Source organism: Podarcis raffonei, chromosome 5, assembly GCF_027172205.1.
Source record: "Podarcis raffonei isolate rPodRaf1 chromosome 5, rPodRaf1.pri, whole genome shotgun sequence".
NCBI lineage: Eukaryota > Metazoa > Chordata > Lepidosauria > Squamata > Lacertidae > Podarcis > Podarcis raffonei.
In genome coordinates this window covers 86,523,074-86,595,162 of record NC_070606.1, presented here as the reverse complement: position 1 = coordinate 86,595,162, position 72,089 = coordinate 86,523,074, and the positions used below count along the sequence as shown (strand labels likewise).

General features: G+C 41.2%; 2 protein-coding genes across 4 annotated transcripts in view; both read right to left on the bottom strand.

Moving 5' to 3' along the window:
- Positions 1-17,881, bottom strand: part of SKIL (SKI like proto-oncogene) — a 25,018-nt gene extending 7,137 nt beyond the window's left edge. The window contains exons 1-5 of one of the 2 annotated variants that reach the window (XM_053390534.1): positions 17,649-17,881; positions 11,608-13,395; positions 6,114-6,211; positions 2,057-2,304; positions 1,705-1,943 (exon numbers count right to left, since the gene is read on the bottom strand). In XM_053390534.1, the coding sequence (XP_053246509.1) occupies positions 1,705-1,943; positions 2,057-2,304; positions 6,114-6,211; positions 11,608-12,702 (1,680 nt within the window). In that variant the 5' untranslated portion in view covers positions 12,703-13,395; positions 17,649-17,881. The remainder of the gene's footprint in view (positions 1-1,704; positions 1,944-2,056; positions 2,305-6,113; positions 6,212-11,607; positions 13,396-17,648) is intronic. The other variant, XM_053390535.1, reaches the window with a different exon arrangement.
- A 9,503-nt stretch (positions 17,882-27,384) lies between these two features.
- On the bottom strand, positions 27,385-70,116 carry PRKCI (protein kinase C iota). 2 transcript variants are annotated; one of them, XM_053390532.1, is made up of 18 exons: positions 69,865-70,116; positions 48,882-49,003; positions 45,788-45,877; positions 44,914-44,964; positions 44,072-44,157; positions 42,363-42,503; positions 41,411-41,456; positions 40,729-40,787; positions 40,347-40,523; positions 39,552-39,649; positions 38,187-38,273; positions 37,094-37,229; positions 35,746-35,833; positions 34,809-34,934; positions 34,176-34,255; positions 33,842-33,931; positions 32,212-32,327; positions 27,385-30,211 (listed from the first exon to the last, which is right to left on the bottom strand). In XM_053390532.1, exons 1-18 carry the CDS (start codon positions 70,014-70,016, stop codon positions 30,124-30,126), a joined length of 1,833 nt encoding a protein of 610 aa, XP_053246507.1. In that variant the 5' UTR covers positions 70,017-70,116; the 3' UTR covers positions 27,385-30,123. The 2 variants fall into 2 exon arrangements, with proteins under 2 accessions (XP_053246507.1, XP_053246508.1); XM_053390533.1 differs by lacking the exon at positions 48,882-49,003 and having other exon boundaries at positions 69,865-69,944.
- Positions 70,117-72,089: the final 1,973 nt, after the last annotated feature.

The following is a 72,089-nucleotide window of genomic DNA, read 5'->3' as shown; positions in this document are numbered from 1 at the left end:
CTGATCATATTTACTCTTATCTGAGTGAAGTCTCACACTGTCAAAGGGCAGTGTACACCAATCTAGAAATACTTAACACTTTTAAACAATGCAAGCAAGAGTCATTAATAGACACTCAAACCACAGAAGGGCTCTTGTGTTAAGGTTTCATACCACAAGTAAATAGAAAAGCTGGCAGAGAGCTGGTACAAAGATAATCGCACTAATTAAGCCCTTAATCCTTTGCAGCAGAGTGAATTTCATGCTTATTTAACATGCTAATGTTACACATAAGCATAAGATTGTGTAAACACCTAAAGTCTACTTGATTCACTTTTTCTGCACAATACTGGAGCCAAGTGTTAAACAGTAGGCTTCAGCAAGGCACTCCTAATTCAGAAAACTTGATCGGGCCCCAGTCCAGGTCCCAAATGCAATGAGGTGGCTTGCACAGCCCCTAATTAAAAATTAGGATTTAAAACCCTAATTAAACATGTGGTTGGTAGTGGTGAAAAAGAGGCAATGCCTCCATAATCTCCTTCTCCCAACACACCCCCATTGATAGCTATGGTTTGCTCCAGGTAGACCTGACCTGAGGTGATCTGGAGCTGCCTCAGTCCACTTTAGATAAATCTTGAATCAGGTCAAATCAAACTTGGTTCAGTTCAGGATCCAGGATTTGTCTGGAACCAGATGCACAGCCTTATTCTATAGCAGCAGAGCACTATGTGGAATGCTGAAGGATTGTTCCATACGGCTTCAGATAGATTTTTGTATATACTAAATGATACCCTTTCTCCCACATTCAAGTCAAAATTGTACTGGCGGTGGTTAAATCAGTCTTGTAATTTAATCCACAAAATTAATCACCAATATCAATTTACAGGAGCCTATGCTAGTTCGAAAGCACATCAAAGTGCAAGTAGATAAATACGTCAAAATGCAAGTAGATAAATAGGTACCGCTCCGGCAGGAAGGTAAACCGCGTTTCTGTGCGCTGCTCTGGTTCACCAGAAGCGGCTTAGTCATGATGGCCACATGACCTGGAAGCTGTACGCCGGCTCCCTCGGCCAGTAAAGCAAGATGAGCATCGCAACCCCAGAGTCGGCCACGACTGGACCTAATGGTCAGGGGTCCCTTTACCTTTACTTTATGCTAGTTGCCAGTGATTTGTGGCCTAGAGGTAGAAAAGGGGAGGCGTGGCAATCAGTGTTGTAGAACTCCCTACTTAATTCCCTATAGGCAACTCTTAGTGGCTATCTACAACCTCAATTTTATGTCTAATGCTATCTCAAGTATCCCCTTTGCGGACTTCCAATCCTTTACATTTTGTGTAAGGAACCTCTGGACAGAATATTTCCAGAGCACTTCCTCCAGTGCAGACACACAGTCTACAATGTAAGAATTTATAATTATGTAGCCATGGCATTTTACCATACAATAATAAAAAAGCACGTCCAGGTGGTGACTTTAGACTCTAAAGATTATTCCAGTAACACCTGAGGTTTGGCAGCCAAGTCAGCAATTTCAGGATTATATTAGTTTATAGTATATTAAGTTAATGTAACTCGAAATGAGGAGACAAGCCTTTACCTTGTACGATCCTATCTGTGTATTATTGTAGTTAACACTTCACGGTAATCAAGATTTAAAACCACTACAAAAAGTTATGCAACAAGCAGGTTTCAGAAGACAGAACGAAGCTAAATCAAATACATGCCATACCATCTGAAGATGTTGCTTCTTTTGCAAAATTGTATGTAGCTTTTCTTGCTGTTTTATATAGGTTTTCATTACATCTTCCATCATTTTCCCTTTGTCATCATCACAGCCAGTATCACGTGGAAGAGTCTGAGATGAAGTTTGTGCACTGCTGATTACTTCTACCACGTCTTCTGTAGTCACTTTGGAAGAGATCAGTTCAGCTTTCCTTCTGCTTGCAGGTTTAATGGATACAGGCCGCTCTATAGGAGTCAAAAAGGTAGGAAAAGTAATGATTGTTGAAATGCTACACCAGAAAGCAGCTGCACGTTACAAGATGCAAGTGTACAGAAAGATGTTTATTTTTCCTACTCACCTGAATTAGCACACACTTCTGTACTAAGTTTCAAATCAACTTTCTCTTGTACTTCAAGAGAAAGATCCTGAAAGAAAATGGCTTTTTTACGTTTGCCACCGCTGTGTTGCTTCACTGACTGTCCCGGTAGAGATTTAATTACCTCTGAAATCTTCTCTGCGGTTTTAGTAGCTTCTTTACATTGTGGCACAGAAGAGGTAAGGGAGACATTGGGAGCAACCATTTTATCACACATATAGAAGTAGTAGCTGGAAAGAAAAAAATAAAAATGCAGAATTAACAAAAATTACTTAAATCAACTGATTTTGAACCAAGCATGAACTATTATTACATCTTAGGTTTTAAAACCTGGGAACATGAATTAATTTGGCTTTGGTTACACCAGAACAGATTTAAAATGGAAATCTGTTTTAAAGCAGTTGTGCATATTCATTGTTTAGTTTAACAGGATAAAAAACAAATCAACTAAGGAAAGCAAGATAGAAACCAAATCAACTAGTTGCTATAGATATGAATGGCTCATTGGCAAGGATGAATAAAGAGAAAGTTTTAGTTTTTGTGTATTACTACAGTACCTCACCTTATTCAACTCTGTACTCTTGAAAATTTGCATGATGCTTTTAGGCTATCACTTTATCACATAGATTTAACTGTATATTATACAAAACTATGAGTGCTCAAATTGTGCAGAAGATGCCACTCATATTGCATAAATAAACCACATTATAGTAATGGAGCAACTTCGCTTTTCCCATAGATGAATATCAGCAGGGTTACAGCTGTGAGTTAGTTTAAAGACAGAGCAAATTAATTCCTAGTAAAACCAGTTCCTTCCCTTATTAACTAACAAAGGCACCCTACCATTTTAAATTTTCGCTTATTTACCTGAGGACTGCATGGTTTCTTATGTGGGAATGGCTGCAGCAGTGTTTCTGCTCCCAAAAACTGCATCTGCAAGCAAATTGCTACAGAGCAGGTGATAAATGCCTGTGTTCTCAGATTGAAGTGGAGGCACATATTGGAAAATTATATAGTGTAAAGAAGCTGCACTGCAGCAGCTAAAGAGCTGTCACCAGCATCGTAGACAGTATTAATACATTTAAAGAAAGACCACCCTTTAGTATAAGATTCCCATGGTGGCAAACAATTCATGGAGATGAAACTAATAAAACAATTCTCAAGTGGAAAGTGGAAAAAAATCTATGTGTAGCAGGCTTAAAAGATGTCCAGCATAAAACCCCAACCTAAAGCCAGTTACAGAACATGCTGAAATGTCCTTTCAGTGCTTGGCATTTGTATTTGTCCAGACATCAGAGCTGGCACCAGGAGAAATCCTCTAAGGAGGGCATGCTAAATATGGCCTTCTCCCACGTCACTATCCATTGAACTTCAGGAAGTGGTGTAACCCTCAGATGAGGGCCACTGATGAATAATGAAGAGTTCAGGTAATCTCATACAGTAGCAGATGACCCTTCATATAACTTAGTCTAAGCCTCTATTCATCACATCCGTCCCACTCTCCAAAATTTGCACTATAGAAAGTGATAACACCACCACTGTGTTCTGCAGGTTCTTGTACACTACCTTGGCAATCCTGTGCACATGGAAGTGCTTTGAACACTAACAGCAGCATATAAATCCTAAAAGCATACTTTCAAAAGTGCAGCGTTGCAGCCTCAACTACTCTTATTTCCTATGCAGTTTAAATAATATTTTATTCCCAATATCAACTACACGGGAATTCATACTGCTATTTAGAAAAGGAAGGTGCAAAGAACACAATTAACTAAGCAAATTTGAGTCACAGAATCATAGAATTGCATAGTTGGAAGGGAATATGAGGGCCATCGAGCCCAAGACCCTGCAAGGCTTGAATCCATGACCCTGAGATTAACAGCTTCATGCTGTACTGACTAAGCTTGTTTTAATGTTTTCTCTTCCCTTTTCCTGTTTTTCCATTTGTGTTATGTTGTAGAAATCTGAAATAATAATGTGCAATTTAAAAAAATGTTTTAAAGAAATTCTCTTTGGGGGATGGAAGCCAGATACATTTTGAAAGCTATTACGAATACCTGGGACAGAGGGCATCTGTTTGGCTGGTAGATATGTGACCATAATGAAGCAATGTGCTCTGTTTGTGAAATTAGCTGAGGAACGGCGCATGTGATAATTCAACTGCTACATCAGCATTATACAGACATGTCATCAGCAGAGCAGAGCTTCCCATGGTTTCTGTGAGCTGTGAAGCGTGTCAACTCTTCACATGGTTGAAAGACAGCTGCGTTTAATTTGTGAGACTGACGGACAACAATACAGCGCAAGTGGAGTCTCCCATGCAGCAATTTAATGTTTACTTTTGAATATAGATTGAAGTTGCTATTGCACACACCCACACACATACACAGTGCAACAATATATGCCCAATTAACTCTGGACCAAATCTAGCCTGAGAAAAGCAGCTCCTTGACAGGCCGATACAAATCACCCCTCACCGCCATCCGCTTTAGGAATCTGCTTCCTAACTACATTGGTACTTGCTGCTGTAACACATCCAGCTTTACATTAGCCTAAATTGTATATGCCGGCAAGTCTAAGAGAGAGGCAACAGAGAAATCTGTGTCAACTACAAGCAGGGTAATCAACCTTGCAGGTAAGTGGGAAAAGCTCAGCTTGGAGAAAAATGTGAGTGGGGCAGAACTGGATTGCTTGCAGGGGTAAGTCCATAGCATAGTAAAGAGAAAGCTCTAAAGCAAAAGGTGCAGGTAACGGAAGGGCTGAAGAGCTGGGATAGAAGAGCCAGGAGACACAACAGGTTGCAAGAGCACAGTGAAAGTGCTGTTACACTTGCACTGGTCTGGTCCCAAAAGATGGAAGGAGCAAGGAACAAAAAATGCACTTCCTGAGCCTCCATATTCCGGGCAGCCAACTTCAGTCACTCAAGCAACTATGTAGTAATTTTCCCTACATATGCACCTTAAGTGTTCAAGCAGGTCTTCTCTTAGCAGCTGTTTTAAGTCCCTGGAGGAAAAGAATGAAGGTGGTCCCAGACAGGCGTTTATTGCAGAATCAGTGCTGCTTAGGCACAGATGTTTTCCACCATACTCACAGGACATCACCAAAATGCCAGCTGATTATTATTGTTTGCATTTATTCTGGATTTCACCTTAATGTGGAAAATGCAATACATAAAAATAACAGCTGGATGTGGAAGGTCATTAACAAATTTTGGGGGGTGGGCTGTTTGTCCAGTGAGGTGACATTTGGGTGTGTGGCCTTTATCGCCGCACCCTTCTTTCATTTTCTCCTTACCTGATCACACAAGCTAGCTGTTTTGTTTCTGGTGACTGGAAATTTCACAATTGAGTTTGATCATTTCCATCAATTGCCCATGCTGAAGTGACAAATAAATGTCAGCAACCTGGTGCAAAGGAACTGTTCTCTCAGGAATGCCACAGAGTACATGCAACAGATTACCTTGGAGTCTGCAGTACATACACTGGGCTCTATTGATATATGTTTGTTAATAAGGTGCTTTTGCACAAGACCTCTATGAAACTTGCACAAAACTTATACAAGTCAGGTAAATATCACTCTTGCACAAAAGCTCAGTTTTACAGAGAAATCAAGAGTTGTAATAACAGCAACTGAAGTGAGTGTACCAAAAGGAGAGAGAAAGAGTAGAAATTCCTGCGGAAGAAGTGGCCCATAATATCAAAGTTCAGCTCTAGATTGGTCTAGAGCAGAAATGGGGTTTATCTGGCCCTCCATATGCTTTTGGATTACAAATTCTGTAATTCCTGGCTGAGGCCACGATACTTAAGATTCTGAAGGGAGATAGAATCCAGCAATATATGGGGAATCACAGCCTCCACATCCCTGGCTCAGGAGGCCTATAATTATTTCTTAAGACACATGTTACATATGTGACCAAACTCTAGAATGTTCACTTATCCTTACGCAAAATATGAACTACACCTCTAAACTTTCAACTGGCAGCAACACAACTAAACTTCATGTTGTGCATTCACTGTTTATATTCTTGACAAAAGGATGTTACCTGGGATGCATGAATGAGTGCGGCTGATTAACGGAATCTGCTTCCTGCTTTACAACTGGATACCATTGTTGAAATTCTAGGTTATACTGAGAATCTGCCTGAGGAAGGAAAAAAATCAGCATTTATGTTTTATGATACAACATTCCAGTTGTGAGAGTTATGATGTGGAGGAACTGCTTTACAATTATTTCTCCAATGTCATCAAATTAGGAAGGAGAAATTACAAGGCAACGAAACAGAAGCAACAGTAGAAAAGCAAGATTACCTCAGTTTCCCCCATTCCAATTACAGATGAAAGAATTAGCAGCTTTCTTGAAAACTGGTCATCTTCCAGCTTTTTTACTAGAATAAATATACTATGCCACACATAGGACCCTGCTCTGGACGATGCTCCCATACTGGCATGGAGTGGGCTTCAAAGCCTCCCATGAGTGACCAAAAGTGATCCTGTGCTTTTTTTGATCAAAGTACATGCTTCAGAAATATTCATATATTGCGTCAATGGCAGCATGTGGGATTTTAATTCAAGGTTCTTAATACCATCGTCATAGCAATGTATATCAGTATGAAACCTTCATCATGGATAAAGATGGGAAAGGAGCTAGGGTTTCCATGGCCAGATAAAATACTTATTTCAAATATGACAGCTTAAAAGAACCTTGAGGATTTCAACTTTCATTTCTGAAGGTTCAGCAACTATAGGACATGACTGCGGAGAATGAACAAACAATGTTGTTCTTCCCCCGGTGAAGGAGCACCCGTAGAATAATAACTGAAAAATCTCAGATCAGGAAGCCTAGTTACTGGCTTCAGCCTCTTTCTTTTAATCAGGAAGCAAATTAGTCAGGTAGATTTTTATAGAAAAAGGTAACGAGGAGGAGCTGGCAGAAGTCTAGAAGCAAACCTTGTCTGCAAAAGCCACATGGCTTTGCCACTTCAAAATGTGTTTCACACGTATACATCAAACAATGTTTCTTCTGTAGGAAAAGTGTTGTATTGGGATAAATTGGGCCACTTCAAATGGGACGAAAAGCCTAAATGGAAAGCACTACTGCATGTGAAATAGCATCTCAACTTGGGTGATAACTGCAATTTGCTAAGAGTGAGAATTTCAGAGATATAGAATTAATTCAGTTTTACCATTAGCCTATGACCTTGCCTTCTCATTGTTCTATCCCAGCTAACAAAGCATAAGTCTGAGTTCTTAAAAAAACGCTTCTGAGAATACCTGAGAGCCAGCGTGTGCTTTGGCTACTCATTACTCACCACTCAGTTATACTGTGAAATTAAAAAGCAAATTTGTTCCAAGAACCAACTTTGCAGAGAGCATTCATAGTGAAACTGAGAAGCAGAGAACAGAAACAGAGTTTTAGTATGTTTGTGTTTAGATCACAGATGGTGAAACTTCAAAACAGGGATCCTCCCCAGGGCAAATCTGTTTCAGCGTATCAAAGTGCTTACATCTGTAGGCAGATCTTTTTCTTCCCCTTTGCACATTTCATGTATGTGCTAAACCATGATGAGTCATTTAATATGCTTTATGCGGAGGAGACGAAACACTATTTTCACAAGACACATGGAGATGTATATGTGCACCAGAGGAACTAAAAACAGCTGGAGTTCCTAATCATAAGAACTTGCCTTCAAAAACATTTGTTTCTCCCAAATTGTGTCACAAGGAGGACACGCTATCCGTCATGAGGTTACTAAAAAATGATGGAACATCTCAGCTCCATAGATAATGCCAACCCTTTTAACAACTCTGCACTTGAAGGCAACAACACCTTGCACTATGGCTTCGGATACAGTACAGTACTTAATTCGCTTTTCAACCTTCCCCAAATCGTAATTAATTAAAAACCTGTTCTGACACATGCAAACATATTATGAGAGTCAAATAAAAATTTACCACGCCATTATGTTTTTAAAAGGATTGGACCAAAAGTTTCAACAGTAACATTTTTTTAAAATAAAGGCAAGTCTTGAATTTCCCCCTACCCTCCTGAGAAATTCTTATGCAGCACTGCTTCTCTGATTCTTGCATTTTCAGCACTTACAATATATTTAGAGTCTTTTGGGGGGGTGTCAGCCAAAGCCAGTTAGGTGTAGTTCATATTAGCAGAAGGGCATTCCTCTACCCCTCCTCCACCCCCTTTTTTCTCATCAAAATGTGAAGATCCCCAGAATCACTGCATCTTAACTATTCTTTTGCTACTTTGCTTTTCACATCTCAGAAGTGTTAGAAGCACTGCTGAAGCAGCAGAGTGTTTCTAGAATTTCTGTTAATGCTGGATAAGGATGTTCCTATTCTCACACATATAAATTCTCCTTATAAAAGCTTTAAGTAGCATTTTACATTCTGTTAAGCTAAAGGAGAGGATATAGTTGTATCATTCTTACCCAGATGCACAATTACTCCTGGGATAATGTTAATTGTCTTGCATTTTACAGATAACTTGCCCAAACCCAACAGCAATAGTTCCTCTAGAAATAAAGAGGGGGAATCACCACAACTCAGATGTAACCAGCTTTCTTTATATATTTCTTTCCTCCCACTATTGAAAGAAAGGGGATTTGGAATGATGTTCAGAAATACGTTCAATACACTTTAAGATCCGTGCAGTCCCTTCTGTTTCTTCATGCAAATGCATAGTTGCTCAACTACAAACATGCTAACACCCTGCCTCCAGCAGGAAGGGAGGAAGGTAGATAGGTGAACATGCATGTTATTGGAATGGTGTTGAGTGTAGAATACTGATAGAGAGGTCCTTAGCTCTACGCTTCTTCCATATTTTAGGTAACCACCCATTACCAAACAAGCACTATTCTACACATGAGATGAGAATATAATTCCTTGAAACTGTAATTTAATATTCTATCCACGAGACAGCCCTGGCCTATTATGTATGAGGAGTCTCACATTGGCACATCAACAAAACCATAGTCTTCATAGCAGTCGTTGTGTCCTTATTTAAATTCTCCCTCTCGCACAAATCACTCATTAAAACTCATATTGTGAAGGCTCATGGAAAGGTCATCTGTATTTATACAGCAATATGTAAATGCAGCACAATATTTTGGTAATACATAGCCCTTCATTAGCCATATTGCAAGAATGCAACAAAACGATAATGAGGTTGTTTATAAGCCTTGAGACACAATGTATCAATCATTTTCTTTTAAGGTAAGCCAAAATATTGTCTAATGAGTTACCATACCTTAAGCTGTGTTGTCATTTAATGAATAGCAACACACTTGCTACATCTTTAATGATCATATAAACCTGATTAAGCTGGGAAATTTATAGTTTCTGTTGCCATAACAAGTTCAGTATCTTCTTGGCCTGTGTACCTAGAACAAGTAAGCTCCCAATCACCCATCTGTGGTCCAACATTCATTTAGAGCTGTATTATTGCCAGTCAATGGACAATTCATGGCTGAGACGACGCCTCTAGGCAAAACCTCACATGAACTGTACTTCTCGCTACTTTATTTTACTTATCCTCCACTTCTCCCAACAAGCAGACAGCATAAGAAAAATGAAGAAGCTTGCCTATGATTAAATGGACTGATTTATATACTCATCCATGAACAGAAGTTGATCCACCAAAATCCTACAACTTTTATCTATTTACGATGACTATTGGAAAAGCAATAAATGGAAAGGGTAGTGATTAGCTTTTCCCCCTCTTCTAAGTTTCGCTTCTAGAAGACCTGGTCTTTTTGATGGAGTAAGTTAGTGCTGTTTCATTTGTTGCCAGTTAAGCTTTTGCTAGTTATGAATTCTGAGTTCCCACCTCCTGCTTTCCCATCAAGCATAACAGGGGGGAAAGTTTGTGTGGGTTTTTGGTACATATCATGGACATTTGAAATTTACAGATATGGAAAGTTCGATGTAGGTATGTGCAACCACCAGTATAGCAATTGCTCTCCATGAAGGAATTGAGTTACAGCTTGCCACTACCCTTATAAAGATACACGCAACAATTCCACCCATCTTAAAGCCTCCTCTTGAGAATTCTTAGGCATGTAAGCATGAAGCTGAAATGGCTACAGATATGCCCAAACTGCATTTTGAAATGACTGCATCACACTTTGTGGATGAGGCTTGCTGCCTTCATCAGATGGGGCCATGTAAACATATGAAGATGCCTTATAACCAAATTAAACTACTGACTCTTTTAGCCCATTGCCATCTGCTCTGTCTGCCAACATCTATGCAGGGTTTTTCCCTAGCTTGCCATCCAAGACTATTAATTGGAGATTCCAGGGACTGATCCTGAGTCACTCTCAATAAAGGCCATTGCCCGGTGGTAGAGCATCTGCTATGCATGCAGAGGGTCCCAAGTTCAATCCCCCATATCTCCAGGTAGGTCTGTCAGAGACCCTTGCCTGAACCCTGGAGAGCCACTGCCAGCCCATATTTCCCATCCTCTCATCTACGCTGGCATAAAAAGAATCTCTTGGTGCTTCTTGCTTGCTCTCAGTTTCTGACAACCTCCACCCACCAAAATAAGCTTTGCTGAGTTTTTGGAGCGGGACCATAGTTCAGTGATAGAGCTCACAATTTGCATGCAGAAGGTCTCAAGTTCAATTCATACTATTTCCAAGCCAGCTTAGATGAAATCAAGCAACACATGCTAAGAAAAGGCTGAAACATTAGGGAACCTTTGTCAGACAAGGCAGGTGATACAAGGCAGCTTTGTATGTTTGTGCATTTGTAGTTTCTTTGATGTGTTATGAAAGACACAGTATATAGTACGGACAACAAAAAAACTCCTAAAGGCTACTTATATATAAAATTTATCCAGGTGTTCACATCTCTGAATTGAAACAAACAACATTTTTCTATTTAGAAGGCAGAAAATACAAGGTGCTTCTGGGATTTTAAAAGTAGACACAATAATAATTTATAATGGAAAAGATAATTATAGATATTTAAACACTATGCTCCAGCAGAAAAGATATCTGTGGGTCTCGTTATCTGTATTCTTTTGGTGCTCTTTTAAAATAAATCACAATGACTTCTAACTATTCTCTTTAGCCATATTTAACTGTGGAACAGTTTACAACATATAACACCTAATGAAAAAGACAATAACTGGTATTTTGTAGAATGGACAGTGCTCCATGGTTACATTTATCATTGCCTGGTGCCAAGCTATTTATAACAAGGATGCATGCGTGTGTGTGAAGTAAAATCAAACAGGCAAGTCTGTACATCAATGTTAATTGATGTTCCATGCACTTAAGTCAGTTAGGAAGCAAGAAGTAAAATTCTAAACTTGTTAGCTTATCTAATATCCCTGGGTTTTAAAACACTGAAGTGTTATTTTGTTATATTTGCCATGATAATACTTCCTGATAACAACTTAAGTTTTTCAAAAATTTAAAGGGTCCAATTTACATTTAGGAAACACATATTTAGAATACTATTAATGAAATTTAAAATGTTAATTAAATGCAAATATTTTACAACTATAAATAAACTTACTTTAGCCTGGATTATTTTCTGATTTTTCATACTGAATTTTTCTTTCATTTCTTCCAAGAGACGCTTCATATTTCTCTCTTCTGGCTTGCCTAAATATTTTTTGTTAATATGAAGATAGCAATGCCATTTAGCTGATTCAAAGCCCCAGTGGCAGGTCCTCTTGTCAGGAGCTCGATGAGAATGCATCACAAATGTTTGGGGAGAAAACATCGAATAGCACTCTAAACATTGGATACATGGCGAATCTGGCTGCAGATAAAACTGTGGAGCAAATAAACCCTGACACTTTCCCAAGCACTCATGCTCTACTTCAAAGGCACCGCCTGTCTCTTTTAGCTGTGCCAGTGAATTCTTCGCGTGAAGCAGGCTGCCATTTTGAGGGAAAGTGCGAGGGCGCAGCAATGCATTGCATAGTCTCTGAGCATCAGTCAGTGTGATCAGCCCACAAGACGGGGCATTAAACGGAAGGATTCCCAAAACCTTTAAAATGTGAAGCTGGTCTGAAGTGCACCTAGAGCAATAGATGTAAAGTTCATCGCACACTGTGTTAATTTGCTGTAAAGAAAAGTCACGGAGCACAGAATTCAAGACTTGAGGCAGGCAAAGTCTCTGTTCCCCTCCAACGTTAAAACAAGATATAGACTCCCCTTCCAATAAAGTCTGTGTCAGCTCCGTAGAGCTGTCGGAAGGAACAAGCAGTGGACCAGGAAGGATCTGGGGCGATGGGAGAGGTACAAAGACAGAAGACATGCTTTCTTGAGAATGGCGAGCAGAAAATGCTGCTGGTCCTCCCAGCGAACTCTGGCTACTTAAGTGGAATTGTGCCAGTGTATGTTTCAGCCCTGGATTTAAGTTCAAGGGCTCAGATGCTGCAGCAGTGTTTGGTTTGGCATCTTCCTCTCTGTCCTCCATAAAGTTTTCTTCACATTCATCCAAATGTTCCTTCTTTATTGTTGACAATTTATTTACCACCGTTTGTTTTACATGCATTTCTGTCATTGCTTTTTTTGCTGGAGGACTGTCCTCTTCTTCTGCTGCAGTCCCCTTTTGCTTTGACTGACAACCACGGGGAAAGTTTGTCTGTGCAGCTTCCATAGCTAAACTTTAGAGAGGTGACTCTGAAGTTTGATCACTGGCAGGTCTTTCAAATCTCAATTCCTGGTTGTCTCAGCTGCTCAACCAGTATGGCTGCTTTTAATTAAATAAGACACCAAAGTAGGTAAATGCAAAGTTCAACACTTTGCATTTAAAATCACAGCCTTTGAAGTTAAGGAATCGCCTAGAAATATGTCATTCAAAAATACTTTTTCTCTAATTAACTAAATATAAAACGAACAACCCAATGCACATATAAAAAGGTTTTCCTCAAATCTTCAAGTCACTGGTCTTGAAACTGATCCAGTAATTTTGATCCAATAGAAAACTGTGATTTAGTACAAAGTTAAGCTTTGAAGGAGATTTCAATGTCTACAGGCTCTTCCATCAGAACACAGAAGTTCTCACAGTCTGAGATGTGCTGTTTTCAAACCTACACTTCTATAAGAGGGGGAGCTTTATGTATCAAATCTTGTTATTTGCACTATCATAGGCAAGGTTTTGGATTTACTGTCCAACCAAGTTTTCCAGTTCCATCAGTCTCAGTGTTAATTCACCAATAAACACTCGAGTAGAAGCTGATCCTAGATTATTGGTTGTAACTATATGTATATAGGCGACCATTGCGAATAATGAAAAATAGCTCCCAGCCATCAGCAAAATTGATTTCTTGGGTTCATCCTTTCACAAAATCTGAATGAGGGGTAGAAAAACAGGTATTTTATAATCAGAAATGTACCAAAGCAATCAAACAGTTTCAAATTAAATTCATATATTTTAAATATGCACACTTAACACAGCAATAGTGTTTCCTGAACTAACCTATTTTGATCAGTGAGAGTGCAAGCTTGAGTTACAGAAGCTTTATCTTGTTAAAATATTCTGGGCACTACTTTCAGACACTTAATCAAGAATAGTCAAATAAAAGAGATTGCTATGCGTATTTTCACTTAGAACCAAAACTATTCACAAGAAATCCATGATCTCTCAAGATCTTGCCTTGGTAATGGACTGGATGACAGCCAACAAACTGAAGCTCAATCCAGATCTAGGGCAGTTCCCTAGACTGGATGGATGGGAGGTTGCCTGCTCTTGGAGGGGTTGCATTGCCTCAGAAGTAGCAGGTATGCAGTTTGAGGTACTTCTGGATCCTTTACTGTCACTTGAGGCTCAGGTGGCCTCCGTGGTGTAGAGCCCTTCTATCAGCTTTGGCAGGTGGCCCAGCTGCACTCCTATCTGCACCTCTATCTAACCATTGTTGTCTATGCTCTGGTAACCTTTAGCTTAGATTACTGTGATGTGTTATACATAGGGCTGCCTCTGAAGGCAGTTCGGAAACTTCCAACTAGTGCAGGAATTGGTGGCTAGGTTGCACACTGGGGCAAGATGGTTTGAGCATATTACATTCTGACCAACCAATCCTGACTGCCGATTAGCTCCCAGGCCCAATTCAAAGTGCTGGTTTTGACCTATAAAGCCTTGAACAGTTCAGGATTTCCAAAAGCTGCCTAGCCCTACTTGTGGGGGAAGGAGGCATGTTTTCTTCCGGCACACATCTTTGTATTTTATCTACCTGTTCCCCATTTATTCACCTGTGCATACTCAACAATACAGACATGTGCACTCCTGATATCTTATCCACCCACTCCATTTTAATGTATCAACTGTTTAGACATATTATGAAATGACAGCCTGTCTTGCATATAATACAGGTCCTGAAGTTATCTAGGCAGAATGTAAGCAAAGCAGACATTCCACTTGACTTCTCCTCTCCTCCCCTACATATTCTGTTCGCTTTACTCACATTCCACTCAGTATTTACCCCATAACCTATTTTGAAGGGGAATGGATCAAGGTAGGGACAGCAAGTGTTAGTTTCTCTCCCACCAGCTTTGTTCCCTTCTCCTCTTGCCCCAATTACTATTTCCTGATCTCAGAATTCTCCAACATTTCCCCATAAATCTCTCTCTCTCTCTTTGTAATGCATTTCTCACCCCCTCCCAATTCACATATTTGTTATCTCTGCTGTCTCCAACCCCCATCACCAGCTAACTCCTCTCAATTTCATCACACAATCTACACAATATAGGCTATTTAGAAATACAGGGGTGATGAGAAAACAATAATTGTTTGGAAACAAATTATTGCATGTTTAAGTAAAATAAAATACTCTTGGAATTTGTAGAATTGAAAAAAGGAGCACTTCTTTCATACTTGGTAAATTCAGAATCCACAGAAGTCCTAGAAAAATCAAAGTTCCCTTTAGCCTTTTGAAACTGGTATATAAAACACAAATAAGTGCACTGCAACCATACACATTTTACATTTGGAACTTAGGTTTCTCGTGCAATAATAAAGAATGACAACACTACTGTTGCTTCAGACAAAGCAACTCCAACATAATGTATTTTCCCTTTCAACGCATGAACTGCCTATACCCTTCCCTTCTAGTTTTTGGTTAATACTCAGCATTTTTGTGGAGGGTGGGACAGGACACATTTAGCACAGGAGTTCCTCACTCCCTAAGATCACTAATTTCAAAAATCTACCATGTAAATCAGCTCACTTCTCCCATGACTAAATGTATACGCTTTCAAAATAGTCTTTCTCCAGACTTCCTCAACACACATACCACAATTACATGATTTATTTTACCCCAAAGACAATCAGAGCTTCCCACTTCCCAGAGTAACTTTTTGTCAAATTACCACACTCCATCCAAACCTAGCCCTACAAAAAAAAACCACAGACTTTCCCCTAAAAATCATTCAAGATGCCACAAAGAACCATTAACCTTACTAATACCCACCTAAGATTCCCTTTATTCTACCCCCCCAAAGACATGAAAAATCTCACAGAATTTCTTCTCCCAACGTCTTTTTGCAATATAGTGGTAACTCAGGTTAAGAACTTAATTCATTCAGGAGGTCTGTTCTTAACCTGAAACTGTTCTTAACCTGAGGCACCACTTCAGCTAATGGCGCCTCCCACTGCCACCACGAGATTTCTGTTCTCATCCTGAAGCAAAGTTCTTAACCCAAGGTACTATTTCTGGGTTAGTGGAGTCTGTAACCTGAAGCGTCTGTAACCTGAAGCGTCTGTAACCCAAGGTACCACTGTAATTCTTATACACCCATCCACAGTAAACCGCCTCCTGAAGAAACACTCAAATATATAAATACCTGTATTATTATTATTATTTAAATTTGCATACCACCCTTCATCTGTAGATCTCAGGGCAGTTCACAGCATAAAAATACAAGATAAAAACACAACATACATAATAAAAACAAAACAAGAACACAAACACATTTAAAATGATATAGGATGTTAGTCAGCTCAAAGCCTGGTTGAAGAGGAACGGTTTCATCTGGCGCCTAAAGGTGTATAATGAAGGTGCCAGGCGAACCTCCCTGAGGAGAACATTCCACAAACAGGGAGCCACTGCAGAAAAGGCTACTAGCCTCCATTTTTAAACTGCTTCAGAGGATTCCTTAGAAAAGTATAAGGGCGTCCTCAATGGGAAGATGGTAAACAAGCTTCCTTGAAAGCTCACTCAGTACTTTCCACCACCCTGCCTTTGCAAACTGGACCTGTCTATTCTAAGATCCACTCTTTTAAGTTTACACTGAGCAACGGGGAGGCCCACCAGATTGCACAAACAGTGTGCACACCCTAGAACATTTCCCAGAATCCTCCGCAATATGCAGGCATTCCAGAGCAGGTGAGCAAGGGGTTCCTCAGCAGAAAAGTCAGTCTGGGTGGAAAAGATTCCCTGCAACTGGAAATCTTTGAAAGCCACTCACTCAATACCTTATAGTCTGGAAACTCCTTGTCCATAAGTGAGTTTCTCATGAAACATCCTAAAGCAATGACTTAACACTCCCACAGCCAATGCGAGTGTGCCTTTGCTTGCAAACCCCGACAAAAGCGGCCCTCCACCCCCCAGCCTCCCCCCCCCCCACATCCTGCGCTGAATCATTCCTGGTAGAAGCTGCTGCTGCTGCTGACCCGCCCCCACCCCCGGTTCCCCCCACCGCCTTCTACTAGGAATCTCCTTCCACACCTCCAGCCCCAGAACCCCAACCCCAACTCCTCCTCTTCTTCTTCTCGTGGAATTTCCCTGCCCTGCCCTGAACTAAACTCCTTTCCCTTCTGGCATCAGACTTAACCTGCTGCTGCAGACGCTCCTCCCCCGACAGGCGGCGAGGAAGGTTAAGTCTAGCTAGCAGAGAGGCGACCGGGGGGGGGGGGGAGAGAGAGGGGGAAGGTTAGGCCGTGTGGGGCGGAGTGTCTGCAAAGAGTCTCTCCAAAGACGCCCTCAGATTTTCACCTCCTCCCCGCCCCAGCCGTATCGCCCCTTCTCTCTCTGTCCTCCGACGCCACAGCTTCCCTTCCCAGGCCGACGTTGCTCTCCAGAACAACCTCCCTCCACCCACCCCACTCGTGCATATTTGTCTAGTTTATTGCATTAAATAAATAAAATGTTTAAGGAAATCCTTCCCCCCCCCCTTCGGAGGGAGGTTGTTAGTCCGATCCCCATCGCGCAGGCGATCCTTCCCCGACACAACACTCACTAAGTAATAATTACCCCCACCCCCAAAAAGGAAGCCTATTTCCCATCCCCCATCCGGACAGGAGGCGAGTCTTTCTTTCCCCCCCCCCCTCGGCACCCCATTTGCAATACACACACACACACACCACCCCTACACACACACACACACACACCCTGCAACTGCTCGCGGCTAACCCCACTCCATTCCCCTCCCCCATCACCCTTCCTCCCCGGGACCATCGCTTTCTCTCCCCCCCCCCCATTGCCTCAGTATAAACACGGAGCCCCCCCCCCATACATACACCCTCGTCGTCTCCCCCCCCCCCCCGCCGCCCAACTCCCCCTGCCCCGCTTCTCCTCCCCGAGGGTCCCGCCGGCCGGCCGGCCTCACCTTCTTCCGAGGGAAGCGAGCGTCCTTTCCCCCGCTTCACCGTCCATACCTCACAGCCGGGCTGCCCCCGACAGAGGAGCAGAAGCCGCTGACGCGCCGCCCACCCGTGACCTCACTGCGGAGACAGAGGAGGAGGAGGAGAAGGAGGAGGAAGGAAGGAAGGAGGAGGCGGCGGCGGCGGCGATGGTGGAAAAACCACCGTGACTGAGACGGAGGCGACGGCGGCGGCGGCGCGCGGGCACGAACCCTCCAGGAGCGCGCGCCCCGCCAAGCCCCGCCCACTGTCTGGGCCAGCTGCTGGCTGGCGCTGGCTCCGGCGCTGCGTGTGTGTGTGAGGGAAAGAGCGCGTGAGGCAATACTTTCCCTTCCCTCTCTGTTTGCCTGGGAGAAAGCCAGCCCGTCTGCGCCGCCGCCGCCGCCGCGTCCTCCTACTAAACGCGGAATTTATAGAGCTGTTCCCGCTCCGCCGGTGTCCGCCTCTTCCCACCAGGCCACCCACCCCCAGAATATAAACACAGGAATACGTCTTCCCCTCGCACCCACCATCCCTCCCTCCCTTCGCTCTTCCCAGGCCACACAACAACCGAATGGCTCCGCTGCCCGCGTCTTCCTGTCTGCCCTCCGCTTCCTTGTGCCGTATTTCTCCTCAGCGTCGGTTCACACGTTACGCGGGGATCGAAAAGCCCAGGTTGGGTTTTCCGCAGCAGGACGCGTGCAACTGGAGTGGACCGCAGCGCCCTCTGGAGTGCACGCGTCTTGTGTCACATTCGGGCTTTAGGACTTCTCGAAAGCAACGCTAGTGTGGGGAAGTCAGCTGAAAACTGCGGTTTGCACGTTGTTTCTTACTAGATATTTACTCGGTTTTGTCTGATCCGTCGGCTCGTCTCCACTGCGGTTGTCGGGGATAGCTACCCCGGAGATTTTGGCGTCTGAGACAGGAAAGCCAAAGGCATTCCCCGCATAACAATTAACTCGAGGGCACTAGACTTCCCAAGTGGATTGTGGCTGTGACTCACATCTTTGTCTGTCTGCCTCCCGGGGCGACCACCCTTATCTCACGGTGAAACTGCCTGTGCTTGTTTGTCCTCAGCTTGCCTAGTCAAAACACTTCGCCCAGTTTTGCCTGCTTCTTTGCTTCTACGTGCCAGTAGGTTAAACAGTAATTGGGTGAAAGTTTGTCACTAATTCAACTTTTTTAAAGCTGAAAAAGCATATTGCCCAGCAACCAAAGTGTAAACACACAGTTGAAGACTCATGGGCACCAGCTGTTAGTTTTTCCACTAAGCTTTTGCCACAAAGATTGGGGTGAAAAGGAAGGAGAAAATAAATGGCAGTGTAATAGCTTGCACATTGTGCAACACACATGTACGCACATGCACTGTTTTCTGTCAACAGATGCCATCAAATGTATGGGCCACAACCAAGATACAGGTTCACGCAGCCCAATAAATTGCTAAGAAGACACATTCCCATCTCTAATGTAAACCACCCAGAGCTGCTTTTAATTAATGCAGCGTATCAATATATATGGCAGGTCCTTGCTAAATAAGTTTACCCCATCCAATTTTTGGCAAAGGAAAGCAAAGGGAGAGGTAAAAGGATGAATTCAAGCAAATTTATTTACATTGGACAGTTTAACTTTAGCTGCTGCAAGAGCAGGGTGCAATGGGAAGCAAACTGCCCTGGATTTCCATATAGCTGCCCCCAAACCTATTGGTTCGTGTTGAGTGAAGTAGGTAAAACAAACAAGACTGTATATATTCTCCAATTCTTCTTAGTCTTATTCTGCCTTAAAATATTGTTGCTCTTCCTTAACCCCCGAGTAACCTAACCATTACTATACTAGCAAAGTTACATAGGTAAGTGGTAGTATAATGCATACTTACCAAATTTATTCATTTCCATTCACAGGTAGGAATTGGGATTGGGGGCAGCCTATCTAGTTAGTGTTATCTAGGAATCTCTGTATTCCAATATTATTGTGTTCACCTAACAGACAACAATAGGGACGCGGGTGGCGCTGTGGGTAAAAGCCTCAGCGCCTAGGGCTTGCTGATCGAAAGGTCGGCAGTTCGAATCCCCGTGGCGGGGTGCGCTCCCGCTGCTCGGTCCCAGCGCCTGCCAACCTAGCAGTTCGAAAGCACCCCCGGGTGCAAGTAGATAAATAGGGACCGCTTACTGGCGGGAAGGTAAACGGCGTTCCGTGTGCTGCGCTGGCTCGCCAGATGCAGCTTTGTCACGCTGGCCACGTGACCCGGAAGTGTCTGCGGACAGCGCTGGCCCCCGGCCTCTTGAGTGAGATGGGCGCACAACCCCAGAGTCTGTCAAGACTGGCCCGTACGGGCAGGGGTACCTTTACCTTTACCTTTAACAGACAACAAACAGAAACATTTAAAAAATATTCCTTTATTTTAACCCAAATACATGCTGATTTTTAGATTGTAAAACAACAAAAAACACCTGGCCTAGAAGTTCTTTGGCTAAAGCAAGCCAAGCTCCCAGCTCTTTGCTGCCTGACCTAACCAGGGGAACAAGACTGCTAGGGAGCAGAGCCACTCAGTATGTGAATGCCTCACACTGTAGATAAAGCCGGTTCTCTTCCTTGCCTGAGGATTTTCTCTTTTCTGGAAAATTATTTTAAATCCATGCTTTCTCTGTTGGAGGGAGCATAAATGTAAAAAAATTAGTTTGAGTATTTTCAGTTCTGATTGAGTATTTTTATTCTAGAGGTTGTATGTGGAATGTAATAAAACATAGACCGTGCAAGCCTAATTGCCTATTAGAAATAGATGTTGGTCCTACTGAATTCAATGAGGCTTTAAAAAAAAAAGGTAAAGGACCCCTGACCGTTAAATCCAGTCACAGACGACTCTGGGGTTGCGGCGCTCATCTCGCTTTACAGGCCAAGGGAGCTGGCGTTTGTCCGTAGACAGTTTTTCCGGGTTATGTGGCCAGCATGACTAAGTCGCTTCTGGCACAACGGAACACCAAAACCAGAGCAGCGCATGGAAATGCTGTTTACCTTCCCACCGGAACAGTACCTATTTATCTACTTGCATTTTGACGTGCTTTCGAACTGCTAGTTTGGCAGGAGCAGGGACCAAGCAACGAGAGCTCACCCCATCGCGGGGATTCGAACTGCCAACCTTCTGATCAGCAAGCCCTAGGCTCTGTGGTTTAGACCACAGCGCCACCCGCGTTCCATTCAATGAGTTTTACTCCCAAGTAAATGGGTTTAGGAATGCAGCTTCTCAGCAGTTCTGCCTTTGGAATAGGAAGGTTGGTTGGTGAAGCAAATAGAAGATGGAAGGTTTTTGGCTATTGATTTTGTGGTCTCTCCAATTATTTTCAATGTCAGCACCAAATAAGTTTGAAACAACTTTGATCCCATAATGACATAATAAGCTAATATTTTAATACATCACTATGGCCTGGAAAGCCAATGGAAGCCAGGGAAGCCAGTCATTCTATTAAACTGATAGTGCCCTAAGGTTTGAAACAGATACCTCTTTTACTGAAAAGATGGATGTTTAATTTCATTGTATGCTGCTTTGCAGGCTCATGAGCAGAAAAGCAGCATGTAAATTAAAATATACATATATTAAATGTTTTGTCTCTTAGCTTCCAGACTTTTACTCAGTAAGTTTTGCAATTTACACAGATTCATAGGTAGGGGTGGCCCAAGACATTTTGGCACATGAGGAGGAACCCAAAATGGTGTCACCCTCTCCCAGCCAGGGAAGGAGGGGTCAGGGAAGATCTACATAAGGAACAAAGAGGGAAGAAATATCTACATCAAGATCTGCTGCCTGTGAATCCTGCCATCTGAGGCAGTCACCTCACCTTGCCTAGTGGATGTGCTGGCCCTGCTCATGTGTTACCTTTAATTTGCACTAATCCTAATACATGGATTATAATTTATTTCCATGAATGCCAGATCAACACTGATCAAAAACGGAATTGTCAATAAGAGTATAAATATAATTTGGAGTGGGAAAGAAGAGCAGCTGCTAAAACTGAACACTAAAGTAAGTGTCGCTAGTCTAGAGAAAGGGAAACCTATCCAGAAGCACTTGGAGTATTAGAGCTACTTACTTAAGAAGATGTGGTGTTAAATGTGTATTCTTACTAAATTTATTTACTTTAAACTACTACTACTAATAATAATAATAATATGCTGCCCATCTGACTGGGTTGCCCCAGCCCCTGGGCTGTTTCCAGCAAATTAAAACATTAAGCACAGTAAAGCATCAAACATTAAAAACTTCTCTAAACAGGGCTGCCTTCAGATTTATTCTAAAAGTCAGATAGTTGTTCATTTTCTCTGCCTAGTTCCCTGCAGCCTCACGTCTCACAATGAAGGAACTGCCAGAAAGGTAGAGTTGGATCTCAGTGTCTGGGCTGAATGATAGGGGTGTATAACAATAAAGGTAAAGGGACCCCTGACCATTAGGTCCAGTCATGACCGACTCGGGGGTTGCGGCGCTCATCTCGCTTTATTGGCCGAGGGAGCCGGCGTACAGCTTCTGGGTCATGTGGCCAGCATGACTAAGCCGCTTCTGGCAAACCAAAGCAGCACATGGAAACGCCGTTTACCTTCCCGCCGGAGCACTACCTATTTATCTACTTGCACTTTGACGTGCTTTCGAACTGCTAGGTGTGCAGGAGCTGGGACCGAGCAACGGGAGCTCACCCCGTTGCGGGGATTCGAACCAATGACCTTCTGATTAACAAGTCCTAGGCTCTGTGATTTAATCCCACAGCGCCACCCGTGTCGCCATTTATAACAATACCGTACACATAAAACCATACAGTAAAAACAGACATCAGTTAACCATTGCAGAAAGATGTATTCTTAATTGCCTGCATAGGTCTGGTGGAACGGAAATGTTTTCATAGAATCATAGAGTTGGAAGAGACCACAAGGGCCATCGAGTCCAACCCCCTGCCAAGCAGGAAACACCACCAGATTTTCAGCAGGTGTTTAAAAGTTGAAATAAAAGGCACCTTGCAACCTTCAAATAATTCATGCCGTATTGTAAAGGACTTGTTCTTAAGACTCATGGCCACAGGATTAGTTTAAACCACAAGACTGGGAGTAGTCAGGGGTTAAAATTGCTGGGCACAGGGTGTTGAAAGCAGCACAAGGGATGGGGACGGCTTTTTAAATGCACATCCTTCATTATCCCTGGTGGCTCTCCAGCAAAGCTTCAAAGATTAGAGCTTTCAGTTCTCATACAAGATGAAATAAACACATCAAGTTCCTTTAAAGAGCTTTCTACATGGCACACAGAAAAAACTCCACAAGGCAATTTTAAAATCTCTTTATAGCTCACCTTTCACATCTTTTAATGTAGTTTCTGATAGGTGGTGTCTCTCTCACCCACACGTGAAAGGAGAAGTGAGACAACTGATCTGCATTTTTAATGCACAAGTGAAAATTGCTATTCCAAATTACTTCATGTTAAGAGAGAGGTGTTGACTAGTGTTGTACAAAAACTTAAAAATAACCTTCCTGTCAAACTGGTTAGCATACACACCAAACCTGTTTCTCAAACTGCTAAGATGTATACGGCACTTTGTCACACTGTTTTATGAATTAATTCAAATTCATCATTTCCATTTGTGAACATCTCTCATTATCTACCACTTACAAAGGATATGTGCTTCCTACATTATCTGAAAATCTAATTAACACACCAGGAGAGAAATGGAAAACATATTCACTACAATTCCTTGAGCTAAAGCTATGAATCAGAATAGATACCAACTGTCCAAATGTACAGGTGCATGTGGTTAGGAACCCTAGGTATAAAAAATAATAATCAAACGCTAGCTCCCCATCACTTACATTAGGCTTTTCTGTGTTAGTGTGGTGGCCTGAGACCAAACACAAAGAATTCCCCTTTTCATCTTCCCATTCCTTTAAGACATCAGCCCCAGCAAGGGACGCGGGTGGCGCTGTGGGTAAAAGCCTCAGCGCCTAGGGCTTGCCGATCGAAAGGTCGGCGGTTCGAATCCTCGCGGCGGGGTGTGCTCCCGTTGCTCGGTCCCAGCGCCTGCCAACCTAGCAGTTCGAAAGCACCCCCAGGTGCAAGTAGATAAATAGGGACCGCTTACTGGCGGGAAGGTAAACGGCGTTTCCGTGTGCTGCGCTGGCTCGCCACATGCAGCTTTGTCATGCTGGCCACGTGACCCGGAAGTGTCTCCGGACAGCGCTGGCCCCTGGCCTCTTAAGTGAGATGGGCACACAACCCCAGAGTCTGTCAAGACTGGCCCGTACGGGCAGGGGTACCTTTACCTTACCTATCTTCTTTCCCTCCATTTTACCTGAGAACAGTGCAGACTTTATGACTTTAGCATCAACCTACATTCCCCCCCTCCCACTTTGCTTAGCATTTAGTCTGATGAAGAATGCTGGAGAACTCAAAACATTGCTTCCTATTTTGTGACAGTTCCCATCTGATCCTAACATTGGTATTCTCCTATTGTGGATTTTGAAACACTTATCTTGTGTTATCTCAAATGGGTCATGTATTATATTACCCAACAATCCCTAAAATCATCACTGTTACCTTCTACAAAGTTCTGCTATAGACACTTAAGGACGTAGGAGTCTACCTTATACTTGGACAGGGCATGGAGCTCAGTAGTATCTCTTGACAGCAGCTCACTGGAGCTTTGAACAAGAGTCACTCTCAGCTCTACTTGGAGATTTCAGGGATTGAATCTAGGACATTTTGCATGCAGAGCATGTGCTTTACAGCTGTGAAGGGCTAGCTGTGGCTGGTTCAAGTGAATTATAGCAACATTTATTAAAATAGTTAAAGCGGAATAATGATAATAATGTAATTTATTATTTCTACCCAGCCCATCTGGCTGGGTTTCCGCAGCCACTCTGGGCAGCTTCCAACAGAACATTAAAAACGGAATAAAACTTCAAACATTAAAAACTTCCCTAAAAGTCGGATAGTTGTTTATTTCCTTGACATCTGATGGGAGGGTGTTTCACAGGGCGGGTGCCACTACCGAGAAGGTCCTCTGCCTGGTTCCCTGTAACTTGGCTTCTCGCAGTGAGGGAACTGCCAGAAGGCCCTCAGAGCTGGATCTCAGTGTCCTGGTTGAATGATGGGGGTGGAGACGCTCCTTCAGGTATACTGGGCCGAGGAAGTGATAATACTACCTAAATATATTGGCACAATAATGATCTCAAAATCTTACAGAGATTCTTGTGTCCATTGATAGTGCATTTAAGAGATTCTGGAAGCCCAGTTGTAAAACACAACTGCTGACAGGCTAAATATTATTCTGATTGTACTGCAAACTTAGATCCTTGAGTGTCCATTTGATAACGAAGTTTTTTCCCCTATATTTCCAGTGCAAGACGCCTTAAGTTTGATATAAAATGTTAGTTTACAGATACAGTAAAGGGAGATAAGTCTGCATTTGATCTATAATTAGCAGCATGGTTACCAAGAAACAGCATCACTTGTCTAGGGGCAGCAGGGAGGCATATGGTTATAATAACCACACAAAATATTAGTAATTCCCAAGAATAACAGTCTCTTGCAGCAATGGCAGTGACTGTTTCGAGTTGGTGCGTTGGGAATTTTTAAGTCCCCCTCCTGCTCATGACTTTTACAGCACTAAAAAGGAAATACCTCATTTAAATATGTGCAAACACCCATTGTCTTCCAACTAAGAAACTATTCTCTATACTGTATATTCATAGATAGGGAGAATGGATTTCATGTGAGATGGAATGAGCCTTACTCCTTGATAAATAGATCCAATCACCTCTCATTTAGAAATTAAATCATTCCTTAATTTAAAAAAGTCATAACACATTTTAAAAGAAGTCAAATGAAGTAAAAAACTAGAATACTTTCCAGGTTCTGCCTCCTACTTCACGAATCCATTGAAAATTACAAATATCATTTCCTAAAATTGAATTTCAGCCACACAGACAAATAAAGAGCAAAATCGGATCCAGAACCCACCAGAATTTAGCATTAGAAGACCCTACTTTCAATACCATGGCTCAGCCCTGGAAATGTGAAGGATCTCTATGCCATGTCCAGAGTACCTCCCCACTGCGCAACCACAACTAGGCTCCGTATGTCTAGGGCAAGATATATTCCAGATTTGGGTGAGGATACTGTGTTGATCGACATCTCCCACCCCACAACATGAGATTTGATAACTCCAACTTCCAAGATACCAATTAACGTAATGAACTGAAACATAGGAACTCTCGCACGAACTTCATCTCAGTACCTTTCACCTAGGTGGAAGCGGAGGTTTTGCTACTCAGGTAGACCACAGAGAAGTCAGGAAAGCAGAATCCAGAAAGAGTGATATTAAGATGCACCATAATAGGTAGTTCCAACCAAAGACAGGAGTCTTGATGAGTAACATGACAAGGTTGCCTACTAGCTCTTTGGATAAGCCAGGGAACAAGTCTGTCCCACAATGTCTGCTCCATTAGGCAACAGGCTCCTTAAATCTGTCCATCACACAAGGTCACTATTATGCTTGATTTTGCAGGTAAAGGGAGAGACAGCCAATAGATAAAATCTTAGCAGCAAATGGTAGGCTTGGTGAAAACAGGCACATATGGACTTGTTTGGCTGTAATTCTAAAGTTAAAAACAGGCATTTGGATGTTATTCTCTTTTTTTCAAACAGTGAAAACACAGCTCTTTTGAGAGCAAAGGAGGACATGTCTTTCTCTGGCACAAAGAAGTATACAGGTGCTGCACCTGGATTTGATACATGTCCAAATGTGATCTTCCTTCACTCCTGAGATTCAGTGTTTCACTGTCAAGTGGGAAGCGCTCCTTAAACACAACACAAAATTGCCCTGAGTAATGTGTGAAGGGGGCCGGGAGCCATGGCAGCTCTACACCATACTTTTAAAGCACACCCTACACACATTTAAGGGATCTGACCTCCCCTAAAGAATCTTGGGAACTATAGTTTCCCTGCCAGAGCGCTACTAGTACCAGCATATTTAAACTATGCTTTAAATGTATAGTATGGGACGTGGGTGGCGCTGTGGCCTAAACCACAGAGCCTTGGGCTTGCCGATCAGAAGGTCGGCGGTTCGAATCCCCATGACAAGGTGAGCTCCCATTGCTCAGTCCCTGCTCCTGCCAACCTAGCAGTTCGAAAGCACGTCAAAGTGCAAGTAGATAAATAGGTACCGCTCCGTCGGGAAGGTAAACGGTGTTTCTGAGCGCTGCTCTGGTTCGCCAGAAGCAGCTTAGTCATGCTGGCCACATGACCCAGAAGCTGTCGGCGAACAAACGCCGGCTCCCTTGGCCAGTAAAGCGAGATGAGCGCCGCAACCCTAGAGTTGTCCATGACTGGACTTAACGGTCAGGGGTCCCTTTACCTTTAAATGTATAGTGTGGACCTGCCGCTAGTCTGCAACTCAGCATTTTCAATAGGGCTGTAAACAAAAAGTACGATGGAAGTACGTCTTATGATGCACATTTCTCTTAACTGCTAATTGGCATTACTATAACCTAAATTGTACCCTTCCCTGCAGAAGAGATGCCAGTTCATAGACTCCCATCATGAATTAAGATTTGAGGAGTTAATCGTCTGTGAAAACTAATTATGTGTTTACTGTCTAATGTTCAAGAGCTCTCCAGTAGTAATAAAGAGAAGTAAATAAAATTGCTAAATTAGAAGAATACTCAAGGAAAGCGTACAATGAGTGCAACACAGGATTTAAAGAAAAAGCCCTGGTGGTTTTTTTTTAATTTTGAAACTTAAAATGGAAAGTAAAAAAGTGTGCAGAAATACAAGAGATTACACAGTACAGTACAATATCTGCAAAATGAAGGAAGTACATAGTACAAGATGGAAGCACCCATTTAGTTCAATGTTTACACTAAAGGGCTACCTTCAGAAAAGCATGCTGCATTAGCTGTCCATGTCTGAATTCCCTGTTCAATATTTTAAGACAGCCTCTATACATTTAATATTTTTGTTAAAAACAACAACAACTAACAACTTAATACCATGGCACTTGTTTGGAAACATGAAAAACAAAACAAAACTTGATATTTGCTTTTAACATCCCTCAGTTCGTTGTGAAAAATTGACACTATAAGATGAAATAAGTAAGACACACATATACAAGGGGGTAGGAAGCACATTGTAACATCTGCAATTTTACTCCTTTTGTGCTTTGAAGAAAAGTCTTAGATGTGAGAATTTCACTCACCTACAGTTTGTGAGTCAGAAAATGTACCTCTTATGTAAGTCATTCTGTACCATGCAGCTTATGAAGTGAAACCGCTGTTAGTGGCCTAATTTCAGATACATTAAGAAAGGACGAAATAAAATAAGAGGGCACAAGCCAAGTTGTAAGTTAGCTCTATTAAGTTATAGAGGTCTCCTTCCCCCTTCAAGAATGTAAAACTGAAAGACTACTCATCAGATCTAAAACATAGCACAATTAAATGTTTTTAGATGTACCCTGTAACTGACATGAGCTTAACAAGGGAAAGTACCAAAGTGGTTGAATTCCTCCTCTTCAACATGCCAGTGTTTGAAAAGCACAATGAAGATAATGCATACTAGTCAAAGAGGCAATTTTTGCCTTAATGCACAAATGTACCATAGATTAAGTTCACAATGGCAGAGAAAAATAACTCCAGAAGGCTAACTAGAATGTGCTTGGTTCTGGACAACTATTAAGTTAAGTCCACATTTCTATATTATCTAAAACACTTTGAAAATCCCTTCTCTTTACAAGCATTTAAAAATCAAGCAAAATACACAAGTGACATCTCCAGCCAGCAGTTCCTCGACTTTTAAGATAAAGCATGCAACTTTTTCTCGGTACTTCATTATATTAATTATATACAGACCTTTAGAACGCCCATCTTCACTGACCTAGCTGGTTTGAATTTTTATTTAGACTTTTGCATACATCTTAGAGCAGTAAGTATAGGACCATGAAAGGAGCCACACTTCCCTAATCACATTAATAGAGGGATCCTTTTGTAGTGGTATAGTGTAATGGTTTTTCAAACTGTACAGCTGCTGTATGAGCCTATTAGCCTTTTAAATCCATAGTGAAAATAAATTCTGGTCTACCTTAACAGAAGCTACAAAATTATAAAGCTGGCTGCATGAGGTTGTATTTGTTAACATTAGCTGCCTATTTCTGCTAAATACTTATTTTTTCTTTTTAAAAAACCCTCTACTGGTTCATTTTAATTCAGACTGATACCATACATTTTATTAGCCCTTTTGAAAAGGACAGACTTAAGAAGGCACTCATTTACATAGCAAGGATGTATACCAAAGAACTTTGATTAAATGAATGACAAGTAATTTTGGAGTTAAATCTACTGCATGGTGCTTGAAAGAAAAGTCCTATTTAGAGACAGCCATGGTTTCCGCTGTCAAGAAAGCAACTATTCTCCATGACTCTGTCAAGCCTATAGTAAATGCTGTGCCACTTCCAAGTCTAAAAAAAATAGCAAGGCATTAAAGTGGTACCTTGGTTTACTAATGATTCGGTTTACAAACTCCGCAAATAGTGTCCTGGTTTGAGAACTTTACCTCGGCATAAGAACAAAATCCGAACGGTGGAAGGACACCGGCGGCAGGAGGCCTCATTAGGGAAAGCATGCCTTGGTTTAAGAACAGTTTCAGTTTAAGAACCGACTTCCAGAATGGATTGAGTTCGTAAACCGAGGTACCACTGTATCCTGGAGACTGCAAATATTACACCACAATCCTATGCATGTTTGCTCAGAAGTAAATCCCACCAAATCCAATGGCGCCTACTCAAAGTGCACCCAGGATTGCAATGCTAAAATTGTAACATAAAAGATGAAACTTTACGTCCAGTTCACACTGAATGTGGAATATACATGGAATGGAAGCGGGTTGTGGCAGTACATGTAAATTCTCCTGCTGCTCTTCATTTGTTTTCAGTCTAACACATTACCATCACCAATGCGAGTAAGCTTCTTAGCCAGGTCTGAGAACTCAGGTTTATCAAGGGTTCTTCAAATGAATTAGGGAGCATACTCGTTTTACTCTGGGTTGGCAACATACACATGTAAAACTGAAGACAGCTGGACTTGATGTGTTAATTTCACTTAATGCAAGCAGGTGCTCTTTAATTAGACCACTTTGAACCCAGAGCTGCATTACATTTCAAGTGGAATAGGTGGCAACATCCTCTATTTCACATTAGGCAGCCTGTAGGAAAATGGTTGCCTTGATGATTCAAGTTCAACTTTGGCAAAATCTGTTTTAGTGTTTTAGATTTCCTTATAGTCAAATAAAAAGCATCCAGCTTATATGGCAGGTTAATGAAAGGTTCTTATTTGATAGCAAATGACAAAGGTAAATGCATTTTATTAATTGCATCCCAACTGCAAACTGTTCATCCATGCAGAAAAATGTGTCAGCGACAAATGGCACAGTTCAGAAGTGGGAGCTCAGACACATTCCTCAGCAGACATCAGAAGGGGATTGATATATTCAAAGCCTTCAAATTCAGACTGGTCAATCTTCTTCACAATATCACTGAAAATAAAAAGAGCATTTATATTCTCAAAAAACAATACAATACAATTTGTACTGAGGAAAAACCCCAGAGAGTGACTGTATTCAGCACTGGCTCTACTGAAACATCAGATTCATCAGGCTACTCTGTCAACTGTCCACCAGCAACCATTCCATCAAGCTACTACAGAAGGACAAAAGTTGCTGAAAAAGTAGTAACTTTTAGCCCTTTCCCTCTGAATCTTTCTATTCAAGCTGGTCTACAAGACCTCTGTAACTAAGAACCAGTGCAGAAGCTTCCTTTTTCCCCTTCTCTTTCTGAGTCCCATCTTTTGTAGTCTTTTAGATTGTAAGCCTGAGGGCAGGGACTGTCTTTTCATTCATGTCTGTAAGCTGCTCGGGGAGCCCCCCCATTAAACTTAAAACTGAGGTGCTAAAAACAAATAAGGGAGCCCAAAGAAATGTGCTCGTCAGGGTTCTGATGCACTGAACAAAAAGTACACACAGAAATTCTTTTAGTCACTTCTCCTATCACTAAACTATAATTCAAGTAGAAACTATTATGTTCGTTTATTGTTGTTGTTCTGGGATTCAGAATTTTTTTTTTCTTGTTTTCCTCCTCCAAAAAATTGGTGTGTCTTATGGTCTGGTGCGTCTTATAGAGCAAAAAATACGGTGTACGAAATGAAGCTGCCAGGCGAGCTACCATGGGGAGGGCACCACTGGTGATATAGTTGGCGCAAGAGCTGGTTTGCGGGGTGGCGCAAAGTGAGGAGAGTTGGGCTCAGGCAGCCACTTCCTGTACTATAACGGTGATAGCAGCAGCCAGGTAAGCAGCATTCATGGACTGGGGCAATGAGAGGGGAAGACAAAGAGGGGAGGACAATTAGGCCTGGCAGAATAGCCAAGCACATGGAGCAGCAGTGCAGGAGCTGCCCACCAAGGGTGCAATATTGCTGGCTGCTTCACTATTGTGTTCTGTGCAGGCATCACCCTGATGAAACAGAACCCAACAGGACTGAACCCTTCCACTCTCTGCAGTGTGGCAGGAAGAGGGGGGCCTAAGGAGATATACCGTCTTCCTTCCTCAGCCCTCCCCCTGACTACCTTGGGTTTAAAAAACCCTAATTAACATTAGCCCTGCCCTCCGAGTTGATTCAGAGTTCCTGGTCAGCTGTTAATGGAGTCAGATTGGAGGAGCATGCACAGGCCTAGAAATTAATAAATTATGCTATCCATTTATAAATTTCTATTTTTTTTGGTGCTTAGAATTCCTGAGCAATACCGGGTAATTTCCACCAATTCTTATTATAAGCAAGTATTCGCTCTCCAAAGTTAGAAATATATCTACGCTTGTCCTCATATAACCTTAACAATAAATAATAATAATAATAATAATAATAATAATAATAATAATAATTTATTTATACCCCACCCATCTGGCTGGGTTTCCCCAGCCATACATAGATGCTTTGCATGCAGATGGCTTCAGGGTCAATTCATGTCAACACTACTTGTGATCAGGTATCAGGTGATATATCTCTCCCAGAGACCCTGGAAAGTAGGTGCCAGGCAATACTGGGCAAGACAGACACTAAGTCTGGTTTTGGTATAAAGTGGCTTCCTGTGCTGAACTATCTGAAGTTACAAAATCCTGGATTGGCGCCAATTATATTTTTCTAAATCTCAGAAACCATGTTAGTTACAATTCATTGTGCAATTTACCAGTTGCCATTTTGTTCACCCCAATGGGGTAGTCATTTTTGGTCACATGGGAATATGAGCAGCTCTGCTGAATCAGACTAAGCAACTATCCAATTCAGTGTTCTGCTTCCAGCAATGGCCAGTCATCCAGGATACCTACAAGAAGGCAGAATGTGGATAGCCTTCTTTGTTTGTCTCTACTTCTGGAAACTGTTAGAGGTTCTGAAGTTCCATCATGGCAAATACTACCACAATAAGAGCTGTTAGAATTGCAAGCGAGCATTTCGTTCAGTTTAGTAGCTTAATCATTTACTTACTCATCATCAGGGGTGAGTTGAACAGGCTCATTCGTGAACTGGGAGTCAAAGTTGTCCAGACCAAATTCTCCACATATGTTTGGTTTAAAGGGAGGAACCACTTGCTTTTGTTCCATCTAGGAATAAGTTCACATAGCATTTAAGTGTTGCTGCTGGATAATTACATAGAGTGCATTAAGGATAATTCACATTTCTCTTAGGAGGACAAACTATGGGTTATAGTGTTTGTAAGCTTTTATTCCACACAATGATCCTATTGCTTTGGAGGCTCTGTATTGCAGAGTATAATGGGTAGAACGCTTTTGGCCCCCTTGTGGTTATGCTACAGGGTGCCACGGGGAACTATTTTATCCCCCAGTGCTACTTAATGAAGCCACAGGGAACTGTTATCAGGAGTTTGGGGCCAAGGTGCCACCAGTACACTGTCGGCACTCACCTCGAATTCTCCATTTATTACATTGGAATCAGGATAACACCTGGACTGGTGCCAGTTTGGCAAATCTGCAGGCGAGTGGTTCCCATGGCAGAAAACAAAACCTGGATGTGGTTGCATTCCCTATGAACGAGCAGGTTACACAGTCCAGGGTGCTTCTATACCTAGCTCTGTCTCTGGAAGCCCAGACTGCCTCAGTACCTAGAAGCCCTTTTTACCAGCTGGGCCTGATACAACAGCTACAACCATTCCTGGACCAGCTTAACTTGACCACAGTAGTTCAGGCACTGGTGACTTCAAGATAAAATTACTGCAATGCACTCTATCTGGGGCTTCCCTTGTTCTTGATTTGAAAACTGCAGCTAGTACAGAATACTGCAGCATGGTTGCTGACAGAAGCGAGACCCTGCCAACTTATAAACACGTCTGCTTAGAGATTTCCATTGGTTACAGGATCAGGTTCAAGGTACTGTTCCTGGTATATAAAGCCCTTAACAAGCCTGGGACCAGGATGGCCTTACCCAATATGTGCCCACTCAACTGCTTTGATCTGCCGAAGTGACACTGTTAACAAGTGCCACACAATAATTATCCCATACTTCTAAAGAAATTTTTGTGTGGCATCACCTACACTTTGGTAGTAGGTGACATCAAACAGACGTCTTTGCTATATTCTTTTCAGCATCTGCTTAAATTATTTTTGTTTAGGCAAATCTATCCAGACATATACATGCTGACATGTTTTAATCTCTTTTTAGTTTACTCCTTTTTAAAATTGTTTTTAATTACTTTTTTAAAATGAAAATTTTAATATTTATCGTTAACCACCTAGAGATTTTGTTACAATCAAGCAGTATATAAGTTTTGTTAAATCTTTAAAACCCCTTGCTCTGAACATAATCCTCAAACTTCTGAAAACATGCTGAGTAGTAGCATGGTAAAAGGGAACTGAGCTCCTGAAGTACTAAAATGACCACTGCACTGCGTAGTTCATGCTCACTTTGAGTACTGGAAAGGATATTGTTCATGCCCCAAAAAGATTAATTATCTGCTTATAATATAAAATCTATGGGGAAAACTCAATGTTTTTTGGCAACTTTTCACTGACAATGGCAGAGGCTCTCTCATCCAGGCAAGATTTCAGATATTGACTGTGCATAGAACTATTTAAAAGCAATATTTATACTGTCCACTTACCAGGTCCCAATCAACATTACGAAAAAATGGATGTCCCTGAATGTCTGCAAACCCTGTTTGAGGATGACAACCTAGCCGTTCTTTTGGATCCTAGGTAAAGAAAACATGTAACATGAAGGTCAAATTAAGCTTAATAAGACTATTGTAACTGGGCCAGTAAACATGCATAGATTGTAAATATAAATGAGTTTCAGTACACAAATTGTTAAAGTGCTCATATTACATTCCTTCCCAAATATGTATTTTGATATTTTTATACGAATTTTCTCTTGCCAGTTTTAAACATGTATATTTAAGAATCAAAGTTCAACCCAAATATGGCACAAGCTCTTACCTTGTTAAGAAAGCTTTTTAAAACACTTGCTGCCTTCACAGAAAGGGATCGTGGGATACGGATTTGCTTCTCTAGAATAACTAGAAGAAATAATTAATAACATTTTAATTTCATGAATTTTCTGTTTTAAAATTCTAAAGGTGTGTTTTGGAACTGAGGTACAACGGAAAACTCAATCTGTATAAGAGGTTGAACTAAATTAAAGGCTGTTTTTTATGCTAAATAGTAGTATTCGTTTGGACCATGGGATGTTAATTTCACCTCTTTTGTGCTTTAAATACATAGAATAATTTAAAAAGACATGTAGGTTTCCTTTTCTGGTATAGGAACTTGACTGCACACTCCTTTATTTCAAAAGTTAAGATCTAGCCACAGAAGTAAACTTTCAGGTCTCTAAAGGCAATGGAAAATCAGCCCAATACACTGCTGTCCTTTAGCTAATTTTGCACTATGTTTGTTCAGAAAGCACAAATCTACTTGGGAATCAGGCATTCATCAGGAGATAAACTTTGCCTCATTGTACATTTCACCATTTAATTTCAATCATACTTGCTCCTCATTGAAATGCATCATCCATGATCCACAGAATCAACTGCTTGAACAAAGTAAAAATTGTGCTTTTGAATTACTTACCTTGGAAAAGATAGTCTTCTGTATTTTGATCAGGATTATCAGAGCTTCCAACAATATCAAATGGTGATCTGCCTGCCATCATTTCAAACATCAGGACACCTAAAGCCCACCAGTCCACACTAAATCCTGTGATTTAAAACAAGGCAGAACACTACTTTTAAAGGATTTGGTATAATCAGCATGTTTATCTGGCAAAGCCTTTAAAGATGTGGTGGAAAGTAATAGATATAGCAGGAAGAAGAGCAGCGGTTAGACTACACAATCGAGGATTTCAAGGTAAATCTAGGTGGATAAGAAATTCCAGGCTTTCAATGACATCCTTATGATCGCTATGGCCTAGTTCTCCCAAAGAGATAGTAAGCCAGTTCCCCAAGTGGTTGCAGGTGGGCTCCACAGCTTGGGATGGCACCTCCCATCCGCTCAGGCAGGCAGGGTCTAATCTACTGACCGATTCACCTGGCGGGAGGGCAATCCCACTGATCAAACTGGCCTACCTCTTGCTGTGGCCAGTCTGGTCTGGCCGAGCTCCATAAGAACCTAGCCTGCTTCATCTTTCTTTTTAAAAACCTCACACTTTCCCCCTTTTTCTTGCTTATTATCTTTTCTCTGAACCCCACTGTACTCCTTCTACTTCCTTGCCAGATCTCTGGCCCCCACCATCCTCTGCACAGGGCGAGGAAACACTCAGAGGGCTGCAGGATGAGCAGTGCTGTGAGGGAGCTTGAACATGGTTCCCACATTCTAAGAAATCAAACTGATGAAGCAGAACTGGTCACTGTCAATTTATTTTGCATTTGAATCAAGTGCTAGGTTTAATTGCACAAACATTTTGAGTACAAGAGGGGTTCAGTGCCAGGGGGAAACTGTGGTGGACATTTAGTTTGTGTGGTAACTACTCATGCTCTCCAGGTTTGGTATTTATACATGTAGTATTTACCATAATCTTCTCCACGCAAGATCTCAGGAGCAATGTAGTTAGGAGTGCCACAGAATGTGCTTGTTGTGTCTCCAGGCCTTAATCCTTCCTTTTAAAATGGAAACAAAGGGGAATGAAAATCATACGCAAATATTTATTCTGCTTCCCATCGTAATAGCAAGTCAGTTGTTTTAACTGCACAACACCTAATTTAACAGGCAAGAACAAACATACGAGCTCTTTTTCATACAGGCACCACACTTTCAGAATAAAAATTTTAATTGATAAGAAATACACTGGAAAACAAAAAGAAACAACTCCTAGCTTGATCTTTAGCATAGATCACAAATACTTTATAATATGATTGTGGGACATCCAGAAAGCATAAAACAATGCAGCTACATAAGAACAGGAATCATTCCCAAAATATAATTATAAGCCTTTTGCATTCAATGAGAGGTGTAAGCTTGCTTTTGCAGGGTAATCTTATTTATATTAGATCTAATTCGAGACAAAGAAGTCTCTCTTCAGATCTTTCATATTTGTCAGAATTGAAAATCCCTGTTTACAATAATATGTCATGGAGAACTGTAGAATAGTGAATGCTCTTGAAAGAGAGTTGTTTCTGGTTCTATATCCAAAAAGAGTCCAGTGGCATACTCCTGTATTTCATTATACTACACTGAAAAGTTTAAACATTTCTTTGATTGTTCTTGAATCTTCCTGCCACACTTGCCATCCTCTCCTGCCAAACCAGTGTGGAGCGCCACACCCTTTGAGAACCACTGCACTAGATCAAGATAAAAGTAGCGCTCTTTCTAAAAACTGAAGATGTTCTGGGCTGCTAGCTAAAGTCCATGGAAAATCATTTTACTGAATTAGCAGAAAATCTAATTAGCACAATTCCAAACTACTTGAGGCTCCCACTGGTGGCCAGAGGTGGCAGCATTTTTTAACAATCTACTCAAATCCCCCTGAAAATCTGCACTGGAGGACTGTGAGACCACCCCTGAACAGTGTGGAGGAAGTCATGTTTGGGGCTGCAGGGGATAGAAGAAAACAGCAATAACTGGAGCTTGTGTACTTATGGGAGGACAACATGGCAGCCTTACTGCCTGACTTACTGCCTTACTGCCTGACTTACTGACTTACTGCTGCTTCTAGACAACTTGAAAAAATGAGTCAAGAGAAACCATGACAACTGCAGTCCATTGATATTCCTCTTCTCTCCAGTTATTTGGTAATTTGATTGCATCATTGTACATATTTTAATGAGGCCAACCTAATAAAAAACTACAGCACATTCTAGGGAGGAAAATCATGTTAGGAAAATCAAGACTTCAAGATGTTTGGAGATTTTGCCTCTTACCTTGCACATGCCATAGTCAGTCAGTTTGATATGCCCCTCAGAATCTAGCAACACATTATCGAGTTTCAAATCCCTATAAATTATTCCTCGTTCATGAAGGTAGTTTAATGCTAAACTGATTTCTGCCGAGTAAAACCTAAAATGAAATTGAAGTGCCTTATTTTATTCTTAAGCTTCCATAGCTAGATCCAACAACACCAGCAGTGTATATCAAACGTTATGAAACTGGGTGTCCCTTCTAAGCTTATTAGTCATCTCAGGCCTCCCTGAAATCTATAAGTTAGAGTGTTACATCCTCTGTGGAGGAGCTATTTCTACCCTTCATCATTAGGCATTCGAGTTTTAGGTCTTTGAGAAAGCTGGAATATATTAAGTATAATTAGTAGTGACCTGACCCTTCAACCCTTCAGTTGAACCCCAGTAATTCCAAGCACTGATGCATATGAACACAACTAGCCTTTTTGTGTCTTCTTTCTGCTGAGTGGCAAAAAAAAGTTAAATGTCTAAAAATCAGTCTCTTGGCAGTTTTAAAAGGCTTTTTGAAGCGGGAGCCAATTATGTCCGCCAGAAGAGATCAAACTGTGGTGTCTGAGAAATTCAAGAACAACAGCTAAAACGAGTAAGAAAGTAAATCTAGAAATTGAAGGTATAAACAAGTGAAGAATATACAACTTTTATTCACCTCTCTCAGCTGTGCTGGCAAAGAATGAGCACAGGAGGCAGTAGGTGGTACTTAACTAAGTTTTACTCAGAGTAAACCCATTGAAATGATTATGACTAAGCTAGCTCCATTAATTTCAGTAGGTCTCCTTTGAGCAACACATAGTGGAATACGAGCCAGTGCCACATAAAATGACTGTGGCACCCATTTCAGAGTTCTAGGGTACTTTGCAAATGAAATTAGATTCATTTGGGAGCATCTCTGAAAGAGAAGATAAGAACCACCAAATGCAACTCTTTCATTTCAATAATTAGGCTGACCAAAACAATAATTAAAATTGGGAGGCAAAAGGAGATGTTCCATGTAATTAGACACCTTTGGGTTTTCCCTCAATCCATAACAATGTGCAAAAGTCACGGCAGGAACACATACCTTGCATGCTCTTCCGGCAATTTCCTTTGGCGCTGCATATGAAACATGAGGTCCCCTCCGTTTACATATTCTATAACAAAAAATAGTCTGGAACACAGAAGTAAATTCTATAATGGCTTGATTCTTACATACTTTTATTATTATGGTCCACCTTGTCACCTACACAAACTTAACAACTGAAGTGCTTTCAGAGCGTTCCCACTCTCCACTTTGGTTAGTCCATCTCAATCATCAATAAAACATGCCTATCTATTCTCCCTTTGCAGGTATTTTCAACATGAACACAGCCCTATACCACCCTTCCTCTGCAGATCAATGGGCAGTTTACACTATAAATCTTCTAACATACATTTTATAATCTTATTCCTTTACTGATAGGTAGTTGGGAGTACAGCTCCACTGAATGCTTCAGGACTTGTGTTTTGATTTTCCTTGTACTCCCTTTTCGTCAAACTCTACCCTTCCTCAAAAAGATTTGCCTGAGGATATATTCTCTAGTGTTTTACCATGGTAAGTAAACAGGCATGTATATTGAAGTATGTGACACAGCAGCACCTAGGCCACTATGAGAAAATGATTCAAGGCTTGTTTATCACCTTCCTCCTTTTCCTATTTTACAACCTTGCACTACCAACTTCTTTAATAAATATATCACACCATGTGTGTCTCCTGTATGCAGCTTTGTTTTCAAGACATTTGATCAACTAAGCCCTCCAGCTGTTTTGGGACTACAACTCCCATCATCCCTAGCTAACAGGACCAGTGGTCAGGGATGATGGGAACTGTAGTCCCAAAACAGCTGGAGGGCCGAGTTTGGGGATGCCTGAACTGGTATTATATTCACTTCACCACTCCTCAAAGTATTTTCCTATGCTTAAGCAATTTCTTTATTATAGTAATCCATTTACTTAGGTTTTGAACACTCAATGAAAAAGCAAACAATTGTTTTGGCACATTCTGGCTTTTCTCCTTATCTGTACTGTGTTCAAACGTTAACAAAGACTATGATCTCTCTGCACACATGGTTCCCATCTTTCCACCTTCATTAACTATAGTTCTCCTACTCCCAACTAGAAACCAGCTCTTCTGCATGCTGTTTTTACATTTCATTCTACTATCCTTTATTCTACGGATGGCTTCATTGTTCAACAACTCTCTTTTGAAAATCATTTTTGCAGCTCAAGATTTCCTTACAGCCATCTTCTCTGATCATAAGGAACCTGTCGTTCAAGTCTTTTTTGATGAAACTGCATAAGTGTTAGTGCTGTATGTTGCTAATTATATCTTAGTGTTGGGGGGAAAATAATGGCTTATTATAAAAAGGATCAAATGAAAGAACCTGCAAAAATCATATTACACAATTACCTGCTTTCTGTCTGGAAACAAGAGTGAAGGCCAACAAGAAAAGGATGATTTGAAGCCTGCTCAAAGACATGTTTCTCTGTCTGAACCCAATCAATATCCTATTATAAAAATACACAGAACAGTTGCTTTTGTAATACTTTCGGCTAATATTAATTAACTTGCAACAGATAAGCAGAAATATGATTTCCTGGCTCTTGTAGGCAGACAATGATAATAAGATTCTTAATTATCCTGAAAAAAGTCATACCCGTTTCTAAAGTCAAATATTCTGCTCCCATATTCAGCAATTAATAGGATGCAATTGAATTTTGTTTCCAAAATTATACAACAATGCAATTTCAAAACAGGCTTAAACTCCCCATGGTCTTTAAGTTGCTTATGGTGATAGCTTCCTTTAAATGCATTTATACCATCAATGTCTTTAAGCACAAATAGTTATTTGAGGTTTGCCAATACAGATGTGTATTAAAAGTCTGAGAAATAGTTTAAGAAAACTATCATGTCACAATGCAGAGACACTAACCTTGAGTACCCAAGATTGTCTTTATACATAAACAGGAAGGGCTCTTCCTGAAAGGAGATTTGGTCCAACATTTCCATATCTTTTAAATTGCTGGCAGAGTTTTAATTAGTGGAAAACCTGATTAACTTGTTAAGAACCAAACTCAGAAGTGCCACTTTGAATACAACCAAACATGATCACAAATTACAGGGGAGTTATCTGACCTCTAATATGCCACCATTCATATAAAACAGAATTTAAAGAACAGTTCATTTAACAGAAATACCACTCACCTCATCATCATTTACTAGTTCCTTTTTCACAACTTTCATTGCATAAATGCGCTCAGTCTTCTTTAACCGAACCAGAAGTACTTTTGCATAACTTCCTCTCCCTATAACTCGAAGTAGATCAAAATCTTGGAGACCCAGACTGGAGGATACTTTACCACTTTCTCTAATACTTGTTGCCTATGGGTAGATGGAAACATGTGAATAGAATTGCCTTGGGTAATACTGTCAGATCTTTGAGAGCTTTTCTGACCTCAAAAATTCTATTAACAATAGGCTAACTGAGCTGCATATGTTGTGTTGGAAGTTACAGGTAAGTTTCTTAATATTCCAGAAATGCACAGATAACTTAGTAAAAAACCAAGACATTAAACAATTAGAATACCTCCTTTTCTTCACCAACATGGTCCAAACTTTCATGACTTGAAGGATGATAAGGAATCACTAAAAGTAAAAAAATGTAAGGATAATATCAAAATTACAGGCAAATGCAATTCCTTTCTGCAAGTGATTGGAAATTCCTCTTTGCTTTTATGCTTCTAAGATGGTAAATTGGCAAAGTCTGCTAGAACGTCCTACAAATTAATTAATTTTGCTGTGTTATCCCAAACATGGCCATATTATTAAGTCATCTTCTGTACATCCACAGGGAACCACACAGTAAATTACATGAAATTAAATGGGTAGGCATGGCTGTGCCCATTCCCTGCAGTTAATAGAACACACTTCTAAAGATGGTTTTATATAGAGATCACAAATAAATGATTCATTTAAAGTCAGTGAAGAATATACATTTTTGCTTCTTGCTCACAGTAGATTTAAAAAACAGAAGATTGTATTCAACACCGCCATTCTGCTCATGCAGCATACTTTTGCCTGCATGATGGAACTTCCTCTCCCTTGAACCCTCAAAATCTGTTCCAGAAAAGTCCTGCTGTATAAGTGGAACATGCACAGTGTTGGATAAAACCCAGAAATTATTATGCAAATAAGAAGCACTAATTCATTTTTTTGGGGGGGTCCACATTTGGTCCTTTCAATATAATTACAGAAAGCACTGTTCTTACCTGGTTCCATGTTATCAAGATGCACTGATGAAGGATCCATAGACTCCTACAAAAAGTCAAAGAATAAGATTACAACTTTACTGTTTTCTACAAGGAGCTATGCCATTGTATCAAATTGCAAAACTGGCAGTCTAAATCTAAGGTTTCAATCCTATGCTCTTGTACTTGGGAGTAAATCCCACTAAACAGAGTAGGGCATTCTTTAAAATAATTAATGCACAGACCAGACTATATAAATCTTTGATCAGAAGCCACAGGGTCTGGTGCAAAATTTAAGGGCCTCACAAATTTTGTGTTTCATTCATTGAAACATAAATTCAAAATTCATTCAAAATTATTGTTGTTGTTATTTAATAATAATTACCCACACTTCACGGTAAGGTCCTAGGCCTGATTACAACAATAAAACCCAATATTAAAAACAGTTTAAAACAACTTACAATCACAAAAATGAGGTGGGTTCTCAAAATATACACCTCAAGTTCAAAAGCTAGGATCGTTTAGTTACCAAAATCAAGCAGGATGAAGTGCCCATATTGGCATCTAAATTCACTTTCACAGAACAGTAAAGCAAACCAACTGTGTTATATTTTAGTGAGGCAACATCAGATATAAAAACCAGAATCAAAGAAGTGAAAGTCGAATGTGGCATTCTGCTTTTGTGCTCTTCCAGTTTTTCCATCTGTACAAATTTATCAGCTTGTCAAACAGAACCGCCCCCCTCACCTCCCCCAGCACACTGGTCTGGAGGGTCTCCAACCCCCAGAGCCTATTTTGGGGATATGGGGGGAAGCCCCATTGCATGTGGAAGTCTTAGCACAGGGCTTACACTAACGGGGCATGTTAGGCTAATCCCACCCCAGGTCCCCATCACAGTCTTAGTAAAACCATTATGTATACTTGTGTATTTATATGCACATTGGAGAAGGTTATAGCTATCCATATCACTTACTTGTGGTAATGCGTGTCGGCCACATTCTATGCTGACCAGTTTGTGACATTTTTTGTGAACGAGGAGTTTACAATTGATGCATTTGTATCCCTGGCGTCCCAGTCCCCATATCCTATCAGTGCAGATGGCACAATGAGCTCTCTGAAAAACAAACAGGCAAATGACCATTAACTAACAGTATCTAGATATTCTCAAACTACGACTCATGCAATAGGGTATCTACTCACAAAATACCACACTGAAAAATCTGATAACCTGTTGCTCTGAAGTTATGGTTAAAGTAATTAGCTCACAGGTGCTCTTTTTGTGTTTTTTCTGGCTTTCTCATGGTTATGTTCCCCACTACATACATTTAAAATGCTCAGCTTTGTTAATTTGGTTTTTTAAAAAAATATTTCTCCCCCCTCTTCATTTATTATCTGGCTTTTTGACTATATATACATTTTTATAACGCAATGATGAGATAACCAATCTGATTAAATGATAATATATATAACAAATTCTGAGCATAAAAATTGTTGAATCTCTGTAAAACAGCACCTCCAATACCCATCTCAGTGAGTTGGTTCAAAAGGATACAACTACCAGTGGTTATCAAAAACCACTGACAAAAATATCAAGTAAGAACAAAAGGGTTTTACTCCCTCTGTTCACCTCATGGTGAAGGTTATCTACCAGAGCTATAAAGGCTCATTCAGTCCCATAACCACATCTGAAGCCAGATTAAAATGGGTCAAGATAATCAGTTTCATCCAAGAGTGCTTGATATGATATGAAGTTGGTTTAATACCCTGGCTTCTTTTGGCAATCACAGTTTCCTGTTTCAGTTAGAATAGGAAAATATTATTTAAAGGCTTCCAGGACTGACTGCTTATGTTGTGAAGGCACAAGTCAAAGGGGCTGCATGCATCAGGGAAATGGTGGCTCATCTCCTGGGCTATTAAACAGAAATACGCTTGTCTCAATGTGGTGGTTACTATGTGTGAAGCACTTTGTATGTTATAAAGCACTATATAAACACTCCTTGGTTGTCTGGATCCTTCATTATCCATGATCACCAGACTCATCTGTAGAGTACACTGTACTAACAAATAAGGGTGCCCAATATTCTGTAGAAGTTGGGCTTTAAATCCAATACAGTGGTACATCGGGTTAAGTACTTAATTAGTTCCGGAGGTCCGTTCTTAACCTGAAACTGTTCTTAACCTGAAGCACCACTTTAGCTAATGGGGCTTCCTGCTGCCACTGCACCGCCAGAGCACGATTTCTGTTCTCATCCTGAAGCCAAGTTTTTCACCCGAGGTACTATTTCTGGGTTAGTGGAGTCTGTAACCTGAAGCGTATGTAACCTGAGGTACCACTGTACTTTGAATCCCAGCATAAACACTCACGAGCAAAGCTTTCTCCCATTTAAAGGACTTAGCACATTTTTAAAGCATCACATTTAGTTGAAAACCACTGGGTGCTCAGAAATAAATAGTCCTACAGATGAAGTTCTATTATATGGAAAACTAAATAAACTCTGATTGGACTTGCAGCTGACACAAGTAAATTTGATATTTTAAGGCCTATTTCCTAATTATCAGTACATATATAAAAAGGCATTTAATATCTCAGGAGGACAAAGTCCATTTCGAAAAGGTGATATTTATTAGGAGAGGTTAACTACAAATGAAAGAACAGTCTCAGTAAAGTCTATTAAAACCTACCCTGTTGAATCGCTTGGCTTGGAAAGTGTGACCATTTGCACAATAGAGCTTTCGCCATCGCCGTGCACCTCGGCGATAAATAGACTCTAGGGGGAGAAATTAGAAACAATCACACAAAAACTCCAGAGAAGGCTGCTTGCTTTGTCCTTAGCTATCAAACTGAGCCCAGTTTCAAGAATTATGCAAGTCAAGCATATGTAAATAGATTACCCAAATATTTAACAATTATTTTGTATTTATAAAGGTTTTTACTCTTGTGTATCACATAATCTCAGTAAACTTTAAAACTGGCCTTGAAGGTTGGCTAGCGTTTTTATTCCGTTATGGATCTTGGGTGTAAGCATGATTGTATGATAGTTATCAGCTTGCCTATCACCATCAGTAACATCACAGATAAAGTGAAATTTAAACTGGAGTTTCTTGGGTCACAGTTTATTTGATTAACCACCATACTGTACTTGCCAGTCAGTCATAAAATTGAAAGTTATGTATATTTTTAATTTAGGTAAAATTTAGGGAGGCTCGTCTGATACCTTCATTACATATTTTTAGATGGCAGGTGAAAACACTTCTTAATAACCAGGCCTTTGGATCATTAACATTCTATGGCCTTTTAAATGTGTTTGTAGAATGAGGTTATTTGTTTGTTTTTGTTTTATTATGTATTTTCTGTTCTCATTTTGATTTTTATGCTGTGAACCACCTTGAGATCTTTGGATGAAGAGTGGTATATTTATATTTAATAAGTATAAACAAACAAATCACTCCATAAACAAAAACACAACAAGGATCCAGATTTTAAAAATATGGTAACACTGAATATTTCAAATAATTATACTTACTATCTTCCCCTGGACAGGGCATTCCAGGTCTTTCTGGTACACAAGGAAACACTGGGGGAGGGGGGGGGAAATCAGTAATACTGCATTAGCTATTATTTTAATGATATGTGAAAAGATAAAATATGCATCAGAAAACAGTGCCAAACTGCTTGGTTGCGTGAGCAGTGGCCCTAAGTTACAAAGGAGAGAATTGAGCATTCAGTGTCATCTAGGGCACATGCAGGCCACATATACAAAGTCACATTTCAAAAGCCATCTCCAAATGTGTTTCTAAATGACTCATTTCAGTTACGGTAAGAATGGATCACATAAGTGCCTCAGAAGGGTAACTAGCATTCATATAAAAATAAAAAAGTTATCCATGGCATTTATATTTCTCCCACTCAACTTCCTACTAGCAAGAAGTGTAAAATCTGTAACGATAGAAATAGTCATGAAGACAACAGTTGTTTCAAATACAACAGAACTTTACTAGCACTAACTTTATTAGCACTAAACAAAAAACTAATGAGGAAAGCCTGTGTATTCTCCACTCCTCAAATCAGGAGTGGATGTGCCAAAGTGATGTCTAGTACAGTTAAAAATATTTTGTTTATTCCCTCCCTGGAAAACCTTTTGCATGGTAAGAAGGCAGGTGGACAAATATGGTATGCAAAACAAATATCCCTAAACAAGGGTAACTTGCTCCTTCAGTGCTTGCACACAAGTGTTTTTAAAAAACAAAGCTGATGAACATTTAAATATTAAAATAGAGGTCATTCATGCAGGCTGAAGAATATGTTCCTTCCTTCCTTCCTCTCTGTCCCTCCTTCTCTCATGCATGCAAGCACACACACACACACACACACACACAAACAGTATTATACCATGTTACCATGTATTAGGAGTTCTGAATCTTTGTTTAGTTCATACAACCGAAAAGCTTCTTCCAATTCCAGCTGAGAAGAAACGGTACATGGATCCCCTAGAAAGAAATGAATTCATTCAATGAATACAGCTCAACTTGAGTCAAGCTGCTCCTTAACATAATTCCTACAACCAAGGGTAATATTCTCTTTAGAGTTCTTGATAATGTCAGCTCATGTTTCAGAGAGACTACCTAATTGCTTTCCAATCTAAAGAAGGAAAATTATGAATTGTTTATTTTTAAAATATTTTGACTTAAGCCTAGCAAACAAAATCTGTCATTACACCCCCACATTCACTGGATAAACTAAATATGTGCCAATTTTCCTCTAAAAGTATGTTTCTTGTAGTTGCATTAGCATATCAGATTCACAATATTTTCTATGATAAGAGTGAGTCTTTTAAAAAGAATATAGTTCTCGAGAAACACTTTTCTCCTCCCCACTCCCATCCTTTGAGATTTATAGGTACGGATTTAATCTATTTTATATGCCAATAAAAGAAGCCATCAACAAACTTTGCTAGGCTTACATTCATGGAGGATATGGGCTTCCAATGGTTACTCGCTATGATGGCTGTATACTACCTCCAATCTCAGAGGCAGCATGCCGCTTGAGGAAAAAGAACAGGAGAAAACTTATGTGCTTATGCCCTGCCTATAGACTTCCCATGGGCATCTGGCTGGCCACCAGAAAAAACAGGATGCTAGACTAGATGGGCCATGGGCCTGATCCAGTAGGGCTTTCTTTGTGTTCAAGACTGGCTAAAGTTATTCTCACAGCTACACAAAGAATAACTAGCTTTTTTTCAGAGCCATTTCACACATTAAGATTTTTACATGCAAACATTTAATGACTGTAACAAACAAGTTTGCAGACATGTATGCATGCTGAAGGGACGCGGGTGTCACTTTGGTCTAAACCACAGAGCCTAGGGCTTGCCGATCAGAAGGTCGGCGGTTCGAATCCCCGTGATGGGGTGGGCTCCCGTTGCTCGGTCCCTGCTCCTGCCAACCTAGCAGTTCGAAAGCACTTCAAAGTGCAAGTAGATAAATAGGTACCGCTCCAGCGGGAAGGTAAATGGCGTTTCCGTGCACTGCTCTGGTTTGCCAGAAGCAGTTTAGTCATGCTGGCCACATCACCTGGAAGCCGTATGCCGGCTCCCTCGACCAATAGAGCGAGATGAGCGCCGCAACCCCAGAGTCGGTCACAACTGGACCTAATGATCAGGGGTCCCTTTACCTTTACCTTTATGCATGCTGAAGAGTTGTGATTGAGAACAACTTCTTGTTGAAAATATCAGCAAACTCAGATTTACAGATACATAATACTATGTGAAATGGTTCTCTTGAGATGTAATGGCTCTCTTTTATCAAACTTCACAATTTTTGTAAAAAAATATCTTTTTCGCCATCCTACATACCATTTGTATATTTGGGAATTCATCCTAAGTCATTTCAGACACAACTGGCACCCAAAGCTAAAGGACATCTCTTCCTTTGTACTGTGCTCAAAACTGATTAAACAAGGCCATCTAAGACAGACACTGAATATTACACAGAAATGAATTGTAGCAATTAAAGATTTCATTCAGGGATACTAAGAGAACAAACCTGTTTTTCTTCAGCCAAGCAAAGAAACAATTGTGGTACAAGTTTAGCAAAACAAAGAACAAATAAGAAAAGAAATGTGGGCAGGTGTTCTTAAGTATGCCTGAGGATATTTAGTGCTTACCAGAATTAATGTTTACTTTGTATAACAATGATTCTAGGTGTGCCAAGGTTAAAAAGTTGCCTGCTCCACCTCACCATCTCAACAAAATCCTTACTTTCAGAATGAAGGAAACAGGAAGAACAGTCAAATGAAGATGACATTGTGCTCTTACACTCCAGTATGAACACATCATCAATGACTCACAACCTACAAAACCATTACATTAAGTGTAACACATCAGGTATGCGGACTCATGGGTGTGTTTGTTGTTCAACCCTACAATCTTAGTTTTGTTACAAAGCTTAGGACTCTAGCTCTCATGAGTGCAAAGAAGTGGGAAAATATGGAAGCAATGGCTGCAATCCAGTCTGGTGTCTAGGTCACTTTCACCAATGCAAATAAAGAAACTCAACGATAGTATACTTTCAATTCACATAATTTCTCTACTGAACTAGGAACTCTGAACTGAGATTAAATACCAGGAAGTTTACATTGCAAGTCATTTGGGAAAATAAGGAACTTGTTTTGCAGCTTTCCAATCCTGTAATTTTATTTGCATGTGTTTTCCCTGGCACACTCTTTCTCTATACTCCCCCTCAAAACTTAACTGTGGTACATTTCCGCGGCAGCTTGAGCTAATGATTTTATTGTAACTTACTGACCAGCACACAGGAAAGCTTTTTTCCTCTGCAGGCAATAGTTAAAAAGTTTGCTATTTTGGAAGAATAAGTGACCTATAACTAAGGAAGGCATTTCTTGAAAATGCATTTACATAAGACACAATCAAAACACATGACAGAAACAGCAAAAATCAATACCAAAGCTTAGGAAAGGAATATGATCTTTCTTGGTTCATATTACATATAATTTGGTGACAATGAACTAGATTAGCATATCGAATTTACTGCCCTAAAGAACAGAGAATCTTAAAACTTCTCACTTTATACAGTATTAAGATGTCTTGAGTTCTCCTTCTCCATGTTTATAGTTGGAATGCTCTGAAAACTGACATGCCTACATCTGACGCATGAAAGAGTTCAAATAGACTGCTATGGTCTTTCTTTCTTTCTTTGCTGGCAAATAGAGGCTGCAGATGAAATGAAATGCTTTCTACTTTGGTCCTGGGAAGTAAAGCTGGGATATTAGGTAGAAGCAGTGATTTTTTTCTTTAAAAATGTTTAGGGGTACTCTCATTTTCCAACTCATATTGAAATACTGCCCCTTAATGAGGCCAAACTTAGATTCACAAAATGTTTAGGGGTATGTGTACCCCTGCGTCCCCCCGAGAAAAAAGCACTGAGTAGAAGATACTAGTATTTTATGAAGTAGTTCTGCTTTGTATCATCTTACCTTCTTCATCGATCCACTTCATGGTAAAAAGCTGTTCATTATCAAAGGCGCACATGTCTCGAACTTCGTTACACAATCCCTCAAAGGAGATGGAAGGTTCAAAGTAGGTTATCATAATGTCACTGGAAAGAGTCCAAACAAATAGTCTATTAATTTCAGAACTAAGGACCTATTTATATTGCATCAACTCTATTTGCTTCCATCTGTCAATGCACATGCATTCGTTTACCTGTGTGTTTGAGTCTTGAATGCATTATTCTTAATGTCTATCCTGCTATCTAAGCCAGGCCTCGTACAAAAGTTCAGTTTCTAAGCAACACATCAGCACATGTCTGAAAAAGAACTTCTGTTTTATATACCAACCTCAACTGTTAAGGTGCTCGTGATTTCTACAACACTGCTTGTACCACAGAAATAGTTAGCAGCCTAACCAGACTATCATTTTCTCTTAACTAATTTGATTCCTGGCATCATTCAGGTTTTAGAAAGTAATACTTGGTATTTAATGAGACTATAGAAAAGTATTTCCCATAAAATGTGGATACTTAGCAACAGTTCGTAAGAGACCCATACAAATTATACATGTTATATTTTTCTCATGCTCTAAGTACCCTACATTTTCAAGTCTGATGAAACAAATTCATGGCTACACAGTTCATACTTGAGATGCAGAATGTAATCACAGAAGCATCCAAAAAGGCAAATTTTGTAGTAATGGGTGACTTCAACTACCCTCACACAGACTGGATTCATATGTGTTCCAATCATTGTTGAGAAATGCAAATGTTGAACCCAGTGAGAGATGTTAAGTGTTGTTGAACCAATTGGGAGGTGTGACCACAGTGTTATATTAAATATACATGTAAATGGCCAATTGGCAAGAATATCCCATACAGTGACATTTTAAAGTCAACTTTAAACATGGGATAGATCCTATCTCTTCTGTTCTGGGCTCTGAAAGATATGGCTTTCTGATGACTTGCAAGAATCACATTATAAAACACTTGTGAATAATATTGCAAAATATGTCCTTGGAAGTTTTTTGTGTGTGTTGGCAGTATGCTGCTAAAAGACAGACAATGAACTGTGGAGAAAACACTAGCAGTCTTGTTGGGTGTATAACACTGTTGGGTCTTGCTAGGATTTGGAATAATTGAGCAGATTTGGCAGTAGGATAGCTACGGCATAAATTGGACAAAGCTTAGTTTCTAACCCACTTTTATTGAAGTGGTTGGGGTTTACTAATCAGGGTGGTCAAACTTTACAAAATCTGGTAGCCTCTATATTTCCTCCTAAACATAGCTCTTATTGCAGATAGTTTTTAACTTTTAAAAAAGGGCTTTAAAACCTTATTATTTATTATTACAATTATCTCTCACCTTTCCTTCAGTGAGCTCCCTCTTCATTTTGTCTTCACAACAACCTTGAGACTTAGGTTAAGCTGTCAATTTATGCTAACTTACTCATGTATCAAACCATGGTCTGTTATCTCTGAGCCAAGCCTGGCTACGCACCATGACAGGTTTGTGTTGCATTAAAATATATCAGATTACTTTAAGTGACACCTAATATAATAAAGTTAAATTTAAAAACCTAGCTTTATTTTTTAAAAAACAGCAAATTCTATCTATACTTTTTTTAAAAAAAGTTAATCCAGATGACTTTCCTAAATCATGCCACATTTAGCATATTTTTATTTCACCTTACTAAAAAGTACCACTCTTGCTGCATAGCACTAGAAGTACAGAGAATTACACAATTGTTAAATCATTACCAAATGTCCATTTTTAATGCAGAGGTACAGCCAGCATAAACCAAGAACTGAATTATTTTTAAGCAGGATTCTACAGTGGTGAAGACTGTACTCCAGCCAACTGTTCAACAACTAGCTCATGTTGAGTGAAAGTCAATCACCTGGTGAAGTTGTTCATTAATTTGACTATTCCATAGTAATAATTAGCAACAATTTGTAATTACATTCAGCTAGAATAACAGTATCAGCTTTAGCCCAGTTTAATAGGAATGAGTTATTTGCCATTGCTTTCTCTCCACAGATTGAAACCAAGCCATATACATAACACACGGGTCACCACAGTTCAAGAAACCACAGTCAAAAGACTATGGTTCCACATGAATTAGAAGCATGATGGTAAACACTCCTACTGAGCCAAGAAACACACCAGACTCTGGCTTGTTGAGGTGTCTGAATGCAGGCTTGATGTTTTTCCCCTAACAAGCCATGAGCCTAGTTTCAGACGTCACAACAAGTGGGACTTTGGCTTGTTTCTCAGTGGTGCTGCTGCTGCAGCAGCAGCAGCAGCAGCAGCAGCAGCAGATGAAGAGAGGCAGAGTGAGAAATTTTGAGCAGCATACACAAGCATGCTGGTTTAATGTGACATACGAACTGGGCTATTGTGATGTGCTAAAATAGCTAATGCGGTTGGCCATAATAGTAGATTAGAAAGGAGCATTCTTGTGTAGCAACAACGTACAAATAAACAGCATGTCAGAATTGAATGCATGTAGCATCTTGCAAAGCACACATTATCTGCTAAACAAGGTCTGAGGAGAGCTGTACAACCTTTTTCTTTGAAGTTTCTCAATGGAATGCTCAACATATATTTGACAAGCATGTTATTTCTGAAAAATAAGTCATGTCAGACTAACCTGATCTCGTTTTTTGACAGAATTACAAGCCTGGTAGATGAAGGGAACGCAGTGGATGTAGCCTACCTTGATTTCAGCAAGGCATTTGACAAGGTGCCCCATGATATTCTTGTAAAGAAGCTGGTAAAATGCGGTCTTGACTATGCTACCACTCAGTGGATTTGTAACTGGCTGACTGAACGAACCCAAAGGGTGCTCATCAATGGTTCCTCTTCATCCTGGAGAAGAGTGACTAGTGGGGTGCCACAGGGTTCTGTCTTGGGCCCGGTCTTATTCAACATCTTTATCAACGACTTGGATGATGGACTGAAGGGCATCCTGATCAAATTTGCAGATGACACCAAACTGGGAGGGGTGGCTAACACCCCAGAGGACAGGATCACACTTCAAAACGACCTTGACAGATTAGAGAACTGGGCCAAAACAAACAAGATAAATTTTAACAGGGAAAAATGTAAAGTATTGCACTTGGGCAAAAAAAAATGAGAGGCACAAATACAAGATGGGTGACACCTGGCTTGAGAGCAGTACATGTGAAAAGGATCTAGGAGTCTTGGTTGACCACAAACTTGACATGAGCCAACAGTGTGACGCGGCAGCTAAAAAAGCCAATGCAATTCTGGGCTGCATCAATAGGAGTATAGCATCTAGATCAAGGGAAGTAATAGTGCCACTGTATTCTGCTCTGGTCAGACCTCACCTGGAGTACTGTGTCCAGTTCTGGGCACCACAGTTCAAGAAGGACACTGACAAACTGGAACGTGTCCAGAGGAGGGCAACCAAAATGGTCAAAGGCCTGGAAACGATGCCTTATGAGGAACGGCTAAGGGAGCTGGGCATGTTTAGCCTGGAGAAGAGGAGGTTAAGGGGTGATATGATAGCCATGTTCAAATATATAAAAGGATGTCACATAGAGGAGGGAGAAAGGTTGTGTTCTGCTGCTCCAGAGAAGCGGATACAGAGCAATGGTTCCAAACTACAAGAAAGAAGATTGCACCTAAACATTAGGAAGAACTTCCTGACAGTAAGAGCTGTTCGACAGTGGAATTTGCTGCCAAGGAGTGTAGTGGAGTCTCCTTCTTTGGAGGAGGCTTGACAACCATATGTCAGGAGTGCTCTGATGGTGTTTCCTGCTTGGCAGGGGGTTGGACTCGATGGCCCTTGTGGTCTCTTCCAACTCTATGATTCTATGATTCTATAAGTATAATTGGTGATAGCCAGACTCTGAACCCAGTGAAATCCATGGACTTCTGTATTTAAGTGCATTGAGCTCAATATGTCTACACAGATTATGACTAACACTAGTTATCATCCAAGTATTTAATATTGTAAAACTTAAGGTTTAATCCCGATCATTATAGGCCAACCATCTCTGGGGGAAAGATGGCATCTTTTGTTGTAACTAATTCCACAAAACGTAATTCCAGTTTGTTAACCTATTTATGCAAAGATCATGAACCAACACCCTATGTGACTCATTTTAGCTCCAGATGTACTAATCTGCCATAGACTGCATTTATAGTCCCAGGTGGAAGTTAATAGAATATCTGAAGGAAAATTTCCCATGTATTAGTGACCTCAGTTACAAAACATCTTAAGTTTTCAATTTGCAAATGACACTATACTACTCTTGCCTGACATTTTAAGATCAACAGCATCAAATATCCAACACACAAAACAGATGTCTAAACAGTTTTTAAACAAAGTTTAAACTGATCTCACTCTGGAGACCAACACAATTGTAAAGCACCAAATATATGTGTTTCAGACTAGAAATCTTAGACTGTTATATTCAGTGTGCAGAGTTTCTAAATTTCCTTCCAGTTAAGAATTTTGGGTGAAGATAAAATCATAGTGTAGCACCCTGCTTGTGGTTAACGCTTAGCTGGAATGAAATATTCAACGCAGCAATAGAGAAATTAAAATAATAATTTATTTGTCAGACAAATAAATGAGAGGCACAGTGGTATATGGTTACCAAGCTCTGGCCTGCCTTCCTGCCCTTATGGCCAGCACTTATATTCCCTCAGCTCAGCCCCCTTGCTCCTCCTTTGGCTGCCTCTGTCCAATCAGCCTGGTTAAAATTCCTATTGGCTGTTTGCTAGAACCAATCATAAAAGATACACCCATTTCCTATTACCTTTTATGGGAGACAAAGAGCTATATTTCCTTCTATTTATAATTGGCAAATAAATAGCCATTAACCTCTACAAGGCACCTTAATTACCAAATAACCTTTTGCCCTAGACTAGGCGCCTTAACTAACATTTCATCTTTTGCCCTATTGCCCTATTCACTCCAAAACAGATGGTGGCTAATTTTATCTTTGGAGGTCATTAAGCAGAGGCTTGACAACCATATATCAGGAGTGCTCCGATGGCGTCTCTCTGTCTGGCAGGGGTCCGGACTCAATGGCCCTCATGGTCTATTCCAACTTCTTCTATGATTCTATAATTTCTTACTTTCTAAATCCTTTGCATAATTACATTTAAGCCAATATATTTCATACATATATAGTTTTTTTAGAAGAAAGGGAACTTAGTAAAAGCTAAGCTAAATTCTAAAGATTCAAAGCAGTTTCAGAGAGAGAGAGAGACCTCTTCCCTTGGCCAGCTGCTGTTTGTATTAGCTCTTGCCCTTTTAACCTTAGGAAGATGTGGCTCAAGTTTAATGGGAGGCACAATAATTATTACTATTTAATTGTGTTTTTGCAACCTTGATTGTCTTCTATCATTTGTATGGTCAGTGTGACCTTTTGTTCCCAGGCTTTAATTTCCTTTTACAACCCTGAGACACTGCTATAAATCAGGGGGCCCTTGATCAAGAAGATAAACAGCTGCCAGAGTATGGTTTCTGCCTGGCATGAGAGATACAAACATTTACAAATATATATTTCTTTAAGGTCATTTTTAGAATACAGGAATCTGATCAAAATATAAGCCTTGATTAAAAATGCAGGCTATGATCAGATGCCTCATTCCCCCCTTTCAAGCTCAAGGACCTTCCCAAGTGTCCTTGATAGCTTGATCTTCATCATATTCCTGAGGTAAAGCTCTGTATAGGGCCATGATATGAGGTAAAGTTTCATTTGAAATCATCTTGCTAATTGTACTTCTAAAACATGAAATGATACATGGCACCATACACAAAACCATTACTACTACCGTCAAGAAAAACAAGCAAGACAATAGTATCCCTTTGAGTCCTGCGACATTTGGTAACCAGTTGGTGAGCCATCCCATATCCCATCCTTCCCATGTTTGTACTGGGACATGTGCTATATTCTCCATCTTTGTGGCCAACACACGGATTGCCTCACCATTATCAGAAATGTTAAAGCAACAGGCATTCCCTGTCAAGTTCAAGACTCCACATAGGCCTCCCTGCCTGGCAAGTACATAATCCATTCCCATTTTCAGCTGCAAAATGGCGGCTCTACTTTCATCCAACTGTTGTGCAATAAGTCTCAAACTCTGGGCCGTTGCATTGGTTACAAGTTCCACTACTGCTTGCAATCGAATTATTCTGTTTAGATTATAAATAGGATCTCGAGCCCCTTGTATGAGCTCATCAGGATTCCAGGAGGCAGGTTCATAATAGGCTATAATGCGCTCTGGTGGCCAATCATCAGTATCGCTCCAACTTTGGGTACTTCCTCCTGCTATATGAGAAATATCAGCGTTTCTTCGTGTACGCTTGGCTGAACTAGTGGGCATAATCCACATTGGTGGTAATACCCATCCCAGGAAACAAGTCCCACTCCATTTGGAAGGGAGTTTCTTGTATGCCCATTCTCCACATATCCACCACAACCATCGGGTCTGAGGTTTTTGGTACGTGGAGTGCATAAGGCGAAATATCAAAAGGGGCATAGAGCTCACAGTGCAGTATGTTAGATTGCCTTTTTCTGTCATAGTTATGTTCCACACCATTTTCCATGCATGAATAAAAGGAGGTGCACAGGGCAAGGTATTCCGAGTTCGATAGGTAGTACCGTTTGCCCAGGTTTGACTATTCTTAATATAATCCCAAGTATAGTGGCAATGAGAAGAGCCTATCATGGTAGAATCAGCTGCCTCTGATGATTTATGTACACAGAATTCCCCTTGTACAGGTATAACTCGTATTGGTTTAGTTGAGTTCCATCCGGGGAAATTCTGTACTTCTGTTTGGTGTGGCATTTCGCTTACCATACCAATGGCATTTAATGGTATTGGTAATAAGGGCATACCTCCCTCTGAATCATCTGGCCCAAGAGAGCAAACAAGGCAATTGGTCCTATTTGTAACATTGGCTACCATCTCAGCTAAGCCTACCCACATATTGTGGTCATGGCGGAATCCATATTTAGCAAATTTGCTCAAATTCAAGGACCCTTCCCCTTCCCAAGGGATCAGGATTAATAATAAAATCATGTTGATGTCTAGTATATGCATTCCTTCCACAAAAGATTACCTTATTGTGATAACAAAAAAATATTAGTCCCAATATAATTCCCCCAGTGACAGAAATGGGGAACCACCAAGACCAAAACATATGTCCCAAGGATCCCCAATGAGTAATATCTCTGATAATTGTTCCACAGGGGGGGCAGTCAATCAATTGTATAAGAGAATCTTCCCGTTTACAATCGCTGGTTCAGACGCTCCTCAAGCTTCAGGCGTGCGCAGGTCAGCCAGCTTCCAGGTTGTGGCTGCAGCAGGCCGGTCGTCTAATGTTGCCCGTGACCTAGCCCGTTCCCCGTAGGGCTAGATACAGGGGTTTTTGGAGAGAGTCAGTTTTAAAGGATTAGAGGGGTCACCTTTGCACGTCCAACTGCCTTCGGACTTCTTCAAACGGGAGTGATGAATCCAGGGGGTCACCTCAGCTACCTTCACCGCTGTTGGAGTAGAGAGCAAGATGGTGTAAGGTCCACGCCACTTAGGTGCAAGTGGATCGCGTTTCCACTCTTTCACCCATACGCTATCGCCAGCCTGGAACTGATGAATCGGCTCGGCAATGCTGCACGGCGTGCGCTCGAGGGCCCACCTGTTAAGAGAAACAAAAACACGGGAGAGAGATTGCACTTGTCCCTGTGTCACATAGTCTCCTATTTGTTTGAGGTCAGCTGGAATATCCTGAACAAAGGAGGGCGGCCTCCCATACAGGAGCTCAAAAGGTGACAACTTAAGTCTTTTTGTGGGTGCGCACCGAACACGAAACAGTGTTATGGGTAACACATCTACCCATCCCAATCCTGTTTCCTGGGTTAATTTTGCCAATTGGGTTTTCAGAGTCCGATTCATTCTTTCAGTTTTCCCTGAACTCTGAGGCCTATATGCTGCATGCAGTCTCCACTTCACTTGTAGGACTCGACATACTTCTTGTACTACTTGATCAATGAACGCTGGCCCATTATCACTTCCAATGCATCTAGGTAATCCAAACCTTGGGATCAATTCAGTGAGGAGTCTCTTAGTTACCTCTCGTGCCTTTTCAGTTCTGGTGGGAAAAGCTTCAACCCATCCAGTAAGAGTATCTACAAACACAAGGAGATACTTGAATCCCTTAGAAGGGACCAGCTCTGTGAAGTCCACAATTAGACTTTCCATGGGGACGTATCCCACATGTTGGATTCCAGGAGGTTGTACCGGTCCCTGCCTGGGATTGTTTTTAGCACAAAGAACACATTTCTGGGAAATGCAAGTTGCTAATTGTGATAGGTTAATAATATACAACTTCCGACTGAGACTCTCTCTGGTTGCAGTACCGCCAAGGTGAGTAGATTCATGATAATTTCTTACAATTGTACCTGCTAGGTGATGAGGTACATAAATCCTATTGTCTGGCAGGATCATCCAACCGTCCTTCACAATCGCCCCTTCCTGTTCAGCCCACTTCCTCTCTTCTGGGGTATAGTGAGGTTTAACTTCTTCTGGAACTACCTCTGGTATGAGGGCTGCTATAAATCCTCCCACAGGCTTTTGGGCTGCCTCTCGGGCTGCTTTGTCAGCAGCATGATTTCCTCTGGTTATTGGATCCCTTCCACGTCCATGACCTTTGCAGTGCATTACAGCAATCTGTTCTGGAGCCCATACTGCTTCCAACAGGATTTCTACTTCAGGTCCATATTTCAAGGCCTTCCCGTGGGCTCCTATTAGACCTCTTTCTTTCCATAGAGCTCCATGTGCATGCAGGGTTAAGAAGGCATATTTAGAATCAGTATAGATGTTTGCCTTACATCCGGCTGCCAATTGCAGAGCTCTAGTTAAACCTATAAGTTCAGCTTTTTGTGCTGAGGTGCCAGCAGGCAAAGCTTCAGCTTCCACAACTTCCTCATTGGTGACCACAGCATATCCTGCTCGTCTGGCACCCTCATGCAGGTAACTGCTACCATCAGTATAATATACAACATCTGGATTTTTCAATGGTTCATCTTTCAGATCGGGTCTACTGGAATAAACTTCATCCATTATTTGGAGACAATCATGTGATTCTTCATCATCTACCTCTGGTAGGGGCAGCAAAGTTGCTGGATTGAGCATATTCACTACTCGTAGATGAATCCTGGGATTTTCACACAACAGGCCTTGGTATCTAGCCATCCTTGGGTTTGTTAGCCAATAACTACCCTTATATTCCATAAGTGTCAGAACAGCATGAGGTACATTCACATACATCGTCTGGCCAAAGGTAAATTTATCAGCTTCTTTGACAAGGCTTGCAGTGGCCGCTACTGCCCTTAGGCATGGAGGCCATCCTTTTGCTACTGAGTCCAATTGTTTTGACAAATAAGCTACTGGACGGTTCCAACTTCCTAATCTCTGGGTCAGGACTGCCGCTGCAATCCCATTCTGTTCATGTACATACAGCTGAAAGGGTTTTTCCGAATTAGGCAGTCCAAGGGCTGGGGCCTCCATAAGTCGTTGTTTGATAGCTAAAAAGGCTTGTTGCTGCTCAGGTCCCCATACGAATGGGTCCTTTTCTGCACCTCGAGTGCTTTCATGTAAGGGCTTGGCCAGACTGCTGAAATCAGGTATCCATAGTCTACAAAACCCTGCTGTTCCCAGGAATCCTCTGAGTTGTTTCCTTGTGGTAGGTTCCTTAATAAGGCAAATAGCTTCTTTCCTCTCTGGTCTCAATGCTCGTTGTTGGTGTGAGATGTCAAAGCCCAAATATTTGACCTTTTCTAAACATAACTGTGCCTTTTTCTGGGAAACTCGGTAGCCAGCTTCCCAGAGCAAGTGGAGCAGTTCCTCTGTCCCTTCTTTACAGGTATCAAAATCCTTTGCCGCTAGTATAAGGTCATCTACATATTGCAGAACCACCTTTTCTCCAGGTATTGAGGGGTAACTTGTTAAATCTTTCGCCAAGGCAGTACCAAATAAAGTTGGGGAATTTTTGAATCCCTGGGGCAATCTTGTCCAGGTTAGCTGGCCTTTTGTTCCTGTCAAAGGGTCTTCCCACTGGAAGGCAAATATAGGTTGGCTCTGTGGTGCCAGCCGGCAACAGAAGAATGCATCTTTCAAATCCAATACAGTAAAAAATGTTGCTTCTGGTGGGATCAAACTCAGCAGGGTATATGGGTTTGGTACATTTGGGTGCAAGGTCTCGATAGCCTGGTTTACGAGCCTCAAGTCCTGTACTGGCCTGTATTCATCTGTCCCAGGTTTCCGAACAGGCAAAAGGGGTGTGTTCCATTCTGATTGGCAGGGCTTAAGCAGACCATATTTTAATAGGCGGTCCAAATGTTTCTGGATGCCCTCTGCTGCTCGCCGGGGTAAAGGATATTGCTTTACAGATACAGGGGTAGCCATAGGTTTTAGGGTTACTACAATTGGAGCTATATTCTTAGCCATTCCTGGTGGGCTATTTTCGGCCCATACTCCTGGTGGCACCTGTAGGGTTTGGAGGAGCTTGTTTAATTCTGTATCCAATGTGGGTTGGACTTGCAGGGCTGACATTAGGCGCCATGATTGTTCCTTAGGTACTGAGAGGGTAATTATTCCTGCTGCCTTTGATGGCAGTTTCATTTCTGGACCTTGAGGAGTGAAGGTGATTTGGGCCTGCAATTTGGACAGCATATCTCTACCTAAGAGAGGTATTGGACACTCAGGTATATACAAAAACTGATGGGTTAAACGATGTCCCCCAATCTGGCATTCCAAAGGTTGGAGGAAAGACCTCTTAGCTGACTGACCAGTGGCACTTTTAATGACTACACTTTTGGATGCCTTTTTCTGCAATAGTTCTGGGAGTACTGAGTATTCAGCCCCAGTATCAATCATAAAGTCTATTAAATGGCTCCCTAATTGAATCGTGACCGTGGGCTCCTGGAAGCCTAACTTTATGGAGTCCGGTCGTTCCTAGTCTTGGGTAAAATCCTCCTCTGCCAGTCCAATGAAATTGTCTCTACTCTGTCCTTGTCCAGGTCTCTGATATCTTCCATTTCGGATCATTCCCCGTCCCCGTCCCTGGTTTCTTGGGCCGGAGCCTGGGCCTGGACCTGGGCGTACTTCTTCCAACCTCAGGGGTTCAGGACACTCCCGCTTCCAATGACCCTCCTTCTTGCAATTCGCACATTGATTCCTTCCCAGTGGTGGATTCCTTCCCCGCCCTCTCCCTCCATTTAAAGGGCGGTAGTCTTGCTTCACTGCTGTGGCTAGCATCACCATCTTTTCCTTCTGCCACTTCTTCTTCTCTTGTTTCTCAGCCTCATCCCTATTCCGATAAACTCGACGTGCAATGGCCATGATTTGGCTCATCAGCATCCCTTCCCATCCTTCTGATTTCTGAATTTTCTTACGAATATCAGAAGCACACTGGGCCACAAATGTAGCAGTAATCATTCTGCTGTTTTCAGGGGCTTCAGGGTCAAAAGGAGTCCATATACGATAGGCTTCCTGCAGCCTCTCTAAAAAGTCTCCCGGACTCTCATTTGGTTTCTGTTCTACTTCTGAGACTTTAGACATATTAGTGGGCTTCTGGCATGCCCTGCGGATACCTTGCACAAGCGTCTGGCGGTAGGTGGTAAGCCTGGCCAGGTGAATTGCATTGTTTGGATCCCAATTAGGATCTTCCAAAGGAAAGTTATCCTGGAGATGACGGTCAATACTAAAATATTTCCCATTCTGGCCTGCTCACGCAAATATATCTGTGCCTTTTCAATTATATCTCTTCTTTCCTCAGTGGTGAACAGAGTATTCAGGAGTTGGCGGCAATCTGTCCAAGTAGGACTATGAGTATTTACTATTGAAGTCACCAAGTCCATCATAGCCTGAGGTTTTTCTGCGAAAGATGGGGTGTGTGTTTTCCAATTCATCAGATCCGTAGTTGTGAATGGAATATACTGGAGGGTCGAAGTTCGAGGTGGCCGTGGTCCGGGTTGCCCGTTAACCAGCACAGGCTCCTCAAGTGCATCAAATACTCTTCTAAGAGGGGCTACTACGTGACCTTTCTCTTCGCTTTGCTCTAGGGGCCTCAAATCATAGGGGATGGTATCTGTCCCAAGGCGTTCTTTTAGCAGCTTTATACGCCTTGCTGTATTGCTTGCTGACCGATCAAGGTCTTCCTGTAACTTCTGTAATAGTTCTCTAGGATTTGGATGTACAGGGGTTTGAGGTGGGCAATTAGTTGGTCCACTAAAGGAGACTGTAGATGGAGTTCTACTGGGACTCACAGGTGGAATAACCACTTCTGCTTGGGCTTTATTATAGGACTCCAAGGCCTCCTGAAGATATTTATCATAATCTATCAAGGAATCAAGTTCTGTGACTCCACCCCCATTATTCGTTCCACTTTCTTGCCTTGGGGTTACAACTGGTGGAGTATTTGGATTAGGCTCCCTTCGATGTGGAGCATAGGGTGGAGGTGGAAGCACCTCTTCCTCTGGTCCCTCAAAAATGGGTTTGAGTTTATTTGGCAAGATTCCTTTCCTAGCTTCGGCTTTTACAGCCAATAATTTGCATCGTTGGACTTTGCATTCCCTTATCCATGGAGGATTTTTATTTAATGTGCTCAGCCAAGAATCTATATATGAAAATTGTTCTGGGCATCCTCCCGTTTCTTTGGCGATGTTAGTCCAAAGTTTGCTTACTAAATTTATATCAAAGGTTCCCTGAGATGGCCATTCAGCATTTTGTTTCGGCCACTCTAATTCACATAACGTTCTCAAGCGCTCTGGCGTCATTTTGACTCCATATGCCCCTGAGAAGGCTTTCTTAAAATTATTTAACATACATTCAAGAGGTGTATTTTCCCCCTTTGAACCTCCAACTCCCATTGTATGGCCCTGTGAAGTATCCACTCAGTCACTTACACACTCGCTTCGTGGGGTTCCTTGCCCAGTGAAGTCGCCTTACTGGGAACCGAAGTACTACCCACTCCACACTCAGGTTGTACTTTCTCACACATACAATGCGCTGGATACTTCACCACACTCTACCTCCCAACCTTTCCCTTTTCCCTACACCAGATCACCATCTGATGTACCCAGCCATGTAGCGTACTCAGTTTCCCCTTACTGAGACGCAGAAGTTTGATCAAGACTTCTCTTCCTCCCAATTAATTGGAGGGCCAAAACCCCTTTGTGCACTTACCCTTAGCGGATCCCTCTTTATTTCTCTGGTTCCCCCCGGTCCGTCGCCGTCGGTGAGCAGGGTATCAGACAGACGAGACTTCTGCGTTCCCCTGGAAAAAATGTTCCAGTGCGCGCTGGGTAAGCAGTTAGTGGTCCTCCCTCTTGTACCCTGCCCAGTAAGGCGAAGGGGCTGCGTTCCAGCAGACCACTTATCCGAGTCACAGAGGCACCATAAAATGTAGCACCCTGCTTGTGGTTAACGCTTAGCTGGAATGAAATATTCAACGCAGCAATAGAGAAATTAAAATAATAATTTATTTGTCAGACAAATAAATGAGAGGCACAGTGGTATATGGTTACCAAGCTCTGGCCTGCCTTCCTGCCCTTATGGCCAGCACTTATATTCCCTCAGCTCAGCCCCCTTGCTCCTCCTTTGGCTGCCTCTGTCCAATCAGCCTGGTTAAAATTCCTATTGGCTGTTTGCTAGAACCAATCATAAAAGATACACCCATTTCCTATTACCTTTTATGGGAGACAAAGAGCTATATTTCCTTCTATTTATAATTGGCAAATAAATAGCCATTAACCTCTACAAGGCACCTTAATTACCAAATAACCTTTTGCCCTAGACTAGGCGCCTTAACTAACATTTCATCTTTTGCCCTATTGCCCTATTCACTCCAAAACAGATGGTGGCTAATTTTATCTTTGGAGGTCATTAAGCAGAGGCTTGACAACCATATATCAGGAGTGCTCCGATGGCGTCTCTCTGTCTGGCAGGGGTCCGGACTCAATGGCCCTCATGGTCTATTCCAACTTCTTCTATGATTCTATAATTTCTTACTTTCTAAATCCTTTGCATAATTACATTTAAGCCAATATATTTCATACATATATAGTTTTTTTAGAAGAAAGGGAACTTAGTAAAAGCTAAGCTAAATTCTAAAGATTCAAAGCAGTTTCAGAGAGAGAGAGAGACCTCTTCCCTTGGCCAGCTGCTGTTTGTATTAGCTCTTGCCCTTTTAACCTTAGGAAGATGTGGCTCAAGTTTAATGGGAGGCACAATAATTATTACTATTTAATTGTGTTTTTGCAACCTTGATTGTCTTCTATCATTTGTATGGTCAGTGTGACCTTTTGTTCCCAGGCTTTAATTTCCTTTTACAACCCTGAGACACTGCTATAAATCAGGGGGCCCTTGATCAAGAAGATAAACAGCTGCCAGAGTATGGTTTCTGCCTGGCATGAGAGATACAAACATTTACAAATATATATTTCTTTAAGGTCATTTTTAGAATACAGGAATCTGATCAAAATATAAGCCTTGATTAAAAATGCAGGCTATGATCAGATGCCTCAATAGAATCACAGAATTGTAGAGTTGGAAGGGACCATTAGGGTCATCTAGTCCAAGCAGGAAAGTTTTGCCCAACGTGTTGCTTGAACCCATGATCCTGAGATTAAGAGTGTCATGCTCTACCAAGTGAGCTATTATCCAGTTCTGCCATTTTTCAAATAGAAATAAATAATTTTGCAGTGAACACCACCTGTAAGCATTCCTCTATATTAGGAAGAAGGTCTTGTCTAGCATCTTACATTAAAAGTGTAGCTCTAACCATATCTACTAGAAGTCCCATTGAAATCAAAGGACTTTATCCCCAGGTAAGTAGGGTTAAAATTGCAGGCTGAGCTTAGTGAGCAATGGTGAGAGCATTTTCACAATAAGAGTCCCTCCTTAGAAAGCCTTTGCCTTTGTTTGCTCTTCTTGACTTGACATGTTTGCTTACTTAACCTTCCAACTGTTTTAGAAGAAAATGTTTTGACTCTATGGTTAACTAGAAATAAAAACTTTTAAAATATTTCTTTCAAGCCCCTTTTGTGATGAATGAGGCAAATGCAAGTGCTCTTATTTCTCTAATTCTCTAAGAAGTAGTATTATTAAAACATTAAAGTTCTGTAGTGATTGTGTGATGTGGTCAAGAAGTGCTTTCCTCTATCTTGTCTGCCAGATAAGGCATACAGTTCTAAGAAAGCTATCTGGGAAAGCCTACTGTGAATACAGAGGTTTATAGTTACCTTAGTGAGAGCCCTAAAAACAGATTCCTACTTAAACTATGATTACAAGGACAGCAACAGGCTTGGTCTTAGAGCTGAAAGGTTAGTTCAGTAAAGTTCTAATAAAGCTATTTTTTAGCATCAACAAAAGCAGTACTATAAATTTAAGAGGTCACTAGACTTTTTATTTAAAATATTTATACAGGAATATATCCAACATTAGTTCTACTCATAATAGATCTAAGTCAGTCATTGGGTAAAACCCATACACACTGCCTTGCAACCTAAATTCTCAAGGAAGCTAGAGACAGGAGCACATTCCACAAACATTTACTTCAGTTACCATAAACTGTATGTTCAGAGACAGGAGAAGGAATGCACATTAACCTTCTTTTAACTAATTAATTTTCCTAAACAACTTCCATAACATAATTAATTTTTAATCCCAGTCTGTATCTGTATTGTATTTGAAAGCGATTCATAAATGGAAAGTGATTCATAAATGAAATGAATGAATAACTTATATGCAATTAGAAAACATAAGAACGTTTTTATTTTACCACAAGAAACTTCTTACCTTAAAAACAAAACGTTGAGTATTGTCTTTCATTTCAATAAATTTTATCATTTTTACAGTATTCAAATAAAGATTCCAATTAACTTTGAAGTAGCTCTGTTTCGTTATTTCATTACAAAATATGTTAATTTGTCTATAATGCCCAAATCCCCTATCTTAATAAGCCAGTCTTTTATCAATGGAAAAAATGAGAATTTGAACTGACTAGCACCACAAAAAAATAGCTGCAGTAAAATTTTAAGACACCACTTATTTGCACACTCAAGGAACTGGCCCCTCCATATAACATTGGATCAAGCATAATTTCCTAATAGAATTTTATATTAACCATGAATTTAATTTTCTCCCAATACTAGACCATTCCCACCATAAATGGTAGTGATCTCCATTAAAAAAAAACAAAACAAGTAGAAGTATAGTTTCTGTCTACCTTATTTATCAATGCTAGAGTTAAGAACCACCTTGTTATAGTTTTATACCACTTGTTCCTCATTATCAACATCCAGAGATGTAAGACAATGAAGCCAAGCCACATCAATGGCCAGCTGATCAGAATAACACACACAACTGGACACAGTCTTGTTCAGTTGAGTATGCAGGTCTGACTCTTAAAGATCTATTGTATTTATTTATTTAAATTATATACTGCCCTTCATCTGAGGATCGCAGGGCAGCTTACAGGATAAAAACACAAAAATGCTAGTCCTTTAAAGCAGAAAGCTAGCAAACCACACACAAATTAAGCCATTGCTGTCAATATTTCCTTCAAGACCCTAGCCCTAAGGAAAACAGCACAACTGGAAAACAACAAGGAGGGTGGCAGAAAAACAAAGTGGTCATCCTCCAATAATTAGCTAAACGGCTGCTCTTCAGACCGTTTTACGAACCAATTAAATATGTTGTTGATTAAAAAAGTTCATGGTACAACATTCTTTTGATGATCTGTAACGTGGCAAAGATGCCTACTCTCCTGGAGAAAGCTTAAAACTGTGGCTCCAGGTGGCCTCTACATACTAGGCACAATAGAAATCAAAGGTGAGAAATAAATGTAAATGTTTCTATTTAAATGTAGTGAATAGCAATAGAACATTTAGCTACTCAAATTCTTTCCCTTGTTTTTCCCATTTCAGTGTCACTTGCCTCCATTCATCCCATGTTTTGCAATATATAATCACTGGACATCGACTTATTGCTTAGCCTTAGGTTAATAATGCAGAACAAAAATGATCACACTGTTGAGAGCTCTGAGCTTTATCTTTATTTGAATTCCACAGACCTACTAAACAGCTGGATTTTAATAGTTATCCAAAGTATCCAAGTGGAGGGAATAGAAGGATTAAAAAAAAAAAAAATCTTAGAGAAAGCCTAGTTGACCAGGAACCTGTATCAGGATACACAGAACCAGCTGTGTGATGAAACCTGATGCTGCCAGGAGATGTTCACGGAATAAAACTTCATCCAGTTACCACTGTCTGAAAAAATGTGATTATTTTTCTCAAAACAGCAGCTGAAAGCAGACATGAGTGTGTTCCATGACGCATACATTTTTCTTCAAAACTGTGAACAGGCAAAACATAGTTTTGTGATCCACAGTATCTAGTTGTTGTTTTTAAATTAAAAGGGTGTCCCCACTTGTAAAGCAGGGCTGTTATTGTTTATTCTAATCACAAGTATTTTAAAAAAAACCAGAGTGGCAAGTGTCATCATAGAATACACATTACTGGACTATCACAATGAGAAATGCCCTTTCTAAGACTATACCTGCTATAAGCTGTTTTGAGTCCATATCAGGGGGGAAATGTGGGATATAAATAAATATTATAATGATGATGATGATGATGATGTACAACAAAAACAAATATTTGATGCTTCTCTCTACTTATTTGCCAATTTAATCAATTAATACAGAATGCATTTAATACAGGGCAGGTATTAGAGTAAAAGGATGCCCATGAACACAAGGACAGCAAAAGGGGGGAAATCATTCACTACAAAAACACAATTTAGGGAAGGTACTGAAATTGTATTGGTATATTTAAGATGAGGAAATAGTGTTTCATCAGTCTACATAATTAGTTAATAGAACTCCCTAGCCCAGATATTTTATTTAAGTACATTTATATTCTACACATGCCACTTCTAGAAAAATGAAAAAAACATACAGAGGGGCTTACAGCATTTTAAAAAATAATCAAAAGGTCTCGGAGTCTTGCACTATACATTTGTGTACTTTGGTTTTGCAGAATATGAACGTCACATGGGCTTTAGCAATAGCAATTAGTAAATGGATTTGATGAACACAATGAAAGTGAATTTACTGAAACCCATCAGCCCAAACATATACTGTGCTCAGAAAAAGATCCCTCTAATCATCATAATCTGTAAATCAGAAACAGAGGGTGCTTTACTGCAGAACTTGCATGTGGCCACAGACAGTTTTGGACTGCTTACGTGGTAAGAGAAAGTATAGCTGACCCTATAATATGAAAGTAGGAGTAATACAAAGGGTTCATAATTGGAAGGGTCTGTTTCAGTCTTCACCTAGTCCTTTAGATGTTGCTGGCCAACTGTCAGGGATGATAGTCCAACATCATCTTAGAAGGCATCAGGTTGGGTAAAGCTGGGCTACTTGATCAGCTTCTGAAAACCCTGACAAGAGTAAAATCCTCTTAAAAACAATCTCATCATGTGAGATCTAGCCAGCAAATCATCTTAACTCCTTTTGTCACAATAACTGATACTTCTGAGTATTAAGTCAAACATTGAAGAATTATCTCAGTTCTCAAAGATTCCTGCATTGCAGGGAGTTGGAATAGATGACCCTTGCCTTGGGATCTCTTCCAACTCTACAATTCTATGATTCTAAAGTGGGATAGCAACTTCTCTTTAATCAACCACAGATCCTCAAACTCTGGGGTATGCACACCTTTGTTACACAGCTGTGAGAACAATGGCTAAAAACTGAAAGTGAAATCAATACTAGAATCCTTTCTACCTAACCAAAATGTTATTAAATACTCTGTTATTATAAGTATACAAAAATTGACCATATTCAAATTCCTCCTTTTCTATCTTTAGTTCTAGATGCCAGGGAGAGGGAAACAAACCAAATCAGGGAGGAATGCTTCCGTAGCTTCATGCATGCTGCAATCATGTTCTCCAAGTACTCTGTAGTTACACACCACCCACAGAACTAAATCTTTGTCCAACAACTCAATTCTGTGGTCTTTCTTATACACTGCTACTTACATTATTTTACTGAACCAGTATCTCTACTACTGGCATTGCAAGATATACTAACAGAACTCTAGTAAAGAAAATCTCAAAAATTCAGTTTCAAGAACCAGCTCCTATTCAGATCTATATTAATTTTGATCAGTATTCTGTAGCAAAAGAACTAACGTATTGAAGCTCATCCAGATTTAAAATATACCTTAAGTTTTATATGCATTTTGTATTGTTGAATTTTAATTGTGTTCTTGTTGAACTGTGAAACTGGTCTGCTATTATACGCCCTGGAAATGATGTAATCTGCACTGCAACTATGGGGTGAAGAGCAGGACAGGTTTTTTTCTTTAAAAATTGAAATACCTATGAATTTCCCTCACATTTCCAAGACATGCATCACTTACCTGCAATATATTTTACCGTAGATAAGTGACTACACAGAAAAAGACAACAATAATGAGGGGGAGAGTGACTGTATAATGCACTGCCACATCTACCAAGAAAAATCCAAACTATCCACATTCAGCTGGTATGAAGCATAAATAGAGAACCACAATTTACTGCACCATGCACACTACTGGTAATTCAGCTTATACAGTCTAGCTTCGATCCATATTCCTAAATTTGCTAAATGCCCCTTGTTTTCTGTATTTTCTGAGTTGCCCCTCTATTTCAAAAGATGGCACAGATTCCATCCACTTCCTTAAATACTTTCATGAAGCTCTACACTCCCACAGCTTCAGTGCTTCATTTTTGGAATTCTGATCTCTGCATGCTTCTCTCACCCTATGAGCAATCCTCCTACTCATGGTTTCCCCTCCCCCATAACAATACAGCACTCTCTTGTATCTCACAGATGCATCCTGAGCAGTGAACATGAGACACATCACCTTACTGTAGAATCATTATTTTCTCCCCACGCTAGGCGCAATAAATTTTACCTTTTCCCAACATTCTTCCCCCAGTAATTAAACCCACAGTGCCCATCCCATAATAACTGTCGCTACAATTTCCATGCCTAGATAAGGTGCTGCCACCCAACCTCTCATAGCTACCCAGCACATAGAAGTCAAAAGCGTGCAAACCCCCTCACATTGGCAGCAACCTGCATCTCATTCCATACACTTGAAATTTACGCCACTGGCCATTTCCTATTCCTACAGACTCTCTTCCCAGGTATCTTAATCCCTGAATCCTCCACCTTGTGAAAGATTTGCCTACCATGTGTGTCGCCCATTTCTTCCCTATCCCTAAAAGGACTCTGCTCCCCCACCTGGTATCTCGCCCCAGCCAAGCTGCTGGATCACAGCTCCTTTCGTCCTCGATCACTAGCCACACTGGCTCTGGATAATGAGCTGCACCTGGACAACACCTGGAAATCCAAGGCTGCGGAGGGGACCAAGCATCCAATTTGGAGAAGCATTCAATGTCCAACCGCACTCGGCCATATGTCACCAAGCAGGGCAGGGAGACAACCCTCCTTCCCCGTTTCCTCCACCCCAAGCAACTTGTACTTGGGTTGTATGGTGCTTCTGAACAGGAGTGTACCTATGACTGGCAACTTCGCGAAGGTCAGGTCCGAGCTTTTCTTCTTTTCCTTCCCCCGAAGCCAGTGGGCTCCGCCTGCATCGTGCGCGAATAAAACCCCACGAATTAAACTGTGTGTGTGGAACAAGAGCTGCTTCCCTCCTGAACCGACAGCTGATCTATATGACTGAATGATTTCTCGTAAGGGAGGGCGGCGCGCCTCTGCCACTCCATTCGCCTCATCCTCCCCACAACCCCAGTATAACGCCCTAACCCCCCCCCCCACCGCCCCACATATTACTCAAGTCTATAGTCTCGTCGGCCTCCCCCCCCCCGCCCCCCAACCGCTTTCCTCCAAGCCAATTACTCACCCCTTGTAAAAAGCCTTGACGCGGACTTGGTGGGCGCTGTCCCCGCCAGGGCCACCGAGACCCCCGGAGCCGCCCCCGCCTCCTCCCAGGCCCGGGAGAGACATGCTGTTCCCGCCGCCGCTGTTGCTGCCGCTCTCGCGCTGAGTCGGCATCGCCCCCTCGCCTTGCCCGGCCCCGCCCGCCGGCTCTGCCAGCCCCACCCCGGAGCTGCGGAAGGCAGAGGAAGAAATGAGGGGGGAAGAGCGGGAGGAGGAGAAGAAAAAGAAGGAGAGGAGAGGAGGCGAGGAGGAGGGAGCGAGCTGCGCGCACCCGCCGCCGCCGCCGCCTCACAACTATTCCCTTTCCCGCCCGCCCCTCAGCCAGCCGCCGCTCCCTCCCTCCCTCGAGCCGCTCCAACGTACGCTCGGCTCGAGCCGCCTCAGCGCGCGTGCGCGAAGGAGAAGGTTCCGTTCCTCCTCCATACTTCCCCCACCCTCCTCCCAGAACGCGCCGAGCAACCCGAGCGGAAGCGACCCGAAGGAATTGTGGGATAAACTATTTCTCAAGACTTATGGGGGGGGTGGAGAGGGACGACGCCATCTCTTGCGCGCTAGGGGACACCCCGGATAGGTACGTGCGTAAACGGATGCCATTCATTTCCAGAGACTGGGGACAGGCTGCTGCTGCTCCTCGTTGTCTGGCCTGGCCTCGACCCCAGCCTAGCGAATGGGTTGTACCACCACGCAAGGGCATTAAATACTGGGCAAAAGGCAGGTAAACGCTGCTGAGTCGGACCTCAACTCCGACACTCGCCATATGAAACCAAAACTTCCGCAGAGCCTCGTTATAGGTTGTTACCGGTCATAGCATCCGGTGGACACTTCCGAGTGCTAGGGGTACCTGCGCCGCGGAGAATTTTGGGTAATGGAGTTTCCAAAGGCAGCTGGCGGGCGGCGCTGTACAAGGGCCAGGTGTTTTGTGGTGCCTGCGCGTTCTGACACTTGCGCCGATTTTACGGCTTGGAGGAGATTTATGACGCTGCGATGCATGAGGACACCAAACAGGGTTATAAACATTTACAAGTATGTGCACAAACGCGTTTAGGCTTGTTTGAGGGTTAGGGATTTGTCTTTACCTGGACTGGAAATGTCAGCAGTGCACCTTGGATGAATGAGAAACTGAACTATTAGAGCTCGTCTACAGTAGAAAGCTCTGAGCATTCAATCTTCCCTTTTTTGGATGAAAAAAAAATATGCCGGCAAATGAGCCCCGTATTATTCCCACTTCAAATCACAAGAAGCAAAACAGTATTTAACAATGCACTCCTGTTTTCCTGGTAGTAAGTCCCATTGAACATAGGGATTTACTCCTTTGACTGATTAATATTATATGGCCTTTTAAATGTGTTTGTGGGAGGGGGGTTATGGGTTTTTATTTTATGAATTTTGTGTTTTCATTTTATATTGTGGACGACATCCACGTGATCTTTGGATGAAAGGCGGTATACAAATTTAATAAACAAATACAAATTAAAAGATAGAAAACATGAATGAATTACACTTGATAATCACACAAAAAGGAGCTTATGTTACATTGCTGCAAGTTGGGTGTAGACAACCTTTGGTCCTCCAGATGTTACTGAAGGGCAACTCCCATCAGCTCCAACACGCCAATGGCCAGGGATGATGGGAGTTGTAGTTCATCAACATCTGAAAGACCAAAGGCTTTCCACACCTGCTCAGCCTACCTTAGCTTGAGGACTTTTGCAAGAACAGGTAGCACATTTGAGATCATTGACAACCCTTTTTTTAATACCTCAGCTGCTTTTGCAGCTAGCAGCGATCATACTGCATACATTAAAAGCATCTGCTGCATTATAGACTTTTCAGTTAGCCCAACTGAACGTGTGCATAATTACAATTTGACTATTATGAAAGTATTTCAATTAGTGCTTAGAATATATATATGAACCACACTAGGCAGCCAGATGCCGCAAGGGGAACTCACAAGCAGGGGTACAAGGGCACACAGTTCGTTTCATTAGCCTGCTGCGAGTTTTAATATGTGTTCTCTTATGCATGTCTACTCAGAAGCAAATCCTATTTAGTGAGACTTTCACAGGAGGCAAGTATGTACAGGATTGCAGCCCTGTCTAAACCGAGGGAGCAAAAACCAGTGTGGTGTAGTGGTTAAGAGCGGTAGACTTGTATTCTGGTGAACAGGGTTTGCGTCTCCGCTCCTCCACA

Bases quoted from the DNA above. Each gene is read 5' to 3' on its own strand.
- PRKCI (XM_053390532.1), bottom strand. From the start codon at position 70,016: ATGCCGACTCAGCGCGAGAGCGGCAGCAACAGCGGCGGCGGGAACAGC. The intron at 40,524-40,728 runs GTATTCTAATTG...ATCTACCCATAG, and splicing joins ATGTTGGTGAAGAAAAGGAG to GCAACAAGTATTAGAGAAAG. The intron at 38,274-39,551 runs GTAATTGTGTAA...TCTGTGTTCCAG, and splicing joins TGTTTCCAGACAGAAAGCAG to ACTATTTTTTGTTATAGAAT.